General features: G+C 42.0%; 1 pseudogene; it reads left to right on the forward strand.

The window, feature by feature from the left end:
• The first annotated feature begins 29,447 nt into the window (after positions 1-29,447).
• On the forward strand, positions 29,448-48,329 carry LOC128095395 (60S ribosomal protein L17-like; annotated as a pseudogene).
• The last annotated feature ends 23,760 nt before the right edge of the window (positions 48,330-72,089 follow it).

The raw sequence follows: 72,089 nt of genomic DNA on the forward strand, positions 1-72,089 counted from the left end.
GCACATAGCTTAATAGAAATGGGTTAATTTAAGAGCTAGCTAAAAACAAACCTAAGCTATCAGCCGAGCTTTTATAATTAACAATAAGTCTCTGTGTTGTTTTTTGTGAATTGGTTGCCCAAAGAAAAATCTGTCTACAAGAAATTGCTTTAATTTTCCCAAGACCTGTATATGGGCTAAGCAAACTTGATCCGAAAGATCATGAGGCACATGAGGCCTTATCCCAACACCACCTTGTTGGAGTTTGTACCTATTTTAAGTTTAGGAATGAGAAAACACGGTGTCAGAGAGATCACAGAACTTGTTCAAATCTTGGTGCTAATCCATCAAGGACCCAGGACTTGACCTCAGAGCTGCTCAAGCCCTTGTACCTTACCATGATGAAGCATATCACCTTGTTGAAAGGAGGAGGCACATAACAAATGAAGACCATGCTCACTCTGAGGATATGATGGAAGGATGGAGGTCACTGTGTTGACCATGCTAAGGAGTCTGAACCACACACAGTAAGGAGCACAGAGCTATGAAAGAACTTACCAAACATATGATTTGATGGGGCTTTTGAAAATTAATTAAAAATATAAACATTTTTTTTTCAGAGAAGCACTTTAGAGCAACAGGCAAAAGTTACCCTGCATCTTACTGTGACTAAGAGCAGTGCCTACAGTATAGTTGGTGAATCCAGTTGGGTCCAGCTATCTCCTGTGCAGTAGCAGCCTAGAGGCAGTAAATGAAGCAGATATCTGGATCAACCATCTTGAACTGAGAGAAGCTAGAAAACCTGGGAGATATGTCAAAGGCCACTCAGTCACATAGATTATATTCAGAAAAGAGGCCAAGGCAATACAATATCGGAACTAACTACATGGAACTTCTCAGACTCCATTATTGACATTTGTTATGGGATACCTCACCATGTCCCAAGCTTCCACCCGGTAGATGGTAGAGCATTCCCAGTTCCTGCAACTATGATAACCAAAATGATGTCCAGTCATGCCAGATTGAGAGGCACTAGAAAACGATCTTAATGATCGTAAAATACCTGAGCGGAACCTAAACACAGAAATACTTATAAATGAGAGGGTGTATGAGATAAAGGCAAAATGGTAAAAGTGAGCATCCCATTTTATGCAGGTGGTCTGAATGCAGCATGTGAGAGCAGAGAGAGCTAAAGTCTGCCTCAAGCAGCATTTGAGGGTCAGGGCAACATAAGCACTCCAGATGAGTGACTTTGACATGTCACAGAGCACTCTGGGTCTGTTTCTGTGTGGGAGGCTGCATGGAGTTCCAATCTGCCTAAATCTGATTGGGTGGCACTCTGATTGCTCCATTCATCTGTTCGTTTACCGTCTTTCACGCCAGCGTTTTCTGACTACACTCATAACCCAGCAATCATCCCAGCTCTATCAAGCAGGATAATGGAGCTTTGCTTTAAGCTGAGCTACTCCACAAAGCATAAGCAGGAGATTTAGATGCAGCTGAAGTTTCTGAAAGTTAAGAGCACAGTGAGGGTTAGCATTTAGGCAACAAACACCACCAGGCAGTGCTGGTTTAGCTTTTCCTCCAGTTGCAAACATAATACCTTCATTCTTTCTTAAAGCCTTTCCATGAAGTGAGACCTCGCATGGCAAGCTTCCCCTGGATTCATCCCTGGCTTCTCGCCGGAGTGGCATTTGGTAGCTGACAGATGACATACTTCATGCATAGCGTATGTGGCTGCCACACCCTTGGAACCATTCCTGTGAGGGCTCCAAGTAGCACTGTTCTATAGACCACTGAGGACCAGCTTGTTTCCAGAAGCTTGTTTCCATAAGCAGAGGAGGGAGTCAGTTCATCATGCCGTTCACGGAGTGTGCCATTTCTCCCGGGCCTGGTGGAGAATGCCAACAGACCCTCCACGCCTGTTGGCATCCTAGTCACTCTCACACCCTTCCAGCAGCTCACAACACCTGTGCAGCCTCCTACTCCTGCCTGGACTCAGTGATGGCAGAAGCATATGAAGAAGTCACTTAACTTCTTGACCCTCCCCAGTCATTTGGTGGCTGTCACAGGGATACCAAATGCGAAGCAGGAGGTTGTCAAAGACGAGCTGGGTTCTGAGAGGAGTTCTGAGGGCAACGGAAACCCTAAAGAGCCTCTGGGGATCCATCCATCTTCCAGAAGAGCTTTGTGAACTGCAATTTAGAGTCAGGTGCGCCATCTTGAGAAACCATCCCACATTCCAAGCAAAATTAGTTTAATGTTCCCACATAAAACAGTCCTGAGCCAGGTGGAGGATCATTATATGCACACGCACTGTGGAACTAAAAAGGTTTGCATGCTGCTGGAAGGAATTTACGGGGAAATTTATTACAGAGCCACTTCTTATGTAAATTGTGTTGCCATATGATGAGCTCAGTGGAAGTAGCAAGGCCAAGAAAGGTTACTGGGCCCAAACATCATTAGAGCTTCCAGCATCCCCTTTGAGAAACAAGATAGTCTTCATCCAGATATGCTCCCTCCTCCTACGAAAGTAGGGAAAGCAGAAGGAAGGACAGTCCAAACATTCTACATGGATAACCCCATCACTGTGGGGAAATCCATCTACTTCTGTGTTCTTCCTGCAGACAGGCTGACCTGGAGAGCAGGAGGGACAGAGGCCAGTGAAGGGCCCAAGCTGACAAGCATCATAGCACTGAGCAAGGGGAGGAATGGTAGGTTTGGAGATTCCTGCCTTTGCTGTTTTGGTAAGGTGTTGGAGGTGGGGAGTCCTTTCAACAGCTGACTCCCCAGCCCATGCACATCATAAGTAACAAGTCAACACAGTGGAAGCCAAAGCAGGGCCTTGGAAGATATACAGATCCCAGTCGATTTCTGACCCTCTCATTTGCTGACAGGTCATTAGAGCAATGGGAAAACAACAAACAAAAACTCACAACAACAAGATCACAACACTCCTCTACTTCTTTTCTCCACTGGGCCCAGGTTATCCAGGGGACAGATACTACAGTGAGCCCAGGACAGTGCCTCGGCCTTGCTGTCTGCCAACACAGGACTGCAATTCTCCAGTAAAGTCTTTCGTGACCCATGCTCCTAGCTCATGTCAAGCACAGGCCTTGGAACCTTTGCACTAACCTCACCCTGTGGAATATTCTCCAAGTCCAGATACTTTGATCAGATGTGTGCTCACAGGTCACTTGATCAAAGAAAACACCCCCATTGTAAAATGGGACCCACCTTCCCACATCCTGCCTCAGGATTCCTATATGGCTACTCCTATGATTTGCTTTCCATAGCACTTATAGGCACCAAAACACCATTTAACCATTTGCTGTACACTCTTTGAGTCCTGCACAAGGAAGGATACTCCAGGGCTGGGTTTTTATCTACTGCATCCACAGCCATAACCCTAGTGCTTAGAACAATGCCTGGCATGAGGCAGTGCCTATGTGGATGGATATAACTGACCACCTACTATGTGTCGGGCACTTTACTGAGATGAGTTTCACATTTATCATACCAAGTAGATGCAAACAAGGAAGCAACATACCCAGGTCTTGGCTTAGGAGAAAATTGACTTTTAACACACTTATTTGTTTAAGGCATGAACTGTATCACTCTAATAACACAACTTGTAAATTAGTGTAGACAATTCACTTGTAGCAAGGGCTATGTTTGAGTACTATTTTTCTCCTATAACAAAATACTCCCCAAATCTCAGTGTCTTATAACAATAATTTTATTCTGCTTCTCATTTCTGTGAGTTAAGAACCCCAGAAAAAAATCTCTGCTGATACCTCAGTTGCATGTGGCATTCACGAAAGCTTCTCAATGGCATTCAAAATTTGGGGGATGGTCTGGTACCACACACTAACACTGTTTAAGGGAGAACAAAATGGAATCAACCAAAGGATGTAGAAAGCCAGACCAGAGAGCGAGGTAAGAAAGGGATATCAAGATACTTGGGGCAGCATTCGCACTCCTCAAATACCATTTGACTTTCAGGGAATATGATATGTACATGTCAAAGGTCAATAGGCTTCTTAGAAGAGCAAATCCCCAAACTAGATAATGTCACATTTCATATACATATCATTGAGTCCTTAAAAATAAATTATACATGGAAAAAAAAAAGCCCCTAGGCATAGGTATAACGGGAAGCTAATTTTGTAATCAAACACACAGAAAGTAACTTTAAAATTAGCAGGCACTTAAGCCAAAGCATTAAGGCTTTATACCAAACAGCAACATAATGAAAGATAAAAGGACCAAACAGGGAAAGCACATCTGGGTCATTTCATACATATTAAGGCCGGTCTAACATAACCTTAGGTTGAAGTAGAAAACAGCTGTGGAAGTATCTTTGAAACAGAGGCCACATGATTCAAGAGCGCGCCTACAACCTCTGCTCTCGAATCCCCTTTCTGCACTGATGGCATTGGGGCAGGGAAGACATAATCCAAGGAAGGACAGAGAGGGAGAACTTAGCTGTATTTGAAAAACAAAATCCTGTCTGTCTCATGGTTTTCCTTAAAAACATCTTCACCAACAGAAACACACTTGCCCCCTGCGCTGAGAGACAACCAGGCAAGAAGCTGATCACGGCAGTACACGAAAGCCAATAATGTATAGTTGGTGCACTCGGAGTGTTGATAGGCTCATACAAGCCCAATGGGAAGAGGAAGGGGGATGCTGACAAGGCTGTGGGTGCTGGGCTTGCCCAGCAAGGACCAGGCCTAATCTCCCACCCCACCCTGTCTTTATCTGCACCAGCAATGCTTTTCACCTTTTATTTCCTCCTCCAGATCCTTGTATAAAGGGGAAATATTTGGAGAAGTCTGTATCTGGTTCCCAAGCTTATATGCTCTCAACTGAGCATGGTAGTGTATCTCTATACTCCCAGGACGTGGAAGGTAGAAACAAGGGTATCAGGAGTTCAAGGCCAGCCTGAAGTTGATATGCAGAAGTTAGACTTGAATTCTCCTTCCCTTTCCCCTTTAGGGTCTACACTTGAATGTCACTTTGAAATTTGTCTGTGGCAGTTGACCTGTCAGTCATAAACGAAGGCTGAGCGTGTTGCCATTCTCTCTCCCCTAGATCACCAACACTTCACAAGAGAATCTGCTGATGTTTGCTGATATAGGGCATTAGACCACCTTTTTTACCTTCCTGGGGTGTTCACACTTGCTACTTCCTTTGTGGGCAGTACTTCAAGAAACCCTATGATTATGATTTTGATCTTAAATAGTCCCCCAAATCCATGTGTTAAAGATTTGGTCCCCAGCATAAGAGTATTCCAAGACAGAACATCTGAGAGATACCTGAATCATGATCGCTGTGGCCTTAGGAAGGGATTTGTCAATTCATGGATTCGTATCTTAACAGATTCTTGAGGGGTGTTAGAAAGTTTAGAGATAGCTGGAGAAGGTAGGTCGCATGGGGCATGACTTTGCAAGGGATATTGGGACCTTTGCCCCTTCCCTTTCTCCTTTCTTCCAGATGTCATGAGATGACCAGTATACTCTGCCACATGCTCCCCACCCCGATATTCTGTCTTACAATAAGCCCAGGAACCTGGCCAACTGACCATGATGGAAGCTTCTGGAGCAGGGGGTCAAAATGAACCTTCGCTCCTTTAAGTTCTTCCTTCAGGTGTTGTGTTAGAAGAGAGAGAACACGACCATTTGTAGACTTGAGACCAGAAAGCCCTGAGCAGTTCCCTGCCTCTCTCCTTTCCTGGAGACCCCTCTCTGAAAAACTTAGCTATTTGCAAATTCCCCCAATGCAGGAAGCATACCATGGTAAGCCTCCATGCTTATCACCCAAAGCACCATTGCAGAGGACCATTTTTGGAAAGGCTTTCTGATGGAGGACAAACTGCAGCTCCATGGAAGATCCCACACCAAGTAAGAGAGAAGAACAGGGCATGACTCACTAGGGCCTGTCAGGCAGCCTTCCTGAGTAGGGTGGAACCCAAACAAAAGACCAGGCATGGAAGCTCTGCCTTAATGAGTTGCTCCTACAAAACGCTGTTATGCATCATTTATTGCTACAATAATGCTGCTTAGTAAACAGTGACACAGCCTCTGTGACCTATACCACATGGAAGAGCAAACTATTATTCCTCATGTGGCTGGAATCAGTTGGAACTCATTAGTCAGATGGCCATTGGCTAGGGCAACTAGGACTCCGCCTCATCAGTCTCTCATCTTTCAGGAGGCTTGTCCAAGCAATCCTCATGGCAATGGCTAAGGAGCAGAAGTGAGCAAGTCCACTTTTACAAGCAACCTTTAACCTTCTGTGTTTTATATCTATTAATATCCATTTTCCCTAAAGAAGCAGTTCACTGAAGCAGGCTCCTCCAGCTTGCAGAAATCAGTCATTAAATGTGTGGTAACTTTGAGAGTTGGCTATGAGCTCTCTGGTAGATTGAAATGAAAAGTAAGAACTCAGTGCCTCCAGAGAGCTGATATACCACTGGCCCAGAGCAAGCCACATGACTGAGGTCAAAAGGAACAATCAGGAACATCATGCCTAGAGGGGTCAACTCTTAAAGTCACACAAAAAAAGGGAGTGGAGTCGAGGAGTGGCAACATGATGAACTGGGAACCTTTTTTTTTTTTTTTTTTTTAATTATCACAGATATTCAATAATGCCAGAACTGAGTGATTTTTCAGGTTCCACTTAGTGTGGGACCAGTCAAGTTCCTTTTTTTTTATTTTTTATTAGGTCATTTGAAGTCTCCTGCTGATTCTCCATGTTGGCAAACTTTCTCCTCGTAAAGATTCATGTGGTCTTGGTGTTGCAAGAGCACTTTAAGTCTTTCTAAGGACAATGGATAATAAAAAGCAGGGACCTGTTTCTTACTGTCTGCAAGTGCCAAAAGCTCTAGGGCTGGGACCACAACCATTGCAGAGATGGAAACATAGCTGGGAAAGCTGAGAGGTGGAGCCCATCCAAAATCAAAGAGTTGGAAAGAGGCATCAGAAAGGTCAAGCACTTGGCTGCATCCTTCACACAATGGCTTTTGGGGCATGCACACGGAGGTGGATATAGGGAATATGGAAAACTCAGGGGAATCTCCTCATCACTGCATTTAACACCTGCCTCCCTCACCTGTCACGTAACCACCCACAAATTGCATATAAATCTGCTTTCTCAACTGTTCATTATAAGCCATTACATATTCAACAGGCAGCTGTATACTGTGTCCTCAGCTAAAAGAGCTTCACTGCACATCATTAGCATGTAGGAGTCTCTGAGGAACCTTCTAGAAGGGGAAAATGTTTCACCTGATAGTCTCAAAATTTTCTTCTACAGAACCTCAGAACATGTATCATCACTTCATGGGATCCTACTGATCTAGATAGAGAGAAGGATGTGAGATCGCTTTGATTTTAGTGGATGCTAAAGTTCAGGGTCAGAAGACATGGAAGAAAAAAAGATTCAACTAAGATAGCATACTTAGTTGGATAGTAAGAATATTTCAATGGCACCTAACCATTTTGTCTTCTCAGTCAGGAAAGGTTGACAAAATAACCACAAGTTTTAGAAGTATGAAAGAACAAAACTCGACTTGGAATAGCACACATTGGATTGTAGATCCAGGTATGGCAATGAGTCTAATGGGATGACTTGACAAGGCTGATGGATGCCCAGGAACAGGTTAAGCATCATTTCTGGATCTATGAGGATATTTCCAGAAGAGCATATCATTTTCAACTGCAAACCAAGTAAAGAATTGATCTCACTGATGGGGGTGAGAGTCATCCAATGCATGAGGGTCTGAACAGGACAAAAAGGGCGAAGGGCAACTCCAATTCTGTGTCTCAACAGGGCTGTCAATCCGCACAGAACTGGTACTCCTAGCCCTCAGGTCACCTGATTTACACAGGGGCTTTCCACCATCAGCCCCCAGATTAAGGCTTTGTTGCACCATCTGATTCTCTGCTTGTACATAACAGACCAGAAGATATTTTGGCTTCCAAACTCACATAAACTAATTGTCTTTCTATCTCTATGGAGAACTCTAAGAATGGGGAGGTGGCTACCATCTGCAAACCTGTCCATCACTAAATAGAAGAAAGCATGAAAAAACAGGCTGGGTCTTAAGACAGATACCACTTCCACATAGAAATTATCACCTAAAGAAGCCATATAGTCACAGATAACTTGAAGGAAGCAGTCCCCTGTATTAATTTCCAAAGGCTTCTATCACAAAGTACCACAAGCTAGTTGCTTATGGTTCTGCCATCTACAAAGACCGCATAAGCAGGCTAAATCTAGATGTTGGGAGGGCCATACCCACTTTGAGGACTCTATATCTTGTCTCTTCCAGATTCTGGTGGCTGTAGGCATTCCTCAACTTATTCCCACCTTGCTCTAGTCTTCAAAGTTATTACTCTCCAGAGCTCCTCTACTCTGGTTTTTCCATGTTCATCTCTCTGTGTGTCAATCTTTGTATCTTGTAAACATCATATAAACCTTTAGGATCCACCAGACGATCCAAGATAAAATCCCCAACTCAGCATCCTTAATTGAATCTCATCTGCAAAGATCTGTGAAGGTTAATCTTCATTGTCAACTCAACTGCATTTACCATCACAGAAGCATACCTCTGAGTGTGTGCCTAGGTATTCCAGAAAGTTTTCACTGAGGAAGGAAGACCCGCCCCAAATGTAGACAGCACCATCATGTGGACTAGAGTCCTGAAATAGCTAAGAGGGAGAAAGCAAGAGGAGAAGCAGACTTCATCCACTCTGTCTTCTGACTGCAGATGTGATGTGAGCAGCTGCCTCTGCACCTGCCACCATGACTTCCCTGTCATGCTAGAGTGCTCCATCAGTCTAGGAACTGAAGAAGTCTTCCCTTAAGCTGCTTCTTTCAGGTATTATAGAAACAAGAGAAGGACTGGAAAACACCCCTATGTCCCCAAAGGCAGCACTGCTGGCTATGGGAATTAGGACCTTACATCTTCATGGACATTATTCAGCATAAGGACCAGCTCAGGTGGTCCTTCCACAGACTCTTCATGTTTGTTCTGTGATGTCTTATATTTATCCCATTTTCCTCCACAAATTTCCAATTTGTAACAGACAATTTATCAATGTATCTGCCTCACACAGCAAAGATCATTTTGTTAAAAGTATGCAAAAATATAGATAGACTTTCAGGTTAAGAGCATTTTTATTCCATTTTCCCTTGACAAACTACTGTTTTAAACATTTACAAATTAATCTGTCCTCTTTGGCTCCCCCAAAGGATCTCAGAATGAAGTAATAACTCCAACAAATAGTTTGTTATGTGAACGTCTATGACACCAGGTTCCATTTTATATCTTTGGAGCCAAATCAAGCAAAATAATAACTGTGAATTTTGTAGCTCTTTTTTTATATGACAAAGGTTTCTGACAACCAGTAAAAGCAAAATTATGAGCAAACTGGAAGGGAAAACACATTGTTTAAACAAATAAAGCCCACATTTCCCCCACTTTAGAAAGTCCATAAAAATCAAGTAGAACTTCATGTGGAGATAACTGACAAATTCCATGAATGGAGGAAAAAGTCCAGTGAGCCATCAGGGCTCACGTGTCAGAATCTGAAGATCTATGACTAAGCAAGATAGGCATGTGTGAGCTTCCAAGACTGCAAGTGTCTGCAGCAAAGGCTTTTTGTTCTCACTGTGACCCCCTTTCTAATGCACTCCTGCCTTTCAGGGTCTCCCCCAACCCCCTCAGTCACCTCTCAACCTTCACATGTACTGTTCTTTTTTCGTAGGACACTCTGCTCTCAAGCAGGCTTCATTCTAAAAATTAAGTCAGATTTCATTATGTCCCCGCTCAGAGCTGGGCTTGCACTCAGCAATTAGAAGATATAATATTGTTCAAAATGTCCATAGGACAGAAAGTGATCTAAGATGTAATGAGCCCAGCAAAACTCCAACAGCACTTGGTTTAAAGAAAAAAAAAATAAGTTCTAAAATTCACATGAAATCAGAAAAGATCACTATGGCCCAAGTAATCTGGAATGAAAGAATGAAGCTCGAAGTATATGCTACCTGACTTCACAATACTGGTCTGACTAGTTCTTGTCAACGTGACACATTAGTTTTTTGATTAGAGGAACTTCAACTGACAAAATGCCTCCATCATATTGGCCCCGAGGCAAGTTTGTAAAGCATTTTTTTTGATTAATGATTAATATTGGAGGGCCCACCCATGGGACACCCATGGGCCTGACCATAATCCTGAACAATATAAGAAGGCAGACTGAATAAGCCATGAGAAACAAGCCAGTAAGTGGTGATCCTCCATGGCTTCTGCTTCAATTCTGGCCTCAAGTTCCTGCTCCAATTTCCCTCAGTAATGGAGTGTGACCTGAGAATTGTAAGCTGAGATAAATTCTTTTCTCCCCAAGTTGCTTTTGGTCATAGAGCTTTATCACAGCAATAAAACCCTAACTAAGACAACAACAAAGCTATAGTAATCAAAACAACCTGGCATTGGCATAAAAATAGACACATAGACCAATGGAATGGGATAGAAAGCCCAGAGACAAATCTCTATGCTTACTATAACCTGATTTTCAACAAAAGTTCTATGAATACATAATAAGTTAAATAATATAATCTATTAAATAAATGACATTGGAGAAATTAAATATCTACATCCAAAGGGGTGAGATTACAGGGTTATCTAGCACCATATACAAAAAGCCAACCAAAGTGGATGTAACACTTAAATAAAGAATCTGAAACTGTAAAACTTCTAAAAGAAGATCTCTATGACATTGATCTGGGCAGTGATTGATTTCATATGTGATCCCAAAGCCCAGCAAACAAAAGCAGCATTAAACACACAATTATATAGAGTCAAAACTTTATTTTCAGAAAGGAAACAACACAATAGGCAGCCCCTGAATTTGTATTAAACACTCGCAGCCATTTGTCTAATAGGGTTCAATTTTTATTGTTTTATTGACTTTTAATTAACATTCAAAGAAATGCAAGTTATCTGTTTAATGCAACTTTGAGTCCTTAGGTGCATGTCCAGGAGTGATACAGCTGTGCCATACGATGGCTCTGTTTTTTTGAGAAACCTCCATACTGATTTCCAGGTTGCTACACCAGTCTATATTCCACTGGTAATGCATATGTATTCCTTTCTCCACATCCTCATCAGCATTTATTGCTCTTTGTTTTCCTTCGTGTTAGACATTCTGGAAGGAGAAAGAGAGAATCTCAAGGTAGTTTTAACTTGAATTTTGCTGATTGCTAAGGCTATTGAACACTTTAAAAATAACTTTAAAAAAAACAAGCCCACTTTCCTGCACACACTACCTTCTTTGCTTTCCATGTTCTGAATTCCATTGCTGTCGCTCCTGCACAACCCAGACTGTCTCCCTCTGACTTTTGCAGCACCCGTGAGAACATTTCCCCGGGAGGGTCGGCACCCCCAAACCTGACTCAAGCAGCATGGTATAGCTGATTGTCAGTTTGTTTACTTCTCTAAAGAAAATCCTCCTAGGCTTATTTCTGTTTTCTTTACCTTTCTCTCTGATAGAATTTGGTTTTCATTTTAAATTGCTTGTCATTTATTCTGTTTTAACTGGTTACCTTTGTCCTTTTATGATTTCATACACATATATAATACACTTGAGTTTCTCTGTCTCCTTCTCCATCCTCCATGTTTCCCTTATCTCCCTCCCATCCTTATCATAGCCTCCCATAATCTCTACCAGTCTCCTTTAGAGATTCGTGACTTTTGATTTTGTGTTGTGAGACATTTAGTTTAACTAGGGTCATCTGAGTGGACACTAGATTGGAACTATCCATTGGATTTTGGTGGGGTCATCAATGGAAGCACAAACACTCCCCCTCCCTGGATCTATTAGTAGCAAATAATTTGGCAGTGAAAGGAAGGCCCCTGAATCCCTCCTCAACCCATGCCTGACTGCTGACAGGTGTCTTCTTGCAGAGCCCCAAGGCAGGCACTCATAGCTGTTGCCAGTTTGTGATGGGAATGGCTGTGCCTTGCCCAAAAGATGGTGTTCCACAGCCCTTCTCTCTACTTTTGGCTCTTGTATTCTTTCTACTTCCCATCCCCTAAGCCTTACAGGGGATAATGCAAATGTCTTGTTTATGGCCAAACATGGAATCTATTACTTAGTTTCAGATGCCAAAAATACACCTGAAGGAAAGAGAGCATCTTGAACAAATGGGGTTGGGAAAACTGGATATCCCACTTGCAAAAGAATGAAACTAGACCCTTATCTCCCACCTTGCACAGAAACAATCAACTCCAAATAGATTAAAGTCCACAACAGAAAGACTTAAGCTCTGAAACTGATAAAAGTGAATGTAAGGAGTTCACTATCACATACAGGTATGGGGAGGACTTTGTAGACAGGATTGTGGTCCCTCTGAAAAACACTTCACAAATAGACTCTCATGAAAGTTAAAAGCATCTGTAAAGAAAAGCAACCAGCAGATCAAGAGAAGAGGTAGCCTACAGAATGGGAGAACATCTTTGCCAGCTGTGTAGACAACAGAGGATAAACATCTATAATATACAAAAAAAATGAAACATGAAGAAAACAAAAAATCCAGTCAAAAATGGGCTACAGATCTGAATAGGGAATTTTCAAAAGAAAAAAATGACTCATAAACATTTTAAAAGGTGTTCAACACCCTTAGCCATAAGGGAAATACAAATTTAAACTACTTTGATCTTACTTCAGTCAAAATGATGATCATCAAGAAATCATATGACAAGTGATGCTAAGGATGTCAGGAAATAGAAGACCCCATTCATTGCTGGTGGAATTGAAAACTGGTTCATCCACTACGGAAATCAGTTTTGGAGGTTTGTAGAATGCTAGAGATAGAGCTACCACTTGACCTAGCTATACCATTCCTTGGCATATACCCGAAAGACTCAATATCCTACTGCAGGGATATTCACTCACCACGTTCACGGCTGTTCTGTTCACAATAGCTAGAAAATGTAACCAGGAAAGATCTCCACTGACTTATGAATATATAATACACAGGTACATAAGAGAATTGTATTCCACTGTCTACAAAAAATAAATTGATGAAAGTGGAAAAATTATATTGAGTGAGGGAACACAGGCCCAGAAAGACAAATGACATGTTCTCCCTTATATGTGGATCCTAGCTTCTAGTCTCTTATTTTGTGTGTTCAGCATGGGGTACCTGTAGAAGTCAAGATATTAGAAAAAAAGCCATTTAGGGAGGGATACCTTAAGGAAGAGTAAGTGCAGATCATATTAAATATTTTTCATCTCATTTCACAGATATGGCATCCAATCTACCAACCTACCTAGAACAACTGTTTAATGTTAAATCTGTTAGGAACTCAAACTAATAAATAGGAAGAAAGCACTCAACTATAAAATGGGAAAGGAACTTAAATGAATTTTCTCTAAAGAAAATGGATAAATTGATAATGATATATAGAAAATGTCCAGCATGTCATAGATGATAGTTACTTTCAATTTTTGTCAATTTAAGAAAATAAAATTGGAAACAATATGGTATGTAAGAGCCTAGTAAAATCTCTCTTCCAGCAGCTCCAAAGTTTATGTCTAGGAGGCCAACTGCTGCAAATGGAACTCTATCTCCCCCAAATTTGATACTAAACACCTCATCCCCAGTGTGGTAGTATTGTGTAGATAATGTGTAGATGAGACACTCAGCATGGGACAATCATGATGGGCTTCCCATCCTTGTAAGAATAAGAAAGACAGATAGCAAGAACCCAGCAAGCTAGAAAAGGGTCCTTGCCAGAACCCAGATATACTGATACCTGATTACAGACCTCCAGCCTCCACAATGTGGTTTTAAAAACCCACCCCACCCCAGGCTGAGATATCTTTCTATAGAGTCACAAAAGTCCTAAGGCATAAACCTGGGATGTGTGTCTTTCCTGTATCCCAAAGGAAAGAGACAGGAGACACAAATCCCAGGGTGGCCAAGAGATTCTCTGAGCTATGACAGAAAAGTGAGCTCAGCCCATGAGGCACACAACACGCCCTGCCTCATCTGTGTGTCAACTCTCTAAAGCAAGGATTTGAAGTAAGTGGAGACTTTGGTGCCGTCTATGCCCTTGCCAGACACTGTAGGCCACAGATCATAGTAATGGTCACCAAACAGTTTTCCTGGAAGTTCCCAAGACACCACTCCAAGTCACAGACTTACAGAACATTTGGAAGGGTAGCAGGTTCTTTCCTCCAGTAACTGGAGATATCTAAACAACCACCTGCATATGTCACAGGCTTCAGCTAAAGGAATACAATACCCCCTCCTCTGAGAACAACATCACTCTCTACTCTAGATAGCACACTCATTGATTTAACAAAGCTACAAAAAAACAAACAAACAAACAAACAAACCAGTCCAAAAACGCAGCTGGTATACCTTAGCCATAAAGAAAGTGAAGCTTTTAGACACACTGCCAATCTCTCTCTCTCTCTCTCTCTCTCTCTCTCTCTCTCTCTCTCTCTCTCTCTCTCTCCCTCTCCCATCCCCTCCCCCTCCCCCAACTCTTTCTCTCCCTTAGGTCTAATTATTTGTTAAGGAAAAGAAAGATTAGGATGGATCCATGGTGGATATCCCTTTATAGCTAAAGCCAAGCAGAATGGTTTTATCTCAGGGTACCCCAAACGGCTGGTCATGGAGGCCCATGTCTATAATCTCAGTGCTCAGGAGGACCACCACAAGTGTAGGGCCAGATTATTCTGCAAGGTGAGTTCCACACAACCTTGGGCTACAGAGTTGAGACTGCCTCAAGAAAAATACTTTAAAATAATAATAATACTGAATATTTAACAATTTTAAGCTTCAAATTGGCTCCAGGTAAAATTGCCACATGAACAAGGCCTGTCTTTCCCAAGCTCATTGGCCCTTAGTATCATTTGTTAATCTTCCACATCCCTTTACTTCCTGTATCTCAATGGTTTTCTAATGTCATCTGGGGCTTCAAACCCTAAGGAAGGTATCTGTAACTGTTCTAATGCTTTTTTGTGAATTAGTTTAGTATTGTTCTCATGTGTGTTGGTGCCATTTAAAAAAAAAGATGATGCAATACAATTATTTTGAATGATTCCCATGGCTTACCTGGTAAAAATCTTTCCTCTAGAATAACATTTTCCAAATCTGTATTTTCAGCCCCAAAAATTTCTTGCAAGCTACTGGCACACATTTCTAGCAGGGAACTATACAGATGGATAGTCCTTACTTACCTTGCTGTAATTAGCCTCCTGGTCACCTATACTTGAATGATACATATCTCAGAACATGGGGTGTTCTGTGGAGGGTGAACTTCTGGACCATGGAAACTATTTTGACAATGAAAAAGAAAGCTACTTCAAAAAAACCAAGATTCAAAAAGCATCAAAATCTGGGTGACCATACTATGTGCAAGTAGATCTATATACAGAAGTCATCAGATCCTGAGGTTTTAACTAAACAACTGCCATGTCACCTATGGACAAGATATAGTTGCATTGCAGTTAGACTGTACGCGCAGCTACAAACCGGCTACATTTTCCAATTAGGGCTAAGATATTGCTCCAGGGTGGACTTAGAGCCATTGTCAGGAAGGATTTTAAAAATAAAAAACAAATAAAATAAATGGCTATGAGAAGCCAAGGCAGGCATCCCTGGGACATGGAGAACTCACTAGCTAGTAATGAATTGTGTGGATGCACACATGTCCTTCTGTATACAGTGTTTAGTCTAAGAGAGTCTTCAAGCAGGAATTCAGGCAATTTTGAAAATTGTGTACAACAAATCCTAAATAAGACTAAAGTAGAGTAGCAATTCTTTTTTTTCATATATCATTCATCAGTTTTTATTTTAGAGTTTGAAGATTTTGCTGATTTTTTTCATTTTTTTTGTATTAAGAAATTTTCTACTCACTTCACATACCATCCACAGATCCCCCCTCTTCCCTCCTTCCACTCCCCAGCCCTCTTTCTCAAGCCACCCCGCATCCCCACATCTCCCAAATCGAGGTCTCCCATGGGGAGTCAACAGAGCCCAGCACACTGAGCCTAGGCAGGTCCAAGCTCCTTCCCACTGCACCAAGGCTGTACAAGGTGTCACACCACAGGCACCATATTCCCAGAGGCCTGCCCATAGACCAGGGACAGACCCAATCCCCCTGTCTGTCTGCCCCCCAAACAGTTTGAGCCAAACAATCATCTTCCCTATCCAGAGGGCCTAGTCCAGTCCCATGGGGGCATCACAGCCATCAGTCCACAGTTCATGGGCTTCCACTAGTGTGGCGGGTCATCTCTACACATCCTCCCATCATGATCTCAACATCCCTTGCCTGCAGAATCCCTCCTCTCTCTCATCAATTGGATTCCTGGAGCTCAGCCTGGTGCCTGGCCGTGGATCTCTGCATCTGGAAGATACCATGATAGATGAGGACATCATGGGAATAGGAAGAGGCAGGGTGCTGGGGAGGCTCTCAGGAATCCACAAGGATGACTCCACCTTGGTCTGCTGGTAGTGGTCCAGAGGGTGCCTGGACTGGTCTATTCTGGTGACTGGTCTAGTAAATAACCTATTTGTCATCATAGAACATTTGTCCAGTGACTGATGGAGGCAGATGCAGAGGAGCAATTCTTAATGACTGTCTGGACTAAAACTCATTTGTAGAGGTAACAAAGCTCAAAGAGGTCCCAGGTCATTGAAATAGGGCAGACCTGAGACCTGTGGTTTTACCAAGTCATTCAACAGATCCTGACACACAGAGATGTTTAAAGATCATGGATATACAACACTGGTTCTCAAACCCACTGGAAGCTAAGTATTATTGATTCCGACAGGCGTGGGGAAACGTGGTGGCAATCCCAACACTGATGGGGCTGAAGGAAGAGGATTGCCGCAAGTTTGAAGCTAGCCTGAACTATGCAGCAAGTCTTCTCCTTCTCTCCCTCCTTCTCCCCCAATATCTCTGTCTCTCCCTCCTTTCCTCTCCCCTCCCTGCCTCCTTTCTCCCCCACCCCACCCCCCTCTCTCTCTGGATATATATCAAACCATCCCCCAGAATAATAAAATTTAACTGGCTTAAATGTACTTGGGCACCAAGATTTGAAAGGCCCCCAGAGGCTGAGAAGCACTGAGTGTAAACAAGGGTTGGTGTCCCCTAAGAACTATAAGGAAGAGTTAGTGTCCCCTAAGAACTATAAGGGAGAATTGATGTCCCCTAAGAACTGATCTCTATGTGTTTAAAAACCCAGGCAACCAGAACCTGAAATCCTTGTACCTATCTCCCTTGTTTAAAGATGGAGTCCATGAATTGGCAGGTTCCTCGATGAGATCATGGAACCATGAAAAGAATTAAAGCCATCAGTATGTGAGTGGCCTGCACAGCATGAGACAGTGAGCATCATTCTTGGCTTCTACCCACTGGATGCAGTGTGACAACCAAGCATGTCTTCAGGTGTTGCCAAGTGTCCCTAGAGGGTAGAAATCACTGCTCATAATGACAGCACAAATGGCACGGAACCAAATTCTTGGAGGTTCAACAACTTGCCCAGAGACGTAAGACGAGAAATTAGCAGTGGTGGGAAGGGAAGAGACAGAACACACACACACATATACACATGTATACACATATATACACATGTACGTACATACAGCTCAGGAAAACAGCGATTTTTCTATACTGAGGAAAAGTGAGATCCATGTTATTCTTACCCTCCTCGTGAAAGAGGAAAATTGATGTAAATAAAAACTTTAAAAACTTGAAGCCAATCACATCAAACACACTGTTCATAAACTTATTTTTCAATCCCAAGATACTGAAAGTGTAAGTCGACTTCAGCTGTCCTTATTGCAGCCATTCACTCGTTTCTTTCTTTCTGACCAGGTCTCTCATTTCCCACACTGGCTCATAACTTTCTATGTACTCGAGGATGACCTTGAACTTTTGGTCTGCTGTCTACCACTCCTACAGACGGAGAGTACAGATGTACACCACCACACCCATATTGTGCGGTGGTAGATGTCAAACTCAGGGTTTCCTGCGTGTTATGCAAGCACTTTATCAACCTAACTGCACCCCCAGCCCTACACAGTATTGTGGCCACACACCTACATTTTTCCTGGGCAGTTACCCACCCCCATGCCAGCCATGTTGTCTTCATACAAATGGCCCATAAATTCCTAGTGAGATGGCTACAGATGTTTGGCTCAACTACTCATGTTAACATAATTAGACATTATTTTATTCATAGTAAGTAGATTATAAATTATTCATGATACTATATGTGTATAAAAGTAAGGAGACCAAATCGAAATAGATTTGAATCTGGCAAGGTGAATGATGTTATCTTAGGTGAAAACTTAACACTGTCTGCCACTGGAAATGGAGCTGGTTTTGGGTTACTGCAGAGTAGTTTTGGATGTGACCCACAGAGCAGGGGGACATTTTTTCCTCTGAGTCGCCTCAATGAGGTGAAATTTCCATATGGGCCACAGACTTGTGTTACAGACAAACCTTTCCTATCAGGTTCTCTCATCTCTGTCTGCAGATTATCATGATACTTTCTGGAAAGGCACAAAGACACCTAATAAGCAAAGGTGCGGACATGTAGGCATCAGAATGCTCTTCCAGCTGGCCAGAGACAATGAAAGTGAAAGAGAATTTAAAATAGAAGAAAGTATCAACCTTCGACAATGGAAAGCTGAGGAAAAGCAGAAATGAAATGTTCCCCCATCACCCGACCTTATGAGAAAGTAGAAAATCTTTGAAAGTAAAGACAGTAATGATTTTGTAATCCAATAAAACTGGAAATTCAGCAGCTATGTGCTCTTCCATATTGTACATCCCTGCTCTGAGCCTCAGTTCTACTCCCTGTACATGGAGGTGATAGAGCCATGGTGAAACTCAGATGGGATTGTGTATGCAAGCATCCTGGTACAATGACTGACACTTAGAACTTATCCGGTCACCTTCTTCCTTCCCTTTCTTCCTTTTCCAGACCCACGCTGCAAAAATGGAAGGCTAGAGACATGGGTGCATGCAGGTTTGTTAACTTTACTGCCTGTCCCTTCAGTATCTGCTGAGGATGATGTGGATGCTGTAGCTAGAGTTTTCCTGCCTGGCCCACAGTCAGGACAAATCTCTCTCACCCGCCAGTCCCAAGCCGCTCAAACCCGATCAAATAAACACAGAGACTTATATTGGTTACAAACTGTATGGCCGTGGCAGGCTTCTTGCTAACTGTTCTTACAGCTTAAATTAATCCATTTCCATTAATCTATACCTTGCCACGTGGCTTGTGGCTTACCGGTACTTTACATCTTCCTTATCCTGATGGCGGCTGGTAGTGTCTCCCCCTCTCAGCCTCCTGTTCTCTCAATTTTCCTCTCTGTTAGTCCCGCCTATACTTCCTGCCTGGCCACTGCCAATCAGTGATTTATTCATTGACCAATCAGCAACACATTTGACATACAGACCATCCCACAGCATTTAGACAAAAAGGGGGAGATGTAGTGGGTAGCCATTCCAGCTTTGATCTGGAAGTTCCAACCCCCATTGAGACTTCGGCAACTGTCACGCCTACAAGACGGGGCGAAAGGAGGTGCCTGGGGACCTGAGATCTGGATCGGCGGGCTCTCTCGTCTGTTGCGGGACCCTGGACTAGAGAGGTGTACCAAGCAGAGCTCCAGAGAACACCGCTGGACTGCGATACACCTTCCCCAGACTCTGCGACCTACCTATCCCTTAATTTGTAAGTTACGCCATTAAATAAATCTCCTTTTATCTACGTGGAGTGGCCTTAATAATTTCACCAATAGATGCTAACCTGAAATTAGACCTTCACTAGGTTAAAAATAGATCTCAACTATTGTTCCACCTATATCTCCATAAATGGTACAGGCTTATCTCACTCCGGTGGGAGTGGCCTGCACTACTCCAGTGGATGTGGCCTGTACTACTCCAGTGGATGTGGCCTGTACTACTCCAGTGGGAGTGGCCTGTACTACTCCAGTGGGAGTGGCCTGCACTACTCCAGTGGGAGTGGCCTGTACTACTCCAGTGGGAGTGGCCTGCACTACTCCAGTGGGAGTGGCCTGCACTACTCCAGTGGGAGTGGCCTGCACTACTCCAGTGGGAGTGGCCTGTATGTCGTCTGGCATCTGTACTGGGCTAAAACCTCAACAATAACGGAATCATGTCAGATAAAAGTAGTGCTGATTAAGTATGAGGCAGAAGCATCAGAATTCCAGAACAGATGAGTTGGGCAAAAAAGACAATGGCTGTAACTCTAGCCCAAAGAGAAAGGGCAGGGGCACACCATCTTCAAATTTTCTCCAAAGTAAATATAGTTAGAAATTGGTTTAAGAAAATTTGGCCTCTAAAAAAGGAGCTTCCTTCCTGAGTCAAAGCTTTGCTCTGTGAAGGGGTATCAGCACTGAGTAAACCGGAAGTGTCTTGTTTCTAAGGAGAAGAAGAAGTCGGCAGCTGAGAACTTAAGAGATGTTATATTATCCTGAATTGCACCATTTCACTAACCAGAGTTGTGTTTATGCCTGGGAGGGACTATAAGAGACATTCCCCAATGACCTTTCAGTGATAGCCATACAAGTATGTGGAAACCCAAAAGAACACATTATTCATGGTATGTCATTCAAACAAAGACATTCAGAGATGGACCACAAATAAGGTAAAGGGTTGGGGCTTTTGGTCAGGGTAGGGTGACCCAGAGGCAAGTATCTGTGTACACTTCGGGGTAGTGGGGGCCATAGAGAAGGAGTTGCTTGTCATGAAGGGTACAGGGATTATTTCCTTTCCATCTTCTGCTGGTACCTCCATCAGCCAAGCCCATTTGGAAACAGAAAACACAGGATCTCCGTAATGCAGGTCATACCAGTCAACATGACCAAGAATGGTGGGAAGTGGATAATAGACATATAGCATCGCTTTTTAGTGAAACATCACCAGACTGTGCTTACTGTGATGTCTGCAAACCCAGAGATGCCCTGGACATGCAACTTTGGAGGGTCCTTGTCTGCTGGAACCTCAGGCACCGCAAAGGCTACCCAGAGCACCAGTCTCCAGCTATCAGCAGATGCAAGCAGGATAGCAGCAGCAGTAAATGGGCAACAGAGAAAGTCAGGAAAGGGACCATCACTGAAGCAGAAGTAGTAATAAGCCAGAGGCATAGTGATGGCATTCTTGAAGGAATCCACTCTCACAGTGATACAGAAAGGCACTGTGGAGGAGACTATGCTTCTGCGATGTGGCCAGGAAGCAACCTGCTGCAAATGAGGTCCTGCAGAATAACCTTCCCACTCATGAACTGTGATGAATGAGAAGCTGTCCAGATGTGAAAGCAGGAGTTGTTGTCCGAGTGCAATCACAGAGATGGCAAGCAGCAGAGACTCCAGTGAGAAGAGAACAGGACACAGGCCATTCTCTGTTATGTCTGAATCCACTCAGCCTACCCACATGTACACTCTGCCCCTCTACACAAAATTTCCTTAGATGACCTGCAATTGCAAAAACTCTATCCTCCAGCAAAGTGGGTGCTGCACCCATCCATTTCATAGTTCATTCTCCCTCCTGGTTTCTCCATCCATGTACCAATGTGGCTTCCTGCTGCCTTCTGTGGTACCATGAGGCTCATCCAAATGAGTCCCAGGTTCTAGGACTGTTCAGTCCTGGTTGCTAACCTGGACCATGGGCCTTAAGTATGCCTTTCCATCATAAACCAAAACAACACTTGGAAGTTACCTACAAATGCATGATATGCAGTGAGTCTGAGAGACTCCTGTAATGACTACAGCACGTGTTATGTACTATTTTCACGTCCCAAAAAATTATATGCCAGTTGCAAATTTCCAATGTGGTAGTATTTGAAGGTGGCATCTTTATGAAAAACTGGAATAATGACTGTATCCCTTATGAATGGCATTAGCAACAATGAATAGTAGAAACAAAATTTCAGATGGCAGACCTACAGACAGTGTGAAGTAGACACTAGGAAGGGACCTGCGGGTGCCAATTGTGCCATACTACCGACCATGCTGTGACAAGAAGGGAGGCACTTACATCAAACCACTCTGTCAGGAAGAACACTTAAGTACCCGCATTCCCAAGCCTCAAAGAACTCTCCTTCAATGACCAAGAAAGAGATGGAAAGGGCAATCATGTGAAAACACCACAAGAGAAGACCTGAATTCAAACTTGGTGGGTGCAAAGACCAAGGGGTGATGGTGGTTAGGCACCCTGACTCCCATCAAGAGGATCTTAAGCTTAAGCAAAGATTATCCACTAAGGATACCCACATTTTAAAACATTCTTTTAAACAGTGAGAACCAGAAGAAGAAAAAAAAACTTAAAGATACATTCATTCCAACTGATGTGTAAAACACAACATAGACACATAAAAATATAAAAGCAAGCCAAATTGACACCCCCAAAGCCCAGACTCCCCAATACTAATAACTAGAATACAAAATAAAAAGAATCAACAGTCCAGCCTTAGAACTGTACACCTAGAATAAAAAGGATTCAAACATTGAAACAAGCAGATGAGTGAGGACGTCATTCATTATCTAGATATGAAAGTCCACAATGTAGGTGAGAAAGGTAACAGGGTGAAAAATTCAACAGCCTGGAAGAAAAATCCAGCAATTAAATAATGGTCATGATAAAAATAACAAACAGACATGGTAGAAATGAGAGAATCAGTCCAATAAGAAACACAGTGGGTCAACAGCCAAGATGAAGCAGAAGAGGGTGCATCAGGGACATCAGACGAGGCAAACGGACTGTTACATTCTGACAGAAATATAAGGGAAGAAGTCATCAGGCAGCGCCACAGCTTCCCGGAGCTCTGGGGTGTGCTGAAGAGGCAAAAATTGAGAATCTATAAGGCAGAGTGAACTGAAATAAAAACTAAAGGCATGGAGAAACTACTCAATGAAGTTATAACAGAAATTTCCCAAAGCCTAGGAAAAGATATGGACATTCAAATACCAGAGGTACTTAATCTTTTACATTTATTTATTTGTGTATTTATTTGTGTGTGTGCACATGCACTTGTGCATGCCTAAACTTGCACACACCACAGTGCATGGGAGGTAAGGGGGAAGCTTGCAGACGTCAGTTTTCTCTTTCTACCCTGTATGTTCTGGGAATCAAACTCGGGGAAGCCTTGGCAACAAAATTTTTATTTGATAAACCATCTTACTGGCCCACAAAAGGCATTTAAGTACCCCAAATAGGCACAATAATGAAGAAAATTCCCTGAGACTTTAAAATATTTAAACTAAAGGCTGGAGAGATGCCTTGGTGGTTAATAGCATTGGCTACTCTTCCAGAGGACCCAGGTTTGATTCCCAGCACATACATGGCAGCTCACAACCATCTGTGACTCTAGTTCCAATGGATCCAAACCCTCTTCTGGCATCCACAGGCACCAGATACGGATGTGGTACACAGACACACATGGAAACAAAACACTCATATACATAGTTTTAATTAGTTAATGTTAAAACTGCAGAAGAAATACCATTAAAAACAGCAATTTTTTTAAAAGCTAACTTTCATAGGCAAACTCATTAAAATAACATTAGACCTCTAAGAATAAATAATTCTTGAAATCCAGGAAAGCATGGGATGATATATTTCAGGCCTTGGAAATAAGTAACTGTCAATTAAAGACTTCCTAAAATCAGCACAGATGAAAGCAACTTATGACCACCATGCCAGCATTACAGAAGATTCTTACAACAATTTAACCCCTCAAAAAAGACAGCCACTAAACAGGAACACAATATAAAATAAACCTCACAAGAGAAGAGTGATAAGTCAGAAATAGGGAATGATCAACATGTCCAACTCGGTGAAACACTTAGCACTTAGCATTTGTAAGGGACAAAGAAATGAAAAAATAGTGTGTGAACCAACCAGAAAAACAATCTAGAAAATTACAGGATAATCACATGGTTCTCAACAATGCCTCTAAATAGCAATTGTTTCCATTCACTAAGAGATGTAGACTAACTGAATGGATCCAAATTCAAGATCCAACTATTTGCAACTCACAAGAAAAACACCTCAGTGGCAAAGACTCACATAGAATGAAAAGACAAAGGATGCAAAGAATGTACAAAACAGTCAGAAACAGGAAACAGGAAACAGGAAGGTGTAGCCACTCTTATAATCAGCAAAGCCAAAAATAGCCAAAAGAGCTAAAGATGGTCACTACATAGTAATAAAGGCTACAATTTGTCAAGATGAAATTATTATAAATGCACATAAAATTATAGTGTACCTAATTTCATAAGAACTACTACTAGAAATAAGTGGAAAGATAGGTTCACATATAATAAGAATAAATAACTTCAATACCCCACTCTCATCAATACATATATTGTCCAGACAAGAAAATCAACAAAAAACTTCAGACTTACACCATCTCACAGGGTAAATGGACTCAACAGACATCTACAAACTGTTTCACCAAAAGTGATAGAATACACAGTCTTCTCAGTATGCTATGGAACCTTCTCTAAAACATGCCACATGCCGGGTCAGAAGTCCAGTATTAATAAGAGTAAAATAATTTTCTATAACTAATTAGATCATAATGGAATAAAAGTATAAAACAATGACAAAACTATAAAACATGTGGAAATTGGATAGTGTACTCAAGATTGGATAACAGGTCACTGAGGAAATCATAGAGGAAGTAAAAACATTCCTAGAATCAAATTAAAGTAAAAATACAACCAAATAGAACCTTTGGGATACAGCAGAGGTGGTTTTTAAGAGAGAACAGCATAGCCATGAGAACCTGTATCAGAAATTCAGACAAATCTCAGGCAGCCTAATGATGTTCCACAAGGACCTAAAAACACAAGAAAAACAAACAAAATGAGTAGATGGAAATACCTAATAAAGATCAGGGCAGAACTGAGTGACATGGAGACTAAAAAGACAACACCAAGAATAAATGAAACCAACAGTGGGTTCTTTGGGAACAAAAACGGGATCAACAAACCCTTAGCCAAATTAAAAACATGCAATAACTCAAATAAATAAAAAAACAGAGGTGAGAAGGGTAGACTATGAAAGATACTAACGAAACAAGAAGACCATTAGGAGGCAAGGGATAACTTACAAAAATAAGTTATAGGTAACTAAAGCAGACCTGAGAATCAATAAAACTGAAATAGTGATAGAGAACTTGCAGGGCCTATGAGATGACCCAGCGGGTAAAGGCACCCACAACCAGGCCTGACAACCTGAGTTTGATCCTCCGAACCCATATAGTAGAAGGAGAGAACCAATCCCTGCCAGTTGTTATGTGACTTCCACACACTTGCCCCATGGCACAAATAAATCAATAAATGCAATCATAATTTTAAAAACTGGTCTTTCCACATTGAGTCCAGGACCTGACTCATCATTGCATGAAATTTGAAGCTGCTGGGTTTGGGTACACAGCTATTTAATGATGCCCACATTGAAGGCAAAAAGACTGTGAGCACAAGGCCAGCATGGGCTACACATGAAAACCCTGTCGGAAAAAAAAAAAAAATCAAACAACACAAGGGAGAGACTGGAATTCTAACCCAAGCCCTTGGACTAGCTTGATGAGAACTTGGGGCAGCAAATAAGTCCTCCAGACTCTGGCTCACCGCTTGTGAAGCGGGAATGATGTCTCCTTCCCTGCAGGAAGCTGGAGGTTGGATGCAGACCCACAAACAGGGCGACGGTCCTGGCACTTTGTCCGGCCTCTTCCCATTTCTTTGACAAAGTAGCCAATGAGAGCCAGCTTCTTGAGACTAACAGCTTCCTCTCCAAGGGTGCTTTACCCACAACTACCTCGGAAATATTTAGGTAATATCAGTGGTAGATGACGAGGGAGTTAGCAGGCTTGATCACAGCAAGGGATGAATGCAGAAAATGGCCGAGTAGTCATGTTGTGTTACCCACTAAGCTCCTCTGAGTACGCCATGTTTCAGCACATATGTCTTTACATAGCCTTGTTTCGAGGTACTCCCACCATTGGGTCTAGGGAGACTCTCCTAGAAGGCAGAATCCTGTGTCTTTTCTTTTAAGGTTTGTTTTCATTTCATGTGAATAAGTTCTGCGTGCATGTGTGTTTGTACACTGTGTGTATGCCTGGCGCCTGTGGAACCCAGAAGAGCAGGTAAGATCCCACTAAAATGGAAGGTCCAGGTAGTTGAGCCCACCATAATGGGAGCTAAAACTAAGCCCAACTCCTCTACAAGAACAGCAAGCTCTTCAGAACACTGAGCCCTCTCTCCAGTCCACCTATGTCTTTCTGGATGACCGGTTAGTACTCTGATCACGAAGGAGAACATTAGATGTGAAGAGTTTCATATAACCTGGTAGTTTCAAGTTTACATCTCATCTCTAGTGCCTCCCAATGCTATTTTTAAACATTTTGTTAAGCTGCTGTATTTGAAAGCTCTGAGACTGTTCTAAAATATTTCTGGAAAAAAGTCAAGTTATATACTGAGAATATTCCCATTGAATCTGTGATTCTTTGCAGTTCACTTAGCCCCCAAAACTTACCAAAGTTTAAGTGATTGAAGCTAAGAAAATAATTTGTATGAAAATAAAATGTATTTAATATTTAATGGTGTCTCTCAGGAAAAGCATAGAAGAGTCCTTTTGTTGCTTGGATGAGCCCAAGGAGCCGATTCCTCCTGCTGAGTCTGGGAAAACAGGGATGGCACAATCCTAGCAATTAAGCTTTGGTTGACAGAGAGCACAGAAGAGAAGAGATGCCACCTGGAATAGGGCAGTGGCTGTGGAAAGACAGCTGCAGGGCCTTGTTCTCAAAGGCCACCGGGGTTAACAAGTCAGGCGGACTGATGGCATTTTGTAGGACACGGTGGAGAGCATCAAAGTGTGCTCTGTAAATCATCTGCTAAAGACTCCCCTTGAAGCTGCTTCAAAGGCAGAAGACTCAGCCCAGGAGTGATGGCCCTAAGCCAAGAAAATGGGGTTCTGCACTCCGGCCTCCGTGGACAACAGCCACAGAGAACACCCGAAAGAACATCTGTAGAGTTCAGCACCAACAAACACAAGCGCCTTCACCTACTTTTGTATTGCCGTAATAAAAATGCGTTAGACTGGGTCACTTACAAAGAACAGGGACAGTTTCAGTTTTGGAGGCTGAGGAGTCCAAAATCAAGGTGATAGCAGGTTGTCTGCTGAAGGCTGCTTTATGATCCTAAGGTGGTGCCTCAAGATCCCCCTCCAGAGACAGGACAGCCAGTCCTCGTATGGCAGAAGGATGGAGGGAAAGTCTGCTACAGTCCTCCATCAAGCCTGTTGTTAAGAGCAAAAAATTCCATTTAGAAAAGAAGAGCACTGGCCCCGGCCTAATGACCTCCTCAAGACCCTACCTCCTAACACTGCCACATCGGCAATGGCTCAGTTTTGGGGTGAACACATTCAAGTTGTAAGCATGCTAGAAATGGCCATTGCTTTAGCCATCTCACTGGCTCTCTGTAGTAGAGATGTTGTCTTAAAGCCTACTGCGCAATTTGTATGCCTTCCATTAAACAAGCCTTACATATGTGCTCACATCAGTAGAGATACAGATAACCTTCATCAAAATTTAATAATAGTGACAATAACATTAGCCTTCAGAGTTTCTGAAAATTTTGTTTGGACAAATACTGTTGTGAGTATCTCTCTCATTTAACATTTGCTATGTAGCCAAGGTGAGTATTTTTCTTATCTGGGGTAAAAAAAAAAAAAGTAGAACTTGGTGAACGTTAAGCACTTTTCCAGATACTTGCATGATGGTTAATTTACTTTTTTTTAATTGTGTGTGTGTGTGTGTGTGTGTGTGTGTGTGTGTGTGTGTGTGTGTGTGTGTGTGTGTGTGTGTGTGATGGCACACATGCAGAGGTCAGAGGACAACTCAGTGGAGAGAAGATATTCTAAGATGGGGGCCTGTGTGAGCAGAACCATCCTATAGGTTCAGGGCCTACGTAGAATAAACGGAGAGAAGAAGGTCCAGAACACAGGCAATCTTAACTCTGCTCTTTGTTGCCGTGGTGTGAGATTCACTCAGACCCTCCCAACCATGATGGACTGACATCTTGAAACCACGAGTAAACATAAATAAGCTCTCCTTTTAAGTCAGTCTTTGCCTGTTTGAGTTATAGTTATGAGAAGCACACATTTAACACCGGACAAAAACAGGATTTGAACTCACATGTGCTCAGTCCACAGAGCAGACTCCTAGACTTCAGTAGGGGACTCATCTGTAGATGCCATGAACATTGCCAACTCTTAACCCACACTCTTAAGCCCCTAATAGGCAAAGTTACTCAGCAACTGCCTGCCAGGCCTTGGGAAAATTTTCTCTCCTACGTCACTTGCTTCTTCCCAGGGTCATTCCATTCACAGCAGCACCTTCCATTGATTTTATAGAGAAGGCTGCAGAAAAGCATCAACAGAAGACAGCACCTGGAAGCTTAAGGAGGACAGAGTACACCTCGCTCTGTTCCTGTTAAGGAGATGAATCCAGGTACTGGAGGTTCCAGCTATAAAGCTTTAGACTCTCCATGCCAGTACCTTCCTTTTTCTTAAGACTTGGTGCATTTTCTTAGGTTCGATGTCAAATGACTGGTAGAATATCAAATCACTTTAAAACATATGAGACTTGGCCAATATAGCTAGGCGGTAATTTATAGGTCACGCAGGAACTGTTTAGGCAGTTGGGACAGATTTGTTTCATTTAAGCTAGGGACACTATGCTAATATGGTGTGCTTTTCCTAATCACATACCCTAGTTACATTTCCTAGGTGGTTTGACAAATCAGGGCTACCCCTAGTTTTGCGCTTCTAAAAAGTAGATCCTCGAAGGGGAATTCCATTTAGAATTTCCTAATGTCTCTGCTAATCTCTTAGCAGCTGCAAAAAAAAAAAAAAAAAATTAGAGTCGATCAAACTAAAATGATTGTACTGGAATGATACAATTTTTAACTTCTGCAAGGAACACAATCAGTACTCCTTCAAATTGCTTTTCTACTCATCTTGCTAGCTTAATAGAGTTGCCAATTATTATTCACACTGCCTGTGAAACATGTGAATGTTTCCTTAGGAGGGTGGAAACTTTTGATTTGTTGTTTGAAAATGTTATGATTCTCCTCACTGCATAATGTACAGGCCCCTGTCCCATACTTCTGCTGGCATCCATTGGCTAATATACTCACTCCCTCATTGCTCAAGTAAGTGTTTAAGTCACTTCCACACTGACCTCAGATGCACCCCTCAACAGATGACAGCACTTTTTAAGTCTTTTCCTATCGTCCTGTGGTGGCCCCAGCATTTTGATCATCAACAGCTCCAATATTTATTCATTCACTTTAACCTCTGCCTCTTCGCTGAATGGAAACCTCATTCAAAACCTCATCCAGACATGACCACAGCACCTGTGTGTACGCAGAAACCTCCTGACGTTGATTTGGATCCTGACTGCCTGGCCAGTGATGAATTTACAACTATCAAACCCAAGCAGAGCTTGAAGTACAAATTGGGAGTGATCTGTGAGGAGTGGGTGAATTCATCCAGACCCTCTGAAGACAGCTCCTAACGTATATTTCTGCCTAACATGTAAGGTCATGAAGGTTTGTGTTGTGGGGGGTGTTTTTTTTACTTCATTTGATGGAGTTTTATTTGGGCAGGGGTTAGGATTAATCTTTTGTATACCAGGCTAGCCTTAAATTCAATATGTAGCTGAGGATAGCCCATGCTCCTGCCTCCACTTTTCTACTGCTGGGTGTCCAGACATGTACCACCATACTCAGTGCTAAGCAATGGTTCAAGAGGGAGGCATTACTGATACACTGTGGGCAAGGCCTGTGAGCAAAATGGACCCAGCCTAGAATCGACAGAAAAAGACCTACATTCTGCTGCAGCAGATTCTCTCGTAGCTCCAGAAGTCAGAGAGCAGACCTAAAGTCCTCCAGGAACCCAGAAATGCCACCACGTGAGAGGCAAGAAAGCCCCTACCTTTAAAACAAAGCTTTAAAGACCCTACGTGAGTCTTCAAGCACTAAAATGTACCAAGCCTGCCACATGCACAGCTTCTGCAATGACTGTCTTATGTCTAAAACGCTTAGGATTTTTTACTATCTGTAACCTGGATTAGGGCAATTCCCCAGTCTCCTTATAGATCAATAATGCAGGTCAAACACAAAGTCACCAGAGGTAGATGGACCAAGTAACTAAGCAACGGACAGGAAGCTAATATTCCTGTCTTGATTCTTACTAACAACAGCAGAACTTAGAGCCTTTCATTGCTGATGACTGGGGTTAAAAAGAGATATCCTAAACTTATTCAAATGCTAAAAATACCATCCTATTACTCAAAGTGACTTACATTTGTAGAAGCAAAAAGACTTCAGAAAGCGTTAGTGAAACCTGTTCAGTTCAAATGAACTACTTTTCAATTGACCAAAGCCACACAGGTTTCCTGCTTTGACGTTAAGCAACAGTTAAGCAAGACTTAAGAAGAGCAGAGAACCAATAAGGACCTGTCCTTGGGAAAGAATGGGTTTGAAAACCTAAAGTGACAAGTTGGATTTCAAGGCAGACAACCAGCAGTCAGCAGAACCTGAAAATGGAAAGGACATTGCCAGCGTGGTGGGGTAAGAACTCAGTCCCTCTGGTCTGGATTTAACTAGTGATATATGGATTGGTTGGAAACCAGCAGTGTGGTGAGAGAATCACCCTTACAACTCATGGAGTACTAGACCAGTGTGAAAGCCTGCAGCTGGTTCATTTAGCCCTATCTTTGCTCAAATGAGGAAGCTGGGGCTTAGGGAATAAAGGGGACTGACTTGTGCACATTTCATATGGCCATTGAGGAGAGCGGGACACACAATCCAAATCCCCATTGCCCTGCAAAGCCCCCATTAAGGTAGTGATTCTTGTTGTATGGTTGGGGTGTGTGTCTCTGCGTGTGTTGAGTTGTGGCACATGTACACATGAGTGAGCATGCTTGGAAAAGCTGGAAGTTGACCCTGGTGGACATCTTCCTCTATCACTTTCCACCATATTTTTTGAGACAGGTTCTTTTGCTGAATCTAGAGCTCACCAAGTCAGCAAGACTAGTTGACCATCAAGCCCCAGGGATCCTCCCTCCCTGGTGCTGGGGTTAGAGGTGTCTGCCTTTTTATAGTGTTGGGGATCCAAACTCAGATCTTCATGCTTGCCCTGACTTAGCCATCTCTCCAACCCCTGGTTTCTTTATTAGGTGTTTGTTCATTTGAGACAGGGTCTTACTGTGTAAACCAGGCTGGTCTCAAACTCCTGGCAGTCCCTGTGCCTCAACCTCTTGAGTACTGTTATTACAAGTGCACGTGGATATTTCTGGAGTAAGGGAAATTCTAAGATTGGATCAAGAAGCCAGATCTTCGGATGCAAAAGAAAATATGAGGAGGACACCATTGTTTTTCTATATATACTTTCTTTGTGGAAGATCTTGATGAAAGCTGGGACAGTCAGTCATTTCCTAGTAATATTAGACATCTGGGGTAAGGAAGAGAAGAAAATACAGGACTGAGAGAAAATAAGCACATTTAGATTTCAACTTTTCACTTGAAGCAACAATCCACATAGAAGTAATATGTTTATTATGAATGTGTAAGCACACACATGGGGGCATAGGAAACATGACTTTGCCATGTGAAATAGAAAATCCACCACACTTTCTGCGTTTTCATATGTTGTCATACCTGTGACTATGTTACCATTTCGAGGAGTTCTGTACCAAAAATCCTGCTATCCATCTGTCCATGCTGGTTATAATTACAATGAGACTGGTGATACCCACAAGGTGTGAGTAATGAAAGGCCTCTGCTATCTTAGTGGAGAGCCTGGGAACCACTGCTCAGATTCTTAAATAAATGTTTCAGGGAACAGCTTGCCATCCTCTGAAAGTATAGACCTCTTTGAGTCTGATCTCAATTAAAAACGTTGACATTTTGTTCATCATAGGGAGTTTGGGGACATTCCATTTTTTTCAACAAGATACTAAAATATTATGTATCTTGATCACTTGAGTGGAATTGTGTCCACTCAAGCCTTATGCTCAAGTCAAGTGCCCTACTTGCCTACCCAAGTTCTGCTGTTAGTCCTCCATTAAGGCACGTGACACAGAGGGTATCTACCTGTCATAGAAGACACATAAAGTATGAAGCTTTGTCTCTCCTGTAGGCTCTAAGCCCATAGGAGATGTCAGTTTTCACAGCAGCTCTGACTGTAAACCGAGAACAGAAAATGGCCATGTTGGCAGATGTGAAGAGACCAAGAAAGGCTGAATCCCCTGTGGAAACAATTTAGAGAGATGTGCTCAGGAACTGGGGATGGGAAGAGATGAGTGAAGAGGGGTTCTCGAGAAGAACATAGACCTGCATGAGTCTAGAATTAAGCAAGTCCTTAAGAGGTACAAAGGAAGAAAAAAACAAGGAAAGAAAGGAAGGAACATGATAATGAACAGATAAAAACAACAAGAAGAAAGAGAAAAGATAGTATGGCAGTTGAGACCGACACTGGAAATCTTGGGAGAACATTAGGAATTTATAAGCATCTACATCCAAATATGAGCAACTCAGAATATAGAGAAATGTCTTCTGATTATTTCTCTTCAATCCATCTGCCACTGAAACTGCCAGCCACTGGGTGGGAGTGGGTGCTCTGTCCACTGGGTGGGAGTGGGTGCCCCAAGCTCTTCATTGGCCTTGGCCTTAATTAAACAGGTTCTCACTTGACCTTTGGACTGCTCTATAGAATTTTTTGTCTATAGAATTCTCTGCCACAAAGGCCATTTTAACAGTCCTGGCAAGCAAAGAATAACCGTGTATGTAAGGAGTGTGACCCTGAAAATGAAAAGGAAAGGCAGTTCGGCAGCTCCCTTTACATTTGAGTTAGTAACAAGCCACTGAGATAACACAGTAAAATAATAATGCATTATGCTTTCAGTTCAGTGCTTTTGTATGGAATATGTGTAAAATAAAAACATTAAAATATTAAATAAAAATTCTAACTGTTCTTCCAACTATTTTTTTTTTGTAATACAATTCAGTCCTACATATCAGCCACGGATTCCCTTGTTCTCCCCCCTCCCGCCCCCCCCTCACCTTCCCCCCAGCCCACCCCCCATTCCCACCTCCTCCAGGGCAAAGCCTCCCCCGCAGACTGAGATCAACCTGGTAGACTCAGTCCAGGCAGATCCAGTCCCCTCCTCCCAGGCCGAGCCAAGCGACCCTGCATCCAACTATGTATTTTTATCATGTCTAACAGTGAAGATGCATTTTTAGAAGACATCAAATTTTTTACAAAAATGCACCCATATCTATCTACCAAACTCATTAATAAAATGTGACTTTATATGATTCATATTGCTTTTGTAGAATTTTTTCACTTATCTTTTTTATTTTATCTTAGTTTTTTAACTTATTACAATAGTAATGTTTTGGCTAATCTGTTGGGAAAGACTAACATTAGCTTTAGCTCTCTCTCTCTCTCTCTCTCTCTCTCTCTCTCTCTCTCTCTCTCTCTCTTTATTATAAGCATGACTTTACTTTCTAAGAATCAGTTTATATTACATGAAATCACATGGTCATTTGAACAAAGCCTTAAGTCATTGGCATAACAAAAGCAAATCTTCAACACTGGGTGACAACACATGTAGGCATCTGGAGTCACAAAACCCACAAAGACTATTTTTACAGACTAAAAAATTTAGAAGCAAACAAATAGGAAAGAGTTAGATTACTTTTTTATGCAAAATTCAAAAATTGGTATATGTTTCCTAAAAGTAAAACATGACATGAATGGAAATTTAGAAATCAAATACTCAATTAATATGACTCTTTAATAACTCATTACTTAAACTAGCATTTTCCATCACAGTAACTCATTCACATCTCTTTTTATTTGTTTTTATATTTCAACTAAAGTTTCCCTTCCCTCCTCTCCTTCAAGTCTCCCCCCGCTTCTCTGCCCCCATCCACTCCTTCTCTGTTTCTCTTCAGAAAAAGGCAGGTCTCCCACAGCTATCAACCAGCCATGGTCTATCAAGTTACAGTAAGACTAGACACCTCCTCTCCTATTAAGGCTGGATGAGGCAACCTGGTAGGGGGGAAAGGGCCCCCAAAGCAGGCAACAGAGTCAGAGACAGCCCCTGTTCCCACTGTTAGGAGTCCCACAAGAAGACCAAGCTACACAGCTCTTTAATTATATAATTTCTCCAGCTAACAGACTGAAATTTTCAGTCCATTTTGATGTAAGCACCCTTAACAATCTAAGGCATAAAATTATGAATGAAAGATAAATACATATTCTGTACATTTTGGTCTTTTTTAACATTAGCTTATTATAGACACTTACTAGAGATTAAAACACTCAATATAGTTGGGCAGTGTTGGCACAGGTCTTTAATCCCAGCACTTGAGAGGCAGAGGCAGGCAGATCTCTGGATTTCTGAATTCTAGTCTAGGCCAGCCTGGTCTACAGATTGCGTTCCAGGATAGCCAGGGCTACACAGAGAAACCATCCTGAAAAAAGTTGCACGTGTGTTGTGTTGCGTGTGTATAAATGTATATATAAATGTATACATGGATATATAAATGATGCAGGCAATTTATTTAATGACAAAAAATGAGCATAAAAGATGGTTTGGATGAATGAAAAAATCTCATAAGAGAACTGAGCAATAACTGAATCTCTCCATATTGTCTGCTGCCCGAAAATGGCAACAAACAAATTAACACAAGCCCCACAGGTTTTTATTGAGTGATTAGAATGGGCAGCAGGCAGTTTACATCTGTCAGCAAACACTCAGGTCCAGATCCACAGCAGTCTTACAGAATGTTTGCCCACACCTTGGTAGAAAAACTGTTGGATTCCACCTTGTAATTCCAACTCATTTGCTTCTCTGACTCAGTTTCTTCCAGAATCAAATGAAAAGTTTGAACCGATCAGGCATATAGGGGACAAGTAAAGATCTTGAGACTTCCTTTCCCAAAGAAAGAGGGGAGCCGCTGCTTTTCTGACATCAGTCACTGACCCACTGCGTGTCTGCACCCCACTCTGCCAGGTTCTCAACTTTACAGGAGCATCTAGAAACTACAGCCGAAAGTGAGGTCTCCTACCTTTGGATTGGCTAGCAGTAAATTAAGTTGTTACAGGAAAAAAAAAAAAAGAAAGAAAGAAATATTAAATTAAACTGCTTTTAACCAAGAAAGTGTCACAGGGGTCAGTCTGTCCATCCTCATTCACAAGACATCAGTTAAAGAGGAGTGGTAGCCTGAGAGAAATAGAAAATGAGATGAGCCTCCACTCATCCAGCTTGTGAGAATATGCAGGAGTTCAGTGAAGAAGGGATAGGCTGTCCAACAAATGGTGTGGAGAACAACTGACTATTCCTGTGAGGAAAAATAAACCTTGATACTTCAGATCATACACAAATTTCAAATGCATATAGACATTAATATGATGTCTGAATTATAAAACTATGAGTCAACAATGAGGAAAACCATCGCCATTACAACTTTGGAGTGAATCTCAAAATAAGTATTCAAAGTTGACAAAGATAGAAAAAAAAAACATTAGATGACTGTCCAGGCTGCCAGCTGTCTCTGTCTACTCTTGCAAGATTCCCAAAAGTTGCTTGCATCCATCTTCCATTTCTCAGGTACCATTATATTCCTTCTCAGGTTTTATATATATATTATATATATAATATATATATATAATATATATATAATCTTAGATAGAACATATTAAGTATTAGATTCAGGTTCTTTAGGATAGGACACCTTTTGGAATGATCTTTGTAACATGCCATTTACCTACGCTCTAGACTTCTCTGGATTTTAGTATGTGTTTCTTGCTTGATATTGTTCGCATTGATTGTAGTTCCATCTTATCTAGGTCATTATCCCTCAATACTCCTGGACAATATTTGATAACCATTCCTTTGTATATAGTCTTGTATTAGGTTAGAACCTTCTTATTTAGACAAGAGGGGGAGATGTAGCGGGTAGCCATTCCAGCTTTGATCTGGAAGTTCCAACCCCCATTAAGGCTTCGGTAACTGTCACGCCTACAAGGCGAGACCAAGAGAAGGCCCTGAAGACCCGAGATCTGGATGCACTGGCTCTCTTGGTTCCTGGACCCTGGACGTTGGAGGTAGACTGAGCAGAGTTCTCCAGAGAACACGGCCGGACTGCACTACGTCTTTCCCAGACCCTGCAACCTACCTATCCCTTCACTTGTAAGTTATGCCACTAAATAAACCTCCCTTTTAACTACGTGGAGTGGCCTTAATAATTTCACCAATACTTCATGATTTTAGAAAATATACAATAACCTATAATGAACTAAACCAGGTGTAGTGGTGCATGCCTTTAATCCTAGCACTCGAGCTCTGTGAATTCAAGGCCAGCCTGGTCTACATAGTAAGCTCCAGGACAGCCAAAGCTACTTTGTGAGACCTTCTCTAAAATAGAGAAAGAGGGAGGGAGGGAGGGAGGGAGGGAGGGAGGGAGGGAGGGAGGGAGGGACAGAGAAAGAGAGAGAGAGAGAGAGAGAGAGAGAGAGAGAGAGAGAGAGAGAGAGAGATTGAGAGAGAGAGAGAGAGAGAGAGAGAGAGAGAGAGAGAGAGAGAGAGAGAGAGAGAGAGAGAGACTAAAACTCAGGGTTTGTCTGGAGGGGCTGAAATAGGATTACAAAGAGGCATGAAAACTTTTGGTGCTGAGTATGCTAATTATCTTGACTACAACAGTGGCTTCACCAGTGTGTGCTTTTATCCAAATGATAGATTTCATAGGTGAACACCTATGTCCAAACACTTCAAACTGTTCAATGACTTACACTTCATTATGTGTCGTTATGCCTTAAGATTTGCTCATTCTCATCCTCTCTCCCTTCTCTCTCTCTCTCTCTCTCTCTCTCTCTCTCTCTCTCTCTCTCTCTCTCTCTGCAAACAATACCCAATTAAAGGCAAAAATGCAGCATGTGGGCTTCTACTTCTCAGATTCCATGTTTGAAGGCATCTGGAGTCACTTTCTTTGAAATTAAGCCAAGACCACAGCTAACATTCCATTTCTATAGATAGTGATGTTACAAGGGAGAAGCCCTAGGAAATGCTTGCAGTTGAAAACCTGGATATATGGGATGTATTAGCATATATAATTATTAGATGTTTATAGTGCTATGTCATTGTTTACAAAACCACGTGTCCATTTTCAGCAGACTCTTACCCCTTGCTATTAGGCAAGGCCTGGCAGTACTCAAGACAGGAGAAGGTGCTAAGCTACCTCATGCTGCATTCCAGGACAATGAAATCTCTCTCTCAAAAGAAAGAAGGATTACAGTGGGAGGGATCCTCCTGCAATGGCCTCCCATTAGTACCAACCCTGAACACCGCTGGGTTCAGAACTTTGTCCACTCGACAGCTTCATCCTCATTTTTCTCAGGATGTTATAGAAACCTCACTGACACTGATGTTTGCATACACTGACAGGGCCACGTCATAGGCCACAGACAGACACACTCCCAAGCCTGTCTGCATAGATAGTCACCATGTCTCTGTTCTGTGTGAGCACTTAAAAGACATAAGACACACAGGTGTGCAGACTTGCCTCTTTTCCTTATATAAGTTCATGGAAATGGGAGTACCTCTCGTTCTTGAGCAGTTTTCCAGGTTTAAGGGAAACTGCCCAGGGAACACAGAAGCAGACGTGAATGGCTGTCTGGTTCTCTTGTCGTTACCCTCCCCACCAGTGTCAGTTTTCACTTGCCATCAGATAAGCCACATGGGGATGGAGCTGATAGCGGCCAGTTTTGCTGCTGCAGGCATATTTCATGGCAGACTGTGACATGAAAGGGGGTCTGAGGAATGTCACTTGTTCTGTGTCAAAACAATGTGATAAAGAGCTCTACTGTTGATGGGTCACCCTCATTTTGGTCAACTTGAGGTAGATGGGGTCCCATAAGACCCCGCTCTGGAATGTTGTTCAGGTGCGAAAAGGCACCGCTTGCAGGCCGGGTGCTTTCCTTTTCCTCTTTAGTTTGTTATTTTTCAAAATATTGCTGGTGGCATAAAAACACGGACATGGAACAGTTTTCATTGATCAAATTACGGTTTGAATAGGTGGCTTCTATACCTTGTTTGTGAATGTCGGACAAGTGCCTAATAGGAGAAGTAAACACCACTTCCCCACAATTGTTCACAGTCTGCTCCGTATTGGTTAATTACTGCTGGGCTGAAGCGCTCTAATGCTGGTGCTGAACAGTCCATTTGATAGCTGACAATTTCACAACGCTGATCACTACCTTTAAACGGGTAATTAGGGAAGAGGCCATTTTCCCCATTATGGCACGTTGAAGAAAACTGACCCAAGAGCACATGGCTATTAAGGCAAGTGGGAAGACCTCTCAAGAATTCCACAATCGCACTGTAAGCAGACTCCCCCCTGTTTTAAAGGAGGAAATGAACCTTTACTTTGCATGTGTACTACAGCTGCAGATGAGTACTGGGGCTGGCCAGATGGCAGAGTAGGTAAGGCCTCACAAGTATGAGGACCTGAGGAGTGGTCCTGAAAACCCACATAAAAAATCCATGTATTTAAAGTCTCAGTGCTGGGGAGTCACATGTGGGCAAGTCCCTGGAGCTGGCTGACCAGATAGCCTAGACTAGTTGGCAAATTCCAGGACAATGTGAGATCCTGTCTCAAACAAAATTAGAATGTGTCTGAGGACTGATACCCAAGGTTGTCCTCTGACCTCTACATTCATGTACATACATGTGCATCCCCCCATATGCACATATAACCACAGACATTCACACATACAAATACATATAGCATTAAATTAAAATTCATAATGAATGTTTGGGACATTTATATAAAAATATAGCAAAACCACATGAATGTTAAATGCAAATTAGCAGAATTGTTAATCCAATAAATTAAAGAATTTCTCTAACAAGGAAATCTAACTTCAAAGAACATACTTGATATTACAATGAAGACAGGAATTTAATAAATATTCTGGTAAAAACAAATAAGTCTTAGCTCTTGAAGAAACAAAATATGTCTAATATTCATGTGCCACTTATTATGTGCTAAGTGCTACACTCTATCTTTTTATACAACTCATTCAGAACTCAAGACTATGCCATGAGGTAGGTACTGTTATTAGCCTGGGTCTCTGACAGTACCAGAGGGGTAGATCCACAGAAGCAGTCCAGAAAAGTTGAATTAATATCTTTGTCTGATCTTTTCCCCCATTTTTCCATGATTTAGAAGACAGGGCCTATGGGGGTAGTAAGACTGAAAGAACTGGTATAGTCTTTACTTTCCTGTATTATCTGGTACCTATCAGCATTGGTAAAAGTCATTGCCAATGGCCTATTTTTCTTACAAATGCCTCCTGATATCCACCCATATATTTTATACCACATGGTATAGAATGTGAATAAGTAAGAACTGTCTGTAGACAGAATGCCTGTGGCATGCAGGCAAGCTTGTAGATGTCCACTAGTCTAAAACTGAACAAATCTGCACGCTTACTAACAAACACATGGGCTGAACTTAAGGTCAGCCACTCTCTTTCAATACACAGTACTTGGTTTTATAAGAGCATATGGATTGTCTTACAAGTTTCACCATGACGCCGTAGCTATAAAGCACTTAACCTCATCTGTAATTTGATGGTACAATCAGGTTAAGAAGTACCAGCAGTTGAGTTTTGGAAAAATATTGAAAAATCCTTCAAGGTTCTATAGCAGCACAACTAAAAGAACTTTGAACTTACAACATCATCTGCCAAAGCCTCCTTTTTAAGAACTATTATTGTTTTAAATATTTATTTACTTCTATGTATATGCATACGTACTTGTGTAAGTTTATGGAGACCATGTACATGCAGAGACCTGCAGATTGACAGGCAGTTGGGATCCAAAATTTGGGTGCTGAGAACTGAACTCTGGTCCTCTACAAAAGCAGTAAGCACTCCTAACCACTGAGCCATCTCTCCAATCCTACAACTATCTTTTTTTTTTTTTTTTTGGTTTTTTGAGACAGAGTTTTGTGGTGGTATTTTACTTGTACTGAAATGTGATTTTAATTGTATGTTAATAAATAAAGTTGCCTGGGGGTCAGAGCTATTAGAGCCATAGCAAGGCCGGGCGGTGGTGGCACACGCCTTTAATCCCAGTACTTGGGAGGCAGAGGCAGGCAGATCTCTGTTGACCTGCCACACGGGTGCTGGGAACCAAACCCAGGTCCTCAGCAAGAGCAGAAAAAAAAAAAAAAAAAAAAAAACAGAGATCCGCCTGCCTCTGCCTCCCGAGTACTGGGATTAAAGGCGTGTGCCACCACCGCCCGGCCTTGCTATGGCTCTAATAGCTCTGACCCCCAGGCAACTTTATTTATTTATTAACATACAATTAAAATCACATTTCAGTACAAGTAAAATACCACCACAGAGTTTCTCTGTGTAGCTTTTGGAAGCCTGTCCTGGAACTCACTTTGTAGACCAGACTGGCCTCAAACCCACAGAGATTCACCTGCCTCTGCCTCCTGAGTGCTGGGATTAAAGGCGTGCGCCACCACTACCCAGCCACAACTATCATTCTTAAATGAACAAAGATTTCTCAATGCTTTAAAATCAGAACATGAAAAAGCATGACTTACAAACCTGTAAGCCTGATTTCCAATTTCTGTGTCCACTGTTGATTCCACTAAAGTTTGTAGCCTCCTCAAAGTTCGGAAGTGGGATTTTAATCTTATAAAGAAATGAACTGTTTCCAAAGTGCCCCTTTGGAGTCTGTCCTTTTTACCGGCTTTGGAGTTAACTATGTTTTCTCCAACTTCCCATTCCTCCTTTAAACTCTGGGGCTCTGTGCAGCCACTGAGACCCACTTGGGGGTCATGACTCCATCATGGATTGGAGTCATCTGGGGTCTTTCTCTCTATGTGCTGTTCTTCTGGGAAAGATGAGGATGGCAGATTAAGCCAGCCTTTGTCTGTAGAAGAATCTCATCTGACATTTATGACTTCTGGGGTAGAGCAAGCCCAGGGCACAGAGCACATGCAGATGTGCAGAGCTCCTATGGAAAAGTGCGGTTGCTAGGGCAATTATTATGACAGTGTCCACAAATCCCAGACATCTTTGCCATCTAAGAAGGTGACAGAAAAGGACTCTCTAGACAGAGGTCGCCTCCTCCCCTCCATTCAGCATCTGGCCCATCAGCTCTCTAAGCGTTCTAGCAAAAACAGCTCATGACAGCAGCAGGAAGTGTCCAGGAAGCTTCCAGAACTTGCCATGAGGCAGGTGAGGTGGAAGAGGGGCCACTGACCCCTCCCAGCTATACAGGGAGCCTCTCCACAACCCCCAGGGAGAAGACATAAAGCCTGTGTAAACAAAGATTCTTCTGGAAAAGTCAAGCGGATTGGCATTGCGGGAACAGGGCTCAGGGTTCCTCTGTAGCTATATAAGTGCTGATTAATTGCATAATATTCCGCTCTGAGCTGGTGCTGCCTTCCAGCCTGCAAGACCCCACAGCTGCTTCGCTTGGCTCCAGGCGTTTATGACTTTATTCTGAACAAATCTTGAACATTCTCATTTGATTTTCCCCAACTCAACTTTGCAACTCAAAATTTGTTTTAGATTTTACAGTCCTTTTTCAATCCGCCCCCCACCCCCCACCCACCATTTTTTTTCCCTTCCCCTTCTTCCAGCTCTGGTTTTGGAATTTGAGTAGATTTATTTTATCTTATTTTTTTTTTTTTTTTTTTTTTAGGCCGAAGCAGATTTTGTGATGGCAAAGAAAGGAAGTTTGCAAACGGAAAAGGAAGAGGGAACAGCCGAGGAGCTAGGTAAGTCAGGGCAGTTTGCTAACTTCCCATGTCCCCTCAGAACAAGCTAAAACCTAATACTATATAAATATTGAAGTACACAGTAGAGGCAAAATATTCAATAAACATTTGCTGTGAATAGAGGCATTAGGGGAAGCTTAGGCCCCGCCTGAATTCCCATGAAATTTGTAAATATTTCTTTCGTTTGTTCCCCATTTACAATTAGTTGCGGTCAAGCTGATCAAAGCCAGAAGGGGCCTGCTGCCTGTGAACCCGCATCCCTCACAATGACATCCACAAAGCAGAATGAAATATGGAATATCAGGTTTCCACGGATGTATGAACTTGTAAAAAATCTGAAAGAATAGGAGGCTTTTCACACTGAGTAATGTGAAACATTTGGTGCAGATTGGAGGCTTGTGAAGACGGAAAGAGAGCTCCAGAGTCCCCAGATGCTGGCCCCAAACATACCAGGGTCTTCCCTGGGCATCCAGAGTCTCCCAGCTGTGCAGAGGACCTGGTGCAGAAGCCCCTCAGAGGAAGGAGAGCAGGCCCCATGCTCCACCCAGGAAGAGAGTTGGCCAGAATGTTCTGCTGGCCCAACTGGCCTCTCCAACTCCCTCTCTGGGCTTCAGCATTAATGAGTATGTACCCAACTCCAGCAGGCATTCAAACCTCTTTCAATTCATGCATTTACATGCCATTTTCAAGCAGACAGATGTTGGCGTTTACCAAGAAAGCACAATTGTATGCCACAAAACAGCTCTCAGTCAACAACAAAAAAAAACCACAGGTGGTCGGTCCCAAAGACCACATAGTTGGGTGGTACTGTGGCCATCTCACTCTGGGATGTGTTTACAAAATGCTAAAGCTGCCTAAAGCCACATTTCTCAGTGTTTTCTCTGTTGTTGAGCAACACGAAGCTGTGCTTGGCTCACATCGTCTCATATTTTACAAAGTGAATACAGAAGGACGTACCATCCTGGGGCCTCGGAGACCACACGACTCGGTCCCTCCCTTCTCCCTCTCTGCCTCCTTGCTTTTCACTGTCAGCTAGAGCTGGACCATCCGTTTTGGCTAATTTGGGGTGTCTGAACTGTTTCCTGTATTTTTCCCAGCTGCCAGTTCATCACGGAGGGAGCTAAGAAGGAACACGGAAGTTTAGCCAGGTTTACATTCTTTCACCTCCACACGTGCAGAAGGCCATGAGGCAATGTCTCCTCCGTGTACTAGGAAACTGAGCAGCCGCCAGCACTGATAGTATCAAAAAGGTCATTTACCAAGGACTTCCTCCATCCAATGCTGGCTGTGGCTGCGCACTCCCTGCTCATTTTGAAAAGGACAACCTGCCCACCTCTTAGTACTCAGCCCTCCCCTCACCCAAAGGAGCTGCCATTCAAATGTTTCTCCTCCCTATATTTCTGAGGTGGACAAACTTTGTTCAGAGTACATTCTAGAACCAAACACCAGGAAGAAGGGAAACGCCAAGCCTCACAGATGGGGCAGGGGTAGTTGGGAAGGTTAAAAATCACAGGGAAGCTGAGAGGGGTAGGTGTGAAGGAAGGACAGGTAGGGCTCAGGGCTCAGGGGTAGAGTACCTGCCGAGCATCCATAAGGCTTTGCAAGAAGAAAACTATGAGAAAAGGGGGGAAGGGAGGAAAAAGGGAAACAGAGAAGGGAGGAGAAGAAAGAAGAGGATAAGGGAGGGGAGAAGGGAGGGAGAGGAGAGTGGAAAGGGAGTACAGAAGAACTGTGCAAACACCTCCCCCGCCTTTCCCCCTCCAGTTCTCCACCCTCATTAACTCAGTAAAAGCGCTAGAGGAAGATCCAGTAGCCTGTGCAAACAGCAGATGACCTCAAGGGTGCAGAGAAGTCACCTTTGATCTAAAAGCCACTGTATGACACCAAGCTCTTCTTTCAGGGGAAGTATGTGAAAGGCTGCATAGACATTGTCCTAATGCTACCAGAAGGAAAACGAGCTGGCAGGGTGGACAGAAACAATCCTCAGTACTGGAAGGTGTCCAACAAATCGAGTAGGGAGAAACCTGGTGTAACCTGGGGTGGAGGTCTTCAGCTAGAAAGTCAGATCATCCTAGAGTCTTCAGGGTCCCTGGGCAGAGCAGGAGAAGCTTCCAATAATCAACAGAGTCTCCAAAGGCACATGGAACAAGCAGCTGGGTCACAAACCATTTGAAATGTCATGAGTTGGGATCAAGTGAATGGGGGCTGATAGCCTGGAAGAGGGGTGTGGGCAACAGAAACCTATGGCTGCAGGTTCTGGGGAAATCAAAGCGGGGCTTGGTGAAGTCAGCCTGAGAAAATGTACATCTTCACCGGAATGTGGGTGATTCTAGGCTCTCTGGGCATTGGCATCTGGCCCATGCCAGCAAGAGAAGTTGCTGTTGTAACTGTTTTTTAGTGCTTACCCACCATCCTTTCCAAGAAACAATTGTGAACATATCCCAGAAACTACCAATGTTGGTTGCAACCCACTCTTCATATAAGAGGACATCATCACGGGCTGCTGGTAATGGACAGTGTTTAGTATTTGTACATGTATCCCTAAACATATATATTTGTTAACATTTGATTTATAATCATGGGATTATGACAATACTATTTTCCTAATACCTTGTTTTATTCAGCATTATGTTCATCTGGTTGGTCCTTGCTGATGTACATAAATGTTCCTTGATGTTCGTGGCTGTGTAACATTCTAATGGGTGACCACAGCACACATTTTTATTTACAGATATGTGTGTATGTATTTTGTATGTATATACATACGAATGTATGTATGCCACATGTGTGCAGATGCCACAGAGGTCAAAAGAGATTGCTGGTTCTTCTAAAGATGGAGTTAACAGGCAGGTGTGAGTTATCTAACGGGAGTGTTGGGAATTGGTATGAGATCATCTAGAACAGTACCTGCTCCTAACTGCTGAGTTACCTCTCCAGCCTAAACACATTTTTATTGATGCAAAAATAAAATATTTATATATTACATGTAACTAATGTATATAATGGATAAATATGTTACATGTTTTGAGAGTTCCTCCATCTCGACGTCTCAGTCAATCCCAAATGTTTACTAGTAACTGATGTGAAATGGTTGGCTTTAATTTGCATTCCCCCAGGTAACAATGAATTGACCACCAATTTGCCATGCAAAATCGATTCTCTAAAAGTCATCTCATTTGTCCATTTTTTCCCTCTCATGTCATTTCTCTTGCTTCCTAGTAAGCAGTAGCTTATTTATCCAGATAACATTTCCTTTGTTGTTATTTGTTTGCATTAGGTTTGTGGTTTTTAAGTTTTGAGCAGGGTCTCTCTACGAAGCCCGAACCAGCCTCAAGCTCATTCCTTCCGCCTTGACCTCCTGAGTGCTGGCATGGTAGGTCTGCAACACTATCCTGGCTTTACGGGACTTCAGTGAACAGAAATTCTAACTGTAGACTACACCAAGCAGTATTTCCTTCTGTAGGCCATGCTTGCTTAGTCCTTCCTTACCCTTATGCTGTGAGAATACTCATCTGCTTAATATCAATGCATGCTATAATCTTGCCTATCCATTAGGTTCTGAGACTATCACCTATTTAATATCAATGCATGTTATAATCTTGCCTGTCATTAGTGTCTGATGATTATTACCTGTTTAATATCAATGCATTTATAATCTCGCCTGTTCAGTAGGTCCTGAGTGTTATCACTTATTTAATCTCGATGCATGTCATAATCTTGCCTGTCCATTAGGTTCTGAAGATTGGTACCTATTTCATCTCAATGTATATTATAATCTTGTCTGTCCACTAAGATCCTTAGGAGACAACCTTTAAATTTTGCAGGTGAGTGCATGCACATGGAGCCCTGAAGTTGATGACAATCATCTTCTTTCATCATTCGTCACTTCACTCACTGAAGCAGGGTCTCTTACCAACCCCAGAGCATGCTAATTCTGCCTTATCTAGCTAGCCAGATTGCTCCCATGATTCCCTGTCTTTGCCTCCCAAGTATTGGGACTTCAGGCAACCACCATGCCTGCTCAGCTTTTTACATAGGTTCTAGGTTCCAAACTCCAGCCCTCAGCTCTTGAACAGTAAGCACTTTATCCATTAAACCATCTCCCCAATCCAAAATTTATTTCTTAGTATGAGTGCATCAAGTGTCTTTCTTTTTTTTTTTCCTTTTCTTTTTTTTTTTTTTTTTTTTTTTTTTTTGGTTTTTTGAGACAGGGTTTCTCTGTGTAGCTTTGCACCTTTCCCGAAACTCACTCTATAGCCCAGGCTGGCCTTGAACTCACAGAGATCCACATGGCTCTGCCTCCTGAGTGCTGGGATTAAAGGTGTGCACCACCACTGCCCAGCTAAGTATCTTTTATTTTTCAGTAGAAAACCAATTTTCTCCATACTGTTTGTTAAAAAAAAAATACATGTAGAGCAAAGGGAACATGCATCGCTTGTTGGTGAGAGTACAAACTTGTATAGCTACTATGGAAATCACTATGATGGTTCCTCAGCAAGACGAGAATTGATCTACCTCAAGATCCAGCTATACCACTCTAGGACATATAGCCAAAGGATGTTCATCCTACCACAGAGATACTTGCTCAATCATGTTCATTGCTGCTCTATTCATAATAGCCAGAAATTGAAAACAATCTAGATATTCTTCAGTATAAGAATGAATAAAGAACATGTGGGGTACATTTACACAGTGGAGTATTACTCAGCCATTAATAAAATGAAATCATGAAATTTGCAGGTAGTAGATAGAACTAGAAAAAAATCATCCAAAATGAGTTAACCATGACCCAGAAAGACAAATATGGTGTGTATTCACTAATAGGTGGATATTAGCTGTTAAGTCCATGATAACCAAGCTGCAGCCCATAGAACCACAGAGGTTAGATATAGAATAAAGTGCTTTGGGGACAGACAGATCTCCCTAGGAAAAGGAAATAGAATAGATAGTTATGGATGGATGGGAGGGCTAACACAGGAGGATCAAGTGGAAAGAGGAAGGAAAGAATGGAAAGAGGGAGAGAATACAGGGAGAGACAGCTGAAATTAAGGACCATTTGAGAGGTAGTATGGAAATCTAATACAGTAGAAGCTTCCAAAAATATAGACATATCTGAAGGCCATCTAAATGAAATTGCTAAATAATGGAAACAGAGCCCCAACAGGACATCTCTGATGACTAAATGAAGCTTCTAGTACCAGGATTTGGTTACATCTAATTGAGTTGTTGGCCAAAGGGGTTCCATGGAAACCCAAAAACAACTCAGGCTGTTGCCAAGACTATAGGTTGCTTTCCACAAGCTGATGGCAAGGCCCCAGTGCTGAGGACAACAGCTACACAACTCATCGAACATGGAGAAGTTGAGCAGGTACCTACATACATGAGCCTTCACACCTACATGCTAGTGTTTGGGGTACAGGAAGGCACTCTGCTTGCTGCCAAAAGAGAAATGTAAACACCACCATAGCCACAAACCCTTTGATCTAAAATAATATTCTGCCTGTAAGGTATGCTAGGGTGAGAGAGCAAAAAGCTTGTGAGAGTAACCAACCAATATCCGATTTGATTGAAGGCCCACTCTATGAAACTACTCAGGCCCTCAAGGGTATGCATATCCAAAAGCCACTAAGTATCTAAAAGATGTCACTTTAAAGAAGTAGTGTGTACTGTTCCAGCAGTATAATGGTGGAGATAGTAGGTGCACCCAGGCCAAACCGTGGGGCTGGACACAGGGTTGGTGGCCAAAATGAGTGCTGAATTTTTGCCGTGCATGATTAAAAATGCAGGGAATGCTGGGGTTAAAGGTGTGTGCCACCACCGCCACCTGGCTAAAATTTATTTATTTTTATTTTATGTGCATTGGTATTTTGCCCTGGGTGTCCAGTCCCCTGGAACTGGAGTTATAGACAGTTATGAGCTGCCATGTGGGTGCTGGGAATTGAACCCAGGTCCTCTAAAAGAGCAACCAGTGCCGGGCAGTGGTGGCGCACGCCTTTAATCCCAGCACTCAGGAGGCAGAGCCAGGCGGATCTCTGTGAGTTCGAGGCCAGCCTGGGCTACAGAGTGAGTTCCAGGAAAGGCGCAAAGCTACACAGAGAAATCCTGTCTCGAAAAACAAAACAAAACAAAAATGCAGAGTGATGTTGAACTTCTGGGTTTAGATGCAGATTCTCTAGTCACTGAACATATCCAGTGAACAAAGACCTAAGATTCTCCGACGAACCTATGGAGCTCATGGCCAGATTAACCCACACATCAGTTCCCTGTTCCACATCGAGATGATCCTCACTGAAAAGGAACAAACTGTTCCAAAGTAAGAAAAGGAGGTTGCACAGAAGAAAAAGATATCCCAGAAAAAAACCCCGAAGAAACCAATACCTATGGCACAGGAACAAATAAATAAATAATGCAGCTATAATGCAGCTAAAAGTAAAAAAAAAAAAAAAAAAAAAAAAAAAAAAATTCTCAACTGTAGTGAGTGCACAGACCTGTGGTTAGTTTCATTTAATTTTTATATAAGCATAGTTACCTAACTCTTCATATTTCTGGATTCATTGGGATTTCCTTATAGATCCTGGCTCTGTGTACTTCATGTGGATCATAATTCCCTTTCTTCCTTTCCAATGTTCATGTGAGCTTCATTTCTTTTCTCCTCACCTTGGTTGGGAATTTCAAAAAAATGAATGGAGTGCTGATAAGTCAGCTTTGTCTCATTCAGAATCTTAAGGCAATGTTTTAGTCACATTCCTTGATTTTTAAAACATATTTTAAAAGCCTTTAATCAAAACAGCATGGTACTAGCAGAAAAATGGATACATAATCCAATAGAACAGGCCAACAGATGTTTTACAAAGATGTTAAGTACACAGAATGGGAAACAGAACAGGAGAGGTAGGGTTATACCTGTAGAGGAACAAACTTGGGGAGTCATCCAACATCACAAATAAAAATCAACACATAACGGATTGAAGAAGTGTAAAACTTCCTGCAGAAAGCTCTATGGCACTGGTCTGGTGGGTACTTTTTGGATGTGAGCCCAGGAGCAAAGACAACAAAAGCAGACATACAGAAATGGAGTTGTGTCTAAAATTCTTCTGCAGCACAGAGAACAGAGTTGGCAAGAGACTGGTCACATGGACAAAGAAAATATTACAAACCCGTGATTGTAACAGCAAGTACTCAAAGAAAACAGATTGACCTGAGTGTGGTTTGGGGCTTTGGTTTGTTTGTCTTCTAAGCTAAGGACTAGTCTCAAAAGATAATATACAAATGGCCAATAGGATTAACTGGTTTATTTTTTAAAAACAAGCCAAAGATATGGTTCCACAGGCATAGCCTAGCAACCTGAGATCAATTTCCAGAATCCACTTAAAAGGTAGAAGGGAAAAACTGACTCCACAAAGTGATCCTCTGACCCCCTACATGCATGCTATGGAATGTTCACACACATCCATACACACCATTTTTTTAATTGTAAAGAAATGACCAATATCATTAACCACCAAGGAAACGTAAGTTACAGACACAATTGATCATCACTTCGCATCTCTTAGAATGGCTCCATCAAAAAAGGCAAAAATAACAAGTGCAGGAGAGGTGGAGAAAATAAAATACCATTAACTTTTTTTAATTACATTGATTGACGTGTGTGGATTCATGATGCCTAGGATGGGACCTGAAACTCTGCATTTCTGGTGTGTTTTCGGTTAATGCTGTGGCTACAGTTTGAAGAGCAAGAAAGCAGAGTTCCTTCCTCAAGGTGGCACTGAGCTCTCTGTAGAACAGTCTACTGTCATTTACAGGTCACTGGGACTTCTTAGGTCAAACGTCTTTTCATCCTAAACCTGGCACCCTATTCAAGAGCTTTTCTACAATACCCCAGCCTCTGTCCAGTCTTGCATTCGCTTCCAGAGTTTACTCACTGTGTCTTTTCTCATCCAGACTATTCATCCCACAATTCCCTGGGTTCGTGACATGAGCAAGCATATGAAGCTGGGTCTTCTAACAAATACCTTCACATCATAAACTCGTAGCTACTGGCATCTCCTTGGCCTGGAAGATACATTTGAGCCAACTTTGAAGTCAGCTGGGTACTGCAGGTGACAATTCCAGTCAGGAGATAGACCCTTGCATACATGCACACATATCTGACCAACTGTCACCACCCCACATACAGTCACATGACTGAGCAGATTCCTGCCCACCCTATAACCTTAAGATTTCAGAGAAATTAAAAACAGTTATTCTCTGCTTCATATGAAAGCTTGCAGTTCCTCTGCCTGGGCCCTGGCTATTCTGTATTCCCCCACAGTGCACCTGGCACTCATGCCACCCCCACCACCACCCCAAGTTTGAATGATCCTTTTCACTAGCAACAACTATTACTTGGCTTCTAGAGAATGTATCAAGATGATTGCTTTCGGTCAGTGTAGTTAAGCGTGTCTTTGGTTGTGGAATAGGAAAGGTGTGAGATCCTTGTTGGGAGAATGCAGGAGTCTATAAGGAAAGCGGGAATCCCAGTCATAGTCACTTAGCCAGTGTGTGATCTTGATCAGTTATTTGATCCCTCAGAACTTCATTTCCTTACTTCAAAAATGCTGCCAATCACACCTACCCTCAGAGAACTGTTGCAAATGTTGCATGAGGTGTTCATGAAGTCACCATAGAGTGCCTGGTACATAACGCTGACTCCACCAAGATTAACAACCTAAATCAGAAGCCTAAATGAATCCTATCGGATTCTATAGTTTTTTTCATTCCAATAAAGACCAGCAGCTGAGGGTGCATATGGCCTGTGTCTCATCTTCATAAAGCTCTGAACCACACTGTTGGATTTCCCTGTTGCTATTCCCCTGTTCTACCCAACCAAACATAAAGAAACAAATGAATACGGATAGAAATTTTCTACATAAAAGAAATAAAAAGTCCCCTCTGTCTTCAGTTTATGCTAACACCAGTCAGGCATGAAATCACCCTGGCAGCTGTCACTCTCCTTCCCGGTTTCATTTCTCTTTCTAAGCCTCCAGAGTCAGTCACTGCAGAAGCTCCTAGACCTGCTCTGCCTTTGGAAGAAAGTGATGAGGAGAGCCAGAGGGTATGCAGTGGGGAGTCGGCTAGGCACAGGGAGGAGCAGTTCTGTGCTACTACTCAGCTCAAAGGATTCAGGATGAGTCTGCAGGGCATCCAGAACTCCTTGGCCAAGCACTGGCTTACTGTGGCTGATGCCATTGGCCAACCGAGCACCTCAGCTAGCAAGCTACACCCGACTCCTAGAAGAAAGTTCAAATGCATAGGGTCTACACAGGATAGGATTAAGACTGGGGCCATCAGGAACCCCCAGTTTTGTTACCTGCACAGAACCTCATGTGTAGCTGCTCAGGTGAATACACAAAGGGCAAGGGAAGAGGAAGCCACATTAAAGTTCTTGCATGGAAAAGGAGTGCCTCCATTTCTTTTTATGAGCAAGATCCTTAATGAGATCCATAAATGCTTACTTTAACCAACAATGAACCCTTTGGGACACTTTGGAGTACTCAGCCATACAGGCTTGTTATGCCAAAGCTGCTGTGAGAACTGAAATGCTGGTCCGGTTAATGGCTGTTATGCTGAGAGGGCTGGCATGGTCCATCTAAGTACTTTTAGCCTGATAGTTTTCTAAGCCAAAACTCAGAATCTTTAGCTTGGGAAGCACATACTTATATTTTTGAACAAAAAAGCTAGATTTAAAAATAACATTTAGTTACCTTCATAATGGGCGGACCCTCTCTCTCCTGTAGACACATATATATTCACTCAAAAGATCAAATGAAATTGTCATTTTGATGACTTGGAAATAAGTGACGATTTGCCTATAGTTGGAGGAAAGCAGTCCTCCAATGTCACTTCGGAGGAATGTTACTCTGCAAATGAGCCATTACACTGGGGTGAATACAGTGCCCACATCTTTCAGGTCTCTCAGAATTACCTGCAGACTGAGCAAAATGAGAACAGATGGGAAGAAAGCCATGAGCTTTGTAGATTTAGCTGTCCAAGGAAAGGAACACCTCCCTGAAGCCTGTATTGGCAAAAGGCACACATAGGCCCGAGGAGCAAGAGAAAGTAGCACAGATCTCTATTTCATCTAAATAGGGGTTTTGGCCTACATTCCCAGTTACTAGAATATTCTCTCTCTCTCTCTCTCTCTCTCTCTCTCTCTCTCTCTCTCTCTCTCTCTCTCTCTCACACACACACACACACACACACACACACACACACACACCCCATGTAATAATTCCACAGTTGTTAAGTGAAATACATATCAATTCTTGAAAAAGAAAAATTTCAAATACTTTGCCAAAATAATTATAATTTTACGTTTTTCAAGAGCTATGAGATATTTGTGGCTTATTGTACCTAAAATATAGAATATAAATATTTGGTCCTAGAGGGCAGAGAGGAATGGAAGAGAGAACAAAAATGCCAGATACAAGGCCAGAGAACCCTGAAGGCCTCCCAGGAGAGTAGAAGCCACAGGGACGCTAAATCAGAAGACAGAAGATGCAACCCAGGGCATGGTACCAACACCAGAACAGAACACACATCCAAGCCACCTGGCAAACTTACTGGAGGACCCAACATTGATCTTGACATCTATCTTTGAAGCTTCTGGTCCAATTTCATTACAGAAGTCAAAGAGCTCTGGTGAGAAGGGAGTACCAAGGTCATCTCACAAACTCGGCTCGTGTTTTATATCTTTTCTAGTTAAAAGAAAATATCATGCAATAAATTCAAATTTGTGAGTTCTAAGGTTATGTAGATCATAATTTATTTGCGGGGACTGTATTAGGGGGCATGCCTTGAACACACACCAGCTGTCTAAAGAGACAATTGGCAGCCTCTAATATGAAAAGAATGTGCTGAATATGTCCAGAATGTGCTGGTAATGCTTGCCAAACAGATCAACAGGCTGCTTTGGGTGCTGGGTACCTGTTGCCTACCACAACCATCCCTGGAGTTCCCATTAATAGCTCTAGACACAGCCCTTTGGTGGGACTGTCACATTAAGGGCAGGGCAGGTCACAAGCTTCACCTACTCTTGTCCTGAAGACTCTTCAGAGGGCCATGGCTCTGAGCCAGGAGCTCAGCTACTGAGATCTGACAGATTAGTAGAAAGGTTACCAGAGTTCTGGAGAGAGTTCAAAGATATGTTTAGGACTGCAAAGGGGGAGGGAGAAAGTCTGTGAGCCCTAGAGCCAGAAGTTGAAGAGAAAGAAGGGTGTAGGGAATCTCCTTCCAGAGAAATAAGGAAGAAAACAGCCGGATTGAGGGACACTTCAAACAAAAACATTCTGCAGTTTCCAGAAGCAGTGCAATAGTCACAGCTTAGCATTTCCTCTGTTAAGAAGTCACTGTGTCATATTCTCCTGTTACCTAATCTTTTAAGTCTAAAGTCTAATACATTTTTTAAGTAGAGTATGTATTATCAAAATAAATAACACAAACTTTCACTAGCTCATCCCTCAGCAAAACTGTTGGCCATTGGTGAAGAAGTGTTCACATTCCTGGAGGGGAGGAGCCTGAGAACCTTCCCAGCATACAGGAAGTAGTGTCAAACTGACTGAGTTTATTTGGGGAAAAAATTATACTGCAAAGTCCCCATGAGATTCTGTTTAGTGAACAGGGAATAAAAAGCAAAGCATTCCCTGAAAATTGCTGTTCCTACTCGATCAATACTAAAGACACATGGTGTCACATTAGTACATAAAAACCCCCATTGAAAGTCTGCCCTGCAGAGAGTATGGAAAGATATGGGCAAATACCCACCAGGGGCAAGTTCTAGAGAAACAACGGGATGAGGACAACATGTTTGTGACCATGATGCTGGCCTTACCTTTAGACAGGCTCTTGCTAACTCCTGAGTTCTCCTCCTCAGTACCAGAGATCCCTGCCATCCATATATATGGGGCCATGCAGGATGACCTCATTTTTACCTGAAACCAAACCATCTCTTTATCAAGAGGAGGCAGAAAGTGCGGTAGAACTGTGACATCTGGGAGGTCTTTGAGAAGAACAGGAACTAGGACTCTGGCACCACACAAATATAACTGTGGAGGTGGTTTGTGTACATAGACATATACCACATGACCTTGCATGAGACTGGATCCACTGAATTGCATGATAGAGGCTAAGAAGTTGCAAAATGAAGATTTCTAATCATGAGTTCCAAAAATCCAAATCAATTTCTAACTCTAAAAAAAAAAAGACTAGTGCATGAATTGTAAGTAGCTCTTAAATCTACCAAGTAACTAAACCAATCCAACCCATATTCTTCACTGAGTAGAAGGCACATCAGAGATCAGGGATAGACAAAACAGATTTTTTACCTTTGGAACAGTGGCAGCTAAGGATGCTAAGGGTGCTGTTTAGAGTCTTTGACAGACTCTCATAGGTGAATTACAGTAGAGGCCCTTGGGAATTTTAGAACAAGACCCTGATCTCATGTAAAAATAACCATTTTCCCATTGAGGGAGAGTGCTTGGCCTGATGTTTGGGCCTTAGTGGAAACTAAACACCAGTCAATGGGCCACCAAGTTACCATGCAACCTGAGACACCTATCATGAGCTAGGTGTTAGTTGCTCTACCAAGCCATAAAGTTGGACAAGTACAACATCAATCTATCATAAAATAGAGGTGATACATAGGTGTTCTGGCCCAAGCAGGTCCTAAAGAGACAAATTAGTTACATCAAGAAGTTGCCCTATATACTGGTAGTTCCTGTGCCTGCTGCAATGTCCTCTGTCTCCAAGGACGGACCTAAGTTTCATGAGATATGCCCTATAAGTGACTGACCAAGAAAGAGAAAATAATAACCCAGGTTACAGATGGTTCCACACATTATGCAAGTACCAACCAAAAAGTGACTGCAGAGATCCCAAAGCCCTTTCCTGTGACACCCCAGAGGGACAGTGGCTGTGCATTTTTCTGAGAAGGAAAATGATTGCATACTGACTCATGGGAGGTAGCAAATGGCTTGGCTGGACTGTTGGAAGGAACATGGAAAACTGGTAAGAAAGGTATTTGAGGATAGTGTGTATAGATAGATATCTCAAAATTGACAAAAGATATGAAGATGTATCATATCACCAAAATGTGACCTCAGCAGAGAACATTAATAATTGAATAGATAAGAGTGATGTATCTCTGGATAGCAACCAACTTATTCCCTTAGTCATTCCTGGGCTCATGAACAAAATGACCAAGGTGGAAAGGATGTGGTCATGCACAGACTCACCAACATGAACTTTAATCACCAAGGTTGGCCTGGCTTTGGCTGATGCTGAGTGACAATCTGCCATCAGGAGACACCAACCCTGAGCTCTAGATATGACACTATTCACTGGGTGACTAGCCAATGACCTGGTGGCAGGTTGACTACATTGGACCACTTTGATTAATCCCATAGAAGGCAACACTTTGTCATCACTGGAACAGATATTTGTTCTTGGTATGGATCTGTCTTTCCTGAATGTAATGCTTCTGCCAAAACTATTATCCTTACCTACAGAATACCTTATTCACCACCATGGTATTCCACACAATGTTGTTTCTAACCAAAGAATTCACTTCAAATCCAAAAAAGTTTGGCAACAGGCTGGTGGTCATAGAATTCACTTATCTTACCACCCTGAGTAAGGAAGCTGGGATAGAATGACCTTTTAAAAACAGCGTTATAGTACCAACTAGATGGCAATGACCTGGAATGGCAAGACAAAGTTCCATAGAAGGATATAAAATATACTTGGTACTATTATTTCTACCTATGTGAACTCTTTTTTCTCTTCCAAAAGGAAGAGAATAAAGGAATAAGCAGTACTTACAATATAGGCCCTTGATACAATGTAAGTCCATTCACCAACAAGCAGCATGCCGTCAACATCCAATAAATGCTATGGTATATATGCTATGGCAATTACATAAACTCTTAGGCCAAGTCCCTGCCATTTTTTACGCTGTTGATGAAGAACTTTATGTGAGGATCTGCTGTGGTGAAGCACATCTGGTCACATGCATGGCTACATGAAGAACACTTAATACTGTGGTGAACAGCATTGGCACCAGAACCCAGTCAGAGAGAAGACTGAGCCCTGTAAGGAACTGTAGAACAGAAAAGCAAAGAAAGGGCCAAATCAGGAAAGTAGATACATGTTGAGTTGCATGTGGCTTCATACATATAAATTGGGCCACAGAGTTAAACTTCACTCAACAATGATGAAAGCTGTCCCACCACACAAAAAGAAGAGTCTGAAGAGGAAGTACATCATCTCCAGACCTGATCTTATTACAAAGTACCAATTACATTTCTATTCTCTGAATAGTTTCCATGGATAAATCCAGCAAATTTCCTTGATGTCAAACTGTTAGGCAGCTTTCAAAGCCAATAGGCTGGTCCCTCTCCATTCTCCTAACAAAGACAGCAATGACTGAAGGATGCAAAAACCATCAGTCATTTCAGTGAGAAAGGACTTTTTCTTTTTTGCCTAAGATGCTTAATGCATATACCTACATGTGTTGGCTAGTTTTATGTCAACTTGATACAAGTTGGAATAATCTCAAAGACAGATTTAAGAAATTGCCAATCTATAAAATTGGCAATCCTGTAGGGTATTTTCTTAAGTAGTGATTGATGGGGGAGAGTCCAGCCCATTGGGAGTAGAACCATCCTTGGGCTGATGGTCCTGGATGCTATAAGAAAGCAGGCTGAGCAAACTACATGAAGCAAGTCAGTAAGCAGCACTTCTCCATGGCTTCTGCATCAGCTCCTGTCTCCAGGTTCCTGCTCTGCCTGAGTTCTTGCCCTGACTTCCTTTAATGATGGACTGTGATATAAAAGTATAAGCAAATAAATCCCCAGTTGCTTTGGTCATGGTGTTTCATCACAGCAATAATAACTCTAAGATACCATGCTTAAAAATACTAATAATTGGGCCGGGCAGTGGTGGCGCACGCCTTTAATCCCAGCACTCGGGAGGCAGAGCCAGGCGGATCTCTGTGAGTTCGAGGCCAGCCTGGACTACCAAGTGAGTTCCAGGAAAGGCTCAAAGCTACACAGAGAAACCCTGTCTCGAAAAAACAAAAAACAAAAAATACTAATAATTACTCAAATAAAACCAATTACTTTACAGTAATGCAATCCTAATATAACAAAACCTAGAATATCCAACCAGCCAGTGGACAAATGCCTTATTGCTCTTTCAGGTCATTTACAATGAATGGAGGGAAATTCAGCTCTTATCTTTATACCCACAGATTAATGCATCGACCAACCCTCATCAGAAAAGCTTCTTTTCTCAGTAGATGGCAATCAACCTAGAGATCGGTAAGCAGTCAGCACGTAGAGAGTCAGAGACTGGAATGCTCAGTCCTACATGGGACATCTGTAATAACACAGTCTTTCCAAGGCTCAGGGACCATCCTGGAAGAGGGGACAGAAAGAGTTTATGAGCCAGAGATAGTACATGGCTGCCACAAAATGGTTATTTCTGAACGTGAGCAGACTACTGCACACAGTAACACACAGCAGTGGTGATTGCATGCACAAGGCCTATCCAAAGTCAAGTCAGACAAAATCCAAGGATGGGGGGGGAGGGAGTCACGCAGTTCAATCCCTGAGGAGCTCTTGGCAACCAATGACAGCTAGCAGAGGAAGAGGCAGTTTCCTTCAGGGATGCAGCCTCTGAAAGACCCTCATGCTGCAGTAAATGGCTCTACACATATTGGCAGCTGTGAATACAAGTGAACTAAGAAGGTTAAAAAAAAAAAGTACATGAAGTTGAGAGAGAATAGCTGTGCTGGGGGAGAATAAGGGAGGAGTTGAAGGGGAGAAAAGTGAATGGGATGGGGTAGGTTTGATGATTTACTTCGCTAAAACATAAAATTAAATTTTAAAATATGTTAGAAATACAGAGTAGAAAGTGCCAGAATGGAAAATGCATCTACTTTCCCACCATAGCTGCGATAAAGCCTTCAGTCTGGGGGCCCATGCTGTTGCCTGTCTTAGTCTACACTGGCCTTCTCCTTGCTCACACTGCACAAAGCTTTGTGTTTCCATGTCTCCATGCCTCTTCTCCTGCACTCCTCTTTCAACGCTCATCCCCCTTGCCACGGCTTATTTCCAAATTCGTATTTATAGTATTTTCCTCCTATCTTTTCTCACTATCCATCCCCATTCAAAGTACCCATATTCCCAATATGAATTATTTCAAAGGACTCCTCAATTGCCTACCCTTTTTCGGTCTCTGTGCCACACATGCACTCATGTCCATGGCCGATTTCATCTTCCTAATGTCATGTCATGTTCTGTTTGCGCTGCTCTGTATTCTCCATTCGTTCCCTGAGAAGGAAGTCCACACTCCTTATGTTCAAGAGTAAAGATTCTCATGTTCCCATCTTCACCCAAAATCTTCCCAGCTTTATTTTCTACAGCTCCTTTTCACAGGCCTCATTTTTTTTTAGCCAAACAACTTTTTCTCTCCCTGCTCAGCACTGGTGATGTCATGCATGCCTCTATTCATGTTGTCTCGTTCCTTCAGAATGGCTTCTTGCCCCAAAACCTGCTGCTCCAATCACAGTCCTTCAAGGATCAATCTAAGTTACCTCTTCCAGGAGACTTCTCTGAGGCTACAGTAATCTAACATTGTACTTTGAACTGAACCAATTGCTTTCTTAAATTATAGCTATGTGCAGAGCTTATCTGTTCAATTAGAATGTTAGCCCTCACCGACAGAAAAACATACTTAGGTGGTTCATGCTTGTAATCTCAGCTCTCAGGAGGGTGAGGCAGGAAAATCTTCAGACACTGCCTCAATATAAGAAGAGGGAAAAAAAAAAGTAAAAAAGAAGGAAACAGACTTGGAGTACATTTTAGCCTCCAAGTTGCATACATAATGCCTTTCACATAGTAGGCTCTCAGGAGAATTTATTATTGAATAAATAAAGAAATTACAAATTATGATAAAATTTTGCGGTATACATCATAGCTCAGCAATGCTTAAGCAAGGGTCAGGCTGTCACCAGTTAAGAGCAAACATATGGCACAAGTGAGGAAGAAAAGATGTTGAAGTGAATAATAAATGTAGTCACTGATGGCCATAGTGGCTGTAAGAAACCATTTCAGCCTCAGGCAGCCTTAGTATGTTTATACTTTTGTGCATCACTTCCTTTACAAAGCTGTGGTGAGAATTATGAGGGGAAATTTTCCTGAGCCGGATTTTGAAATAAGTAAGTGTCCAACAAACGTTAGCTGCTAGTGGTGTCAAAGACTTCTTTGCTGGCCATTTCCTCTTTGGTCCTTAAGCCAGCTCTAGTGTGATGGATCCTCAGGTGAGTTGGAGATAAGACTTGCAGGTGTCCAGACTCCATGGTGAGACGGTCTCCTTCCATCAGAAGTAAGCCAAATACACTCCCATCTATGGAAGACCTGGAGCAAAGCCAATTTCAGTCTGAACTAGACCCGTCCCAATATATAGTAGGCAGCTCTATATTTTACATTTGTTTGTCTTACTGTCTGATTGTTAAGAAGATGATTTATTGATGGTGCCCCTTAAAATTCATTTCACTTTTACTCTTAATTATAGATCATGTAAAAATGGCTCGTCATATGTTGTCCACATACTTGGAACATACTGGTCACTAATGACGCTGTCCTCCACCTGCCATAAAACAAACAATTAAATCCTTTTCAAATCTTTTTGTAATTTTTCAATTTTGAGGGGCAGGGAGGGGATGTTTTCAATTACTTCTTTTCCTATTGGTTTCAGATTTCAGTCCCCTAATCCTTGGAAACTGCACCGCTTCCCCTGTGAATTATGTAGCAAGTAGTTTTTCATAAATTCTTTCTTCTTTTTATAAAGTGCATCTCAATACACAGAACAGACAGAAATTCTGGACTGCCCTCAGCCAAGCTGTGGAGGGTGGTAAGGAAGAACCACAGGAGGGATCCTGCTTCCCCCAGGCCTTCTATAACCCACCAAGAGTCTAGAGGTAATCTCCAACGACTCATATCAAACATCAGTGACCTCTGACAAAAATGAGAGTTTCTAGAGGTCAAAGGAAATCTGTGTCCTTCCTTTTATAGGAAGAGAACAAGCAATAGGTTTGTCCGAAAATCTCATAATGAGAGAAAAATGGATGACTTTGGAGGCCACTGTGCCTTCCATCATTTCATGCTACCACCACTGAAAAGAAAATACACCTAGAATCATCAGCACCACGTGAGCACTGAACGGACCTGTGCAGTGCAGAGATGAACATGCACGCACATGTGTCACACACACTGTTCTTGTGCCTGCACTTCTCTGCCCTTAACACCTGTGCTCCCCCATCATTCATGCTTCCCCTTTTGTGATACCCATTATCTGAGTTTGGTTTCTGTCACTGCAATAAATATTATGACCAAAATTAACTTGGAGAAAGAAGGGAAGTATGGGCAGAAGCTCAAGGCAGGAACCTAGAGGCAGGAACTGAAGCAGAGGCCATGGAGGAGTGCTGCTTACTAGCTTGTTCCTCGGAGCTTACTCAGCCTGCTTTCTAATATAGCTCAGGACCACCTGCCCAGGGTTGGCACCATCCACAATGGTCTAGATCCTATCACATCAATCATTAATCAAGAAAATGCCCAACAGACTTGCCCACAGGACATTTTATGAAGGCAAATCTGTTGGGCATTTTCTCAATTGAGAGTCCCTCTTCCCCAAAATGACTCTAGCTTGTCCAATATCAGCCTCTTGGCTGTCTCCATGTCACTAGTCCTAGCTCGTCATCTCCTTAGATGTCAGTGAGTTGGCTCCAACCATCCCTCTTGGACACACTAGCATTCCCCCCTCAAATCCCAGTCATCTTGGGCTTCCAGTTCCTGCTTCTGTCCATTTCTTCCATTCTTCTGTAGGTTTTGCCAAACACCTCCCTGACCCTTTATATCATACTTCATCACAGGCTCAAAGTCCAAAAGACTGTCAAAGACTTCAAGCAAAGGGAACAGAGGTAAAGAGAAAGCACAGTGTGTGACTGCAAGGATACACACACACACACACACACACACACACACACACACACACACACACACACACACACATTGACCATTCCTTGCAAAGAGTCCAGTAACCATTTCTTCTGGCCAGAAAACTACAGTGGATACTTATCCTACTGAGTGCCAATCTTGCTACTGGATGGATTTAGCTCATAATTTCAAACCAGTTGAACCCAGTTTAGTAAACTCTACATTTCTTTTCTTTCAAGCATACTGATTGGAGGACATCTAATTCCCAAGACTATTGTAGGGTTTGAATTAAATAAGGATGTTTCCTTACTGAGTATTTCTACTATTACTATGCACAAATGTAAGTGGCATTTGGAGTATCTCCTGTTTGACACCATCATGCTAATAACCTCCTATTAGCCTCCACAAGTATAGTCTGCTTCCCTCTAGCAAGGTAGCCACTCTGTACATGTTACCAGCACTAAAATATAAAAAGCCACTCAACAGATTTTGTGCTTATTTCCAGAACTATCACAACCTTTCATTGCTTAGTCAGAATCAGAATGTGATATCCAAGCAAATTTACATCTGAAAGCACAACCCATTGGACTGCAAATAGATCACATTTGAATAAGCTCCTTGACATTTTACTTGCTTTCCTTTCTTTCCCATCAGCTCCTAGACATTTTAGCCTATTATAAAGAGACATAGCAGGATAAAATATCCATAACTGCACCATTAAATGCTATCAGTGTGGCTGGCAGATCTTACAGGTCTCCAATTTGTAGGCATAAACTCCGGAGCTCATAGGTCAACTCTAATCAACAATGTGGTGATAATATAGGGCAGGGCAGGACTAGCCTGAGTAGACCCTAACAGTCCAATAATCAGATAACACAATAACAGCCCAACAAACCCATCACTGAATTTGTAATGCATAATGGGTAACCAACTGAAGAGCTTGGAGGAATAGCTACTGCAATGGTGATGCCCAATACTGGTCCTCCATAGCATTTTCAAGTACTCATAGAGGAGTCTTCATTTCCTTAGCTTCATACCCTGCCATATGTAGGCAGGGTTTTTTGTCCTACCAGCCAGCTCCCAAATAACCACACAAGACTTATTATTAATTATAAATGTTCAGCCAATAGCTTAGGCTTGTTACTAACTAACTATTATAACTTAAACTAACCCATTTTTCTTATCTATGCTCTACCACATGTTGGTACCTTTTTTTCAACATGGCATGTTCATGTCCTGATTCCTCTGTATCTGGCTAGACACTCTGCCCTCCTTCCTCCCAGCATTTTCTCAGTTTAGCTTTCCACCTAACCTCTTTCTGCCTAGCTATTGACCAGATGGTGCTTTATTAAACCAAGGAGAGCAAAACGTCTTCACCATGTACAAAAGGATTATTCCACAGCAGCCATATATGCACATCAGAAGCATTTTAGTTCTATAAACCCATGACTTGAAAGCCCCCCAAAACAATAAGAATGTTGATGAATTTCTTAGTATCTCTTTCTTCTCCCTCTTCCCCTCCCCACCCTCTCTATCTCTCTAGCCCTCACCTTCTCCTTCATCTTGATTATTTTTCCTGGTTTTAAAGTGCCTTGGAGACATTGCCATTACCAACCATCTTCTATCAAAGAAGTTGAATATCATTAGATGAAATACCTATCTGACTATGGATGTCACACACTCTCTAAGTTAACCCACTGACACTTGAGATTTACTCAGGATAGGGAACACAAAAATGATTATAGCAAACAAGGATCCTGACCTCCACAGTCCAGGCCACATCACACATCCCTGTCCCATTGGAATTTAGGAGTGTTGATCTAAATTCAAAACCTTAAACTAACGGCAGGATATGCTCTGTGATGAAACTAGAACTTTCCACTCCACCACTAATGGGTATACCAGAAAGCATGTGCACACACTACATCTCTTGACTTTGTAGTTCTCACACCTATCACAGTGACTGACACATACTACCTTGTCAACAAATGTTAATGAGATTGAATTGACTTGACTTGCATAAGCCATTTAATGCAACCAGAGCAAGCTGGAGTATTCAAATTCAGTGCCTTAATTTCCCATATTGAATACATTTATTAAAATTTTAAATTAAAAGCAGGAATATACATCATCTTAAATTTTCTGATACCAATGTATCCCTGAGCCACCTCGCTCTGACTTTTATGTACATAATCAGAATCTGTGGTATTCGAATGGGACTTTTGAAAGGTCTATTCTTATCTCATGACCATATTGAATCTGCACTTATTATCAGGACATCACTTAAGGGGCAATTCTAGCCTTGGTCAAGCTTGTAGGAGGATGCAACAGTGAGCTTATGATTAAAATCTTTTTGGAAAGCACGAACACATGATAACCAGTTGTGATACTTTTCCACATTTTTATAATATCTAAAAATATGTTCGGATATCCAGAACTGATCCCACAAGTTGATTTATTCACAAGTCCCCTGAAGTGCTTAATGAGTACAATATGGTACAATGAAAATCATGCTTATTACTGCTATTGGGTTGGTAATTCTCCAAGATGAAATCATACTTTTCAGGTTATAAATATACATTTTATTGTTGATTTTATGCTGCATTTTGAAATACTGCTTCTCTGCTTTCATATTTTCAGGACCTTACAAGGGCACCATAAATCAGCTGCAAACTGGAGGAATGCTAATTGATATCAGGTGATTTCAAAATGAAGGATCCATTAAACTTGCTGTGTGTTTCATGGGTTCCAGTTAGTATGGAGCACTTTCAAAGCCAAGACATGCCAAGAATTCATCTTCCAAGATTAATTACATAAATGTTTACATGCTAGATATTTTAGAGGACTTAAAGAAGGCATGTGTGCAGCCCAGTTCCAATGCCAAAACGTATAAATGATACAAGGATGTATCATATCCGACACATCACCATGAGATCCAGTGTTTTCTTAGTGAAATAAGAAAGCTGTATTCACCATAATTTGACATGAATAGTTTTTCTAGCTTTTCTGACCCCCTTATTTTGCTCTCTTGATCCAATCTACAGCACTGTAGTTTGGAATTTGAGGTGTGGATCAACAGACATCACGAGAAAGACCAAGTTTATTGTTTTTCAAAAGTGTTAGTGCAAAATCAACCAGGTACCTCAGGTTGTTTTGGGCAACCAACGGGCAACAGTGTAAACACTGGTGTTTTAACTCATGATTTCAGTGACAAGCTGCGTAAGAGTTGTTAAACCTTATCGATAGTGATAACGAGCAGTCGGGAAGAGTGAATGACAGAAAGGGTCGGAAGGGGCCTGAATTAGAACAATGTTATATGATAATTAAATTACATAGCAAGTCCCACTAATATACACAACCAATGTGTTGATAAAAATCTAAAATACTAAATACTTGAATAGTTATAAATTAATCTCTCCAAAAATATTACAGGAACATTTCATAAAACTATGTTAATAGTTGAATTTTTTAAATGCAGTAGCTGGGCATTTCTTCTGTTCACATATGTGTAGATGGTTTACTAGTGTGTATGGATACATAAACACGCACCAGCTAATCAGGAAATTCTTAGTACTTCTTAGTAATAGACTCTGAAAAGGTAACTAAAGAATTTGAAACAAATTACTGTGAAGTCCATATTTTGCCCAAATGAGGAATCTGTGGAATGATATGATATATGAGTGAATGTATTTTGATATACAAGTACTAGAGCATATTTAAGGGAAATCAGGTGATTAATTCAATGCTAGCACTGAGAATGTAAAAACCAGAGACTAGAAATTTAAGACTAACCAAAAATTGTAAGTCGTGTTTGCAGCAAATCCAGAACAATAAATGAAGTTTCCTTCTTCTAGAGAGAAAAACTCCTAGTTCTCCACCCGCCTGATGGAAATGAGGCCCATCCATGGGCCCCCGGCCATCTTTTCCTTCCCCAAAGTGGCAAACCAATTTTGGACTCAAAACCCCTTATGGTCAGTTCACTAGCCACTTGCAACACATCTCTATCTCATTAACTAAAGATCTTCCAAAGACCGAGACTTTTCCCCTCTTATTTGGCCTTTTTTTAATTTATTGGTCTTATATGCATAGGCATCTTGCCTGCACGTATGTCTGTACAAATTGTGTGTGCCTGCCGCCTGAGGAGGCGAGAAGAAGGTGCTGTTTCCTCTGGGATTGGAATTACAGACAGTTGTGAGCCATCATGTGGGTGCTGGGAGTCGAACTTGGGTCCCCTGGAAGAACAGCAAGTGCTCTGAACCACTGAGCTGTCTCTCCAGCCCTCTTATTTGCCATCTTATAGGTTGTTGAGAGAAATCAATACCCTAAAAGGAGATTGTAAAAACGCTATGGCTTTTCTTCCATGTATTATGGATTTACTATGGTGTCATCATCAGTCACTATGTGAACCTTGCTTTCCTTCAAACTTCATTTGTCTTTGCTGCTTTTCCTGTTGCTATGATAAAAGACCCTTATAAACCAACTTAAGGAAGTGTTTAGTTTGGTTACCAGTTTGAGGGTACAGCCTATTACAGTATGGAAGTCAACACAGCTGGAGCTGGAAGCTGCCAGTCATAATATATCCAGAGTCATGAAGCAGAAGTATACAAATGTGGAAAAAGCTCAACTCACTTCCTCCTTTTTAGTAGTTCAGAATCCAGCCCCAGGGAATGGTGCCCAGACCCTCCTTTATGGTGGGTCTTCCCACATCAACTAACCTAATCAAAATAACTCCACACAGCCATGTCCAGAGGCTAATCTAACCTAGATAGACTAATCTAATCTAGATAATGCCTTATGGATATACCTGGAGGAGTATCTCCTAGGGAATCCCATATCCTGTTAAACTGACAATTAACACTAACCATCACACCCCTCTACTCCTCATCTCCATGTGTTCATGTAAGAAAGACAACAGGGGTCAGTAAGGCACAGGTAATGGCCCACTTAGTCTCCCAGACATTGAGTCCAATCAGAGGGAGTGGTGGCATGCATGTGTACCTCCCTACCTGTGCCCAAGGCTGGGTGGTGACCAGCTGCAATAAAGAGTCACAGTATATGATATGGGGTAGGTGTTTTCAAAATATCTGTTCCAGACATATTGCTTTTGACCACTAAGAGAACAGGACAGAATCCAACTTTGCTTTGTAAAAGATAAAACAGTCCCCAACAAGGTAAAAGGGAATCAATTCCCATGTTGGTGTGCCTGAGAAAGATGTCAGCTCTCAGTACTGGGGAGAGAGAGAGAGAGAGAGAGAGAGAGAGAGAGAGAGAGAGAGAGAGAGAGAGAGAGAGAGTTGGGTAGATAGGGGAAGAGTTTGGGGTGGCAAAGAAAATGATAAAAATATATTTTATGAAAATAATTTTAGAAACAGTGCAGGCAAGAGAACAAAAAGAATTACTCCACTTGAACCTCAGCCTTGACACATTTGTCACTGAGTTCCTGCCTCCACCTTGAGAGGAAAAAGGAACTGTCCTCATGCTACCAAGGGAAATGAGTGTCCAAGAAGCCACAGGACTGACTCCAGTCACTCAGGCCCTGCTGACTCCAAAGCTCATTCTCTTGAGGCAACTTCAACTCAGAATTAAGAAAATTAAGGTCCGAGGAGATGCAGTAACCTCTAGAGTCACAGGCCGAGTAGTGGCAGCGACAAGACTAGAATCAGTGACTGTAGTGCAGCACTTTTTGTATAACTCTTGACCCTCGCAGCTTGCAAATGCAGAATTAATGGAAAAACAGCACAAATGTCAGTGGAAGATCATGAGTTATGCCAAAGCAGCAAAACAGTATAAACTGAATGTGGCTACCAGCATGTGAGGCCCATCGGCACAGGTGTGTCTGTGTCAAGATATTTACATGTATCACTCATGTTGTATATCTATGTCCATTTTGTATGTGCCAGGAAAAAAAATAAACTTTAATAGGTTGAGCTTCGCTTTTTACTTCCATTACTAAAGGTTGTTGTTTTGCAGGAAAAATGCCACTCTCTTAAGAAACCTTCTCCATGCTCTACATTGGCAAATAAGAAGGCACCCTAGCTAGCATTCCAGGGAAAGGGATGAGTAAGAGCAACGCAAAATGACACTTATGAAGATGCCATGATGAGACCTAATGTTAATCTTGAAACTGTTTTCAAAACTTAGGCAATTTAAACATACTTGCATAAAACAATGTAGTTACAATAAATAAATAAATCACAAGGTGGATTACATGCCACCCTTGAAGATCAAACATCCATGTATATTACTAGATATATTAAGAGAATTCCTTTAGAGTCCAATTATTCCTTGCAGTTGCTCTTTACTCTGTTATAACCTTATTCTATACCATGTATATATTAGTTTTATATTAAAAGATGCCACCATCTCTACTCCATGCTATATAAAAAGGCAGAAACCCCAGAACGGACATTCACAGTGTATTGGTCAGAACAGAAGTAACAGCTGTGATAGTTGACACCAAAATCTCAGTGTCTGGGCCATTGCTCATTCGCATCATAGTCTAATGAGTTGCTAGAGAAGCTCTCTGCTCATTCAGGAGACTAGGATTTCTCCATCCAGTGGCTGAACCAACTACTAGAAGTTTGAGATCTTCCACTAGGATCTCTGAGCTCAAGATGGCAGCTGACTAAGGAAGCACAGAGAATGGGGGTTCACTGGAAAAGTTTCAGGAAAGGGATGAAGCATGCCAGATGGACCTACCTAACTGTAGGGAAACCTGGTACATATAGTTTTTTTCTATGTGCTATGCAAGTAAAAACATGGCTTTTTCTATGTAAATAACTGGGTTAAATAATTAAGTCTTGATTATGGAAGCCTGAGTTGTAAAAATTACATCATAGTCTATGTAAGTTAGCTTTAACACTATTTCTTCCCATTCTGAATTTTGATTCACTTCTTTCTCTTTAAGCTGTATCATACCATTTGTGAAATGAAAGGGATGTGTATACATGTGACCAAGAGCACATTTTTGAAGGACAAATTCTAAACCTGTATCTTTAAAAAAAAAGATTTATTTTACTTTATGTGTATAAGTGTTTTTGCCTGCCTGTGTGTATGTGTACCGTGTGCATACCTGATGCCTGTGGAGGCCAGAAGAGGGCATCAGATCCCCTGGAACTGGAGTTACAGATGGTGTGAGCCACCATGCAGATGCTGGGAACCAAAGTCAGGTCCTTTGCAAAAGCAACAAGTATGTTCCCTAAGAGACCTCTCACCTCTCTAGCCCCTAAACCCATATCTTTATGATAGCTGTATCTCCTCCTGTATTGTCTGATCCCTTCTTCCTGTAGGCCTTTTGTCCACATCATATTTCTGCTCTTGGTATGAGTTCCACATCTTAGGTATACTCTATCTATAACACCTTTCCATCCAGAAATCTGGACTGTATCCCCACCTACAATGCTTCACTACGAGGTTGTCATGCCCGTGACATCACAGGAGTACCCTAGAAAGAGGAATACTCCCACATCAGCTACAACTGATTCAAGAAGGAAGTCTGATCTCTGCCAAGCCAAGCAGAGTTGATGTTCTAGAAATCTGTAGTTGAGGCTACTGTCTATAGTTACTGGCACGGAGATGGGCTATAAAGGTCAAGTTACCTGCCTGCTACTCTGCTATTCTTCTGTCAAGTATAATCCAAAGTTATAAGAGAGGATGGCTGGGAAGGTATTGGTAGAATGCTTACTGTGCAATCATGATGACTTGATTTGGATCCCACAGTACCCATATTTAAAAAAAAAAGAAAAAAGCTAGGAGGAGGGACAAACACCTATAATCCCAGAACTAAAGAGGTGGAGATGGGATTATACTTAGGGCTCTCCAGCCAGCCAGTCAAGCTAAACTGTGAGCTCCAGATTCATTGAGAGACCTTCTCAAAAAATAAGGTGGTAAACAATAGGGGAAGACATCCATCATCATTCTCTAGCCCCCACGCATGCATGTGAATGCACGCATGAGTGCACACATGCACGCGCGTGCACACACACACACACACACACACACACACACACACACACACACACACACCAAAAAATACCATCAGAGGGGAATAGCAGCTTTCCAGAAGAAGGTCCTGCAAAGAAGAAAATGGACCAGACATGAAAATCCAGGCTTGGGCTAAGAAAGCTAGAAAGGGGCAACAAAGGGAGACACTGTCTGAGTCAATGAAGCTCAGCAATGCCTCCTGCCAAAAGGTTCTAAGAGCACCCCTACACCCTTACAATCAATTCAGCTCTCCTCATGGTCATGGAAGTGGGTTCAGCTTCCTTAGTTAAAGTGTTTTTTCTCTGGAATACACTTTAGCTCATTCCACCATGTTTTGCCTTCTTCTGATTTAACTAGATCAAAGGGTCCCAAGGAACAGGTCCGTTGTGCTCCAAGATTCATAAACACAATTCTCGGGGAACTGAAGTTTCTAGAAAACCAAGTGGGAATAGACAGGTAGGGGAGGAACTAACTCAAAAAACGTACTCAATTTAAGAGAAACAAAGCAATGTGGGGGGTTAGAATAATAGTATATTAGTCAGGGTTCTCTAGCAGAACAAATTGTGTGTGTGCATTTATGTATATACACATATATGTGTGTATACATATAGATATATATGGGGCTTATTAGAATGATTTATATGCTGTGGTCCAGCTAGTCTGACAATGGCTGTCTACCAACAGAAGGTCCAAGAACACAGTAGTTGTTCAATATACCAAGCTGAATGTCTCAGTTGGTCTTCAGTATATTCCAGAATCCTGAGGAAGTGGGCTCTAATGCCAGTGAAGGTATGGACTTGCCAACAAGAGGAAGAACAAGCAGGCAAAAAGAGCAAGCTTTTTTCTTCCATGTCCTTTATATAGGCTGCCAGCAGAAGCTGTGGCTTGGATTAAACGTGTATCCTCCCACCTCAAAAGATCTGAATTCAAAGTAGCTCTTCGCACTTTGAATGATTTAATTAAGAAAAAATCACTCACAGGTGCACCCAGTCACTTGGGTTTTAGTTAATTTCAAATGTAGTCAGGTTGACAACCAAGAAGAGTCATCACAAACAGCAATGTTCCAGGTGCATCTATAATCTATACACACTTCCTGACTCCATCAACATTCTAAATTCTTTTTCCTTGAAGTCTGTCTTGGTTTGCTTCCTATCTCTGTGATAAAACACCATGACAAACAACAAGGGTTTATTTCAGCTTAGAACTCTCGGTCCATCATGAAGAGAAATCAGGGCAGGAACTCAAGGCAAGAACTGAAGAAAAAGCCATGAAAGAACACTGCTTACTGGTTTGCTCCCCATGACCTGCTTTCTTACAACACCCAGGACCATCTGCCTGGGGATGGCACCCCCACGGTGGTCTGGGCCCTCCCATATCAACCATTAATGAAGAAAATGCCCTACAGACAATCTGATGAAGCATTTTCTCAGTTGAGGTTCTTCTTCTCAAATAAACCTTTTCGGTCAACTCAAGTTAACCAAAAAAAAAACCAGCCAGAACCAGGTCCTTTGACATTTAGCTTTCTCTATGTGTGACAGATGGCTAAAAACTCCTTCCATGACCCAGTCTCCTTTATTCGAACATCTGATAGAATGTTACCCTTCACAGAAGAATTCTTCGTCCACACTTCCTATCTCTCCATACATCCTCATCATTCTCAGTCACCTTGTCCTGGTACTTATTTCCTGAACTCATTATGTTTCTTAATATTCTTCTTTATAGCCTCAACAGGGTTCAACCCCAACTGTGTACAATAAGCTTTCCTCACTTGTCACTGCTTTGTTCCCAAAGCTACTTATCAGTGAGCCAAATAAAGGAGCTCTTAAAAATATTTTGGTTGAATAAGTAAATGAAATACATCAATTCCAAGGTCTACATTCCAGCCCCTGAGATATTGATACAGAGAAACCCAAACACAGAGGTGAGGTAAGGACACTTTCCATTCCTTGTAAAGGGTTTCTATGATACAAAATCCAATAAAGAATAATTAAAACTCAACAGGGAATAGTAAACAACTTGCAATGTAAAAATTACTCGTGAACAACAACTGGAGAAAAGGACCAGCTCCCCACACACATAAAACAGCTGCACAGTGTTGGTAAACCCAGAGGAATTCTGGCAAAATAAAGCCAGATTTAGGAAGGACATTTGGAAGACTGAAACTTTAATGTCACTCTTAGCCTATAAGTGTGGAACCCACAGTCAGTTGTGTCTTTAACTGTCAACAAAACAGCATGACTTTGGAAATAAACTCTTTCCACAGCTGTTCCTTCCTGCTCATCTTCATGTTTCTCCAAACTTTTGTTCCTCCATGGATAAGGAAAATAGGTCATCAAAGGGTAGAGATGATGGCCATTGCAGGGATTACTGCAAAAAGGAGTTTGAGAAGAAAGACCTGGAGAATCAGGGCTGAAGTTAGGCATGCCCATGCAAATGTTTGGTGCTCGGTGAGTCAGAACACAATTCAAGATAACCATGGTGGCCAGAGTTAGAGCTATGTGGTGCCTTAACAATCATCTCAATGCATGCAACACAGGACTCAAAGGATGTAACTGTTCCAAGGTGCACTGACTTCCAGATGTGTATTTAATACATTCTTCTTTCCACACTACTTTCCCTACACATCTGCCCACTGCCTTGTAGTTTATAAGAACTTTGCATCTGTGAATAAAGAGACCCAAAGAGCCTAAGATGTTCACCCATGCTTAGACGAGTCATTGCTGATGGGTGGCTGGATTAGGGCCCCAGTTTCTAGTTACAGTGTTTGCAATCCACTAAAATTCATGAAAATAATCTGTGAACTGAACGTGGAGAAAACTAATACATCCCTGTTCTAGGTCTGCCCCAACAACACACCACCAACCACGGTAAGAAAAAAAATATCACCTTTTGTAAAAAGAAACAAGCTTATTGTCTGTGTGGAGACTGAAAATTCGAAACCAAGGTATTGATAGAGTGGGCAGGGGATAGTCCCTTTTCAGGACTGCAAGGAAAAAACTTGTTCCAAATGTCTCCTGGCAACAAGATAACCATATTCTCCCTGTTTGTCTTCACATTCTCTTCTCCTTGCTTCTCTCTCGAAATCCAAGTTTCCCTTTTGATAAAGAGATACCCTTCATGAGGGACCCTCTCTACTCGAGGGTGACCTCA

The sequence above is a fragment of the Peromyscus californicus genome, unplaced genomic scaffold (genome assembly GCF_007827085.1).
Source record: "Peromyscus californicus insignis strain IS unplaced genomic scaffold, ASM782708v3 Scaffold_4__1_contigs__length_199733344, whole genome shotgun sequence".
NCBI classification, from domain to species: domain Eukaryota; kingdom Metazoa; phylum Chordata; class Mammalia; order Rodentia; family Cricetidae; genus Peromyscus; species Peromyscus californicus.